Source organism: Gossypium hirsutum, chromosome D13 (genome assembly GCF_007990345.1).
Source record: "Gossypium hirsutum isolate 1008001.06 chromosome D13, Gossypium_hirsutum_v2.1, whole genome shotgun sequence".
Taxonomy (NCBI): domain Eukaryota; kingdom Viridiplantae; phylum Streptophyta; class Magnoliopsida; order Malvales; family Malvaceae; genus Gossypium; species Gossypium hirsutum.
In genome coordinates this window covers 5,852,648-5,924,736 of record NC_053449.1, presented here as the reverse complement: position 1 = coordinate 5,924,736, position 72,089 = coordinate 5,852,648, and the positions used below count along the sequence as shown (strand labels likewise).

General features: G+C 32.4%; 2 protein-coding genes and 1 long non-coding RNA gene across 6 annotated transcripts; 1 reads left to right on the top strand and 2 right to left on the bottom strand.

Moving 5' to 3' along the window:
* Window positions 1-39,445: 39,445 nt before the first annotated feature.
* LOC107894180 (myb-binding protein 1A-like protein) lies at window positions 39,446-45,705 on the top strand. Of its 3 annotated transcripts, none has more exons than XM_041110128.1 (9): window positions 39,446-39,604; window positions 39,811-40,418; window positions 40,760-40,885; window positions 40,964-41,161; window positions 41,636-41,860; window positions 41,959-43,083; window positions 43,457-43,744; window positions 44,002-44,440; window positions 44,603-45,705. In XM_041110128.1, exons 2-9 carry the CDS (start codon window positions 39,837-39,839, stop codon window positions 45,457-45,459), a joined length of 3,840 nt encoding a protein of 1,279 aa, XP_040966062.1. In that variant the 5' UTR covers window positions 39,446-39,604; window positions 39,811-39,836; the 3' UTR covers window positions 45,460-45,705. The 3 variants fall into 3 exon arrangements, with proteins under 3 accessions (XP_040966062.1, XP_040966061.1, XP_040966063.1); XM_041110127.1 differs by having other exon boundaries at window positions 39,777-40,418; XM_041110129.1 differs by having other exon boundaries at window positions 39,509-39,593.
* A 760-nt stretch (window positions 45,706-46,465) lies between these two features.
* Window positions 46,466-49,040, bottom strand: LOC121225713 (transcription factor GTE7). The gene is made up of 3 exons (XM_041110130.1): window positions 47,378-49,040; window positions 47,086-47,290; window positions 46,466-47,000 (listed from the first exon to the last, which is right to left on the bottom strand). The coding sequence occupies exons 1-3, from the start codon at window positions 48,824-48,826 to the stop codon at window positions 46,942-46,944; spliced, it is 1,713 nt and encodes a 570-aa protein (XP_040966064.1). The 5' UTR covers window positions 48,827-49,040; the 3' UTR covers window positions 46,466-46,941.
* Window positions 49,041-60,166: 11,126 nt separating this feature from the next.
* Window positions 60,167-61,287, bottom strand: LOC107894182 (uncharacterized). Of its 2 annotated transcripts, none has more exons than XR_001683177.2 (2): window positions 60,587-61,287; window positions 60,167-60,490 (listed from the first exon to the last, which is right to left on the bottom strand). It is a non-coding gene; the product is annotated as an uncharacterized lncRNA (long non-coding RNA). The 2 variants fall into 2 exon arrangements; XR_005923575.1 differs by having other exon boundaries at window positions 60,840-61,287.
* Window positions 61,288-72,089: the final 10,802 nt, after the last annotated feature.

Here is a 72,089-nt window from a genome sequence, read left to right as displayed (position 1 = left end):
TAAAATATTTAATATTAAAATAATACAAAAATTCACCATGATTTTGAATTTTAATATTAATATATCAATATATTATAATTTAAATAAATATTATTAATATTTTTTATAGGTTATTTATGTTGGATCTGACACACTAAGTATATTATATTCATTTGTACATTTATAATTTTTTCGAATAGATTAATTAATAAAATTATTCATGAATTACATAAATACCCTTTTTATATTGTCCTCACATAGTTTTTTGCATTTAAAGCAAAATAGAAACAAATATTAGCTCAATGGTTGTCAATGTTTAATTAATACTAAGCAGTACCATGTGGTCGAATCGTAATACGGAAAAATAGGTTATATTAATAGATGAACCTAAATATTTTCTTAATTTAATCGAAAATGAGCAAATAAATTGAAAGACTATATGACGTCTATCAAGTCTAATTGGGGAGATGCTTTATCTTAGGTATCAGAGTGGATGACTCCCAAAAGATAAATACATAAATGTGACTAACTAGACTAACATCACATCAGACTGGACCTAAGAAAAACAGATCCTGAATCTATTTTTATAATTATTCTTTTGTGACGTTTACAATATGACATAGCTTAATTTTGAGTGGGTGATTGACTATGTATGTGTGAATCGTATACTTTGATGTAAGTAAAAGTTTGAGTTCAAATAGATAAGGAACTAAAAGCTGGTACGTCAAGTATATAACTTCTATAGTATGTAGCATCATTCACAACAGTGAATTCATAACCCAAGACATAGGTAAATGATATACTCTCATTGATATTACATGATAGATGAAAAGAAAACGTGACCACAAGTCATTTGTCTTTGTGTTGAATGACTTAATTACTATTTAATAGTGGTTGACTTTATGAAGGAAGATGTAATGGTTACCATAAGTTAAATAGGATTGTATTAGGAGAACAGATTTATCCCTAAGAGATTAAGGATATCCTATGAGAGTAACAAACTTATGACAAGGTCATTGGACGAGCACTAATCGAGTAGCTTTCGTAATGATATGTAATTAGAAAGAGCTCAGTCACGATACTATAGTGTAATGACTTCGTGAATAAATGAGTTTATAATTAATAGACGAAAAAGTGGAACTTAATTATAAATAATTTAAGTCCTAATCACATATATTCAATCGGTCTCTCCATTAGCTTGTTGAAACTAGAAGTGAATTGTATATTAAATCAAATAAACAGAAATGGATAAAAATGATAAAGTTCGAGGAATGAGTAACATTCGAAAATGAATGTGGTTTTCTCATTAAGTATGGAAATGACTTGAGAATTAGTTTTGTAATACCCCAAAATTCTCTTATATTTATTTATGTGTTTTTATGACACAAATTATCTGTCTGCTTTGGTGGTTATGTGTTCTGGGAGTGTCTGAGAAGTCTTGGGTTCAAGCCTTGTCTTGAGCTAAATCTTTGTTTTAATTAAATAAAGCCTTGTTTTTTTTTCAGTAGGCTTATATTTAAAAGTTGGTAAAAATAAGTCAAAATGGGCCTGCTGGTTTGGTGGTTAAGTGGAGGGAAAATGAGCAAGAGGTCTGGAGTTCGAGTACGTGTGCAATCATGGGATTTATTTTTACTGCTTGTGTAACACCCCCTTACCCGAGACCATTCCCAGAGTCGAGCACGAGGGGTTATCTGACTTAACTTACTAGTTCGGAACACAAAAATTTGCTTTTAAAATTAATTTCACTATTCCCAACAAAATTGTCCACCTGCACGACAGTCACTAATTTAATTATAACTCGAGTTAGAAAACTCAAAATTTAGATTCGTAAATTTTATCTGAAACTAGACTCATATACCTTCTTACCATAAAATTTCCAGAATTTTTAGCTTAGCCAATTAGTACAGTTTATTCGTTAAATTCTCTCATGTTTCACTGCTCGACAGTTCTGAACTCTTGTCACTAAAAATCAATTATCTCATTGTTTATCATTTGATTCTTTTGAAAATAGACATACTAAGGAATCTATAAATATAAATTATAACCCATAATTATTTCTGTACAATTTTTAATGAATTTCTAAAGTCAGAACAGAGGACTTCAAAATTCATTCTGACCCTGTCTCACTAAAATTCAAATATCTCAAAATATAAAATTTCTTTGCCTACACCGTTTCTTTCATGTAAAAATAGACTTGATAAGCTTTAATTCTATATATTATTCACTCTCTAATTCCATTTTTACTATTTTGGTGATTTTTAAAAATCATGTCACTGCTGCTGTTCAAAAACTGCTTCCTTGTATTAGCTACCATTTGAACATATATAACACCAAAATATGTTCTTTACTAACCATTTCAATAGCTAATATTTAGCCATATCATATGAACATACTCAAAAGAATAAGTCTCTATAAATGCCATAACTTTAAACGTTTTGAAATCACATAATACCGAGATGTATGTTGATAGTGTGATACGAAGCTCTGACGATCCCCAATTCGATTAAGCTCAAAACACTATAAAACAAAGGAAAGGAAGAAATGAGTAAGCTACTAATAGCTTAGTAAGTTACATGTAAACAATAAGCACTCATTTAATAATTAACATTTTTCAACATATAACTAATCAATACATTTCTTAGCAATTTCAATCACTTATATATGCACAATCTTACCAAATTCACTTGCATATACATTTACACACTTAACCTTGATCACATATGCTCATTCTTTCAAATGTACTTGCATACACACCTCATTTCATATTCACTTTAACTCATTATTAATCCCGTTGAACACTCAGAATATACACGGATACATAGAGAATTAGCACATAAGTGCCACACTGATATGTAGCCGTAACTACCACTGTAATGTAGCCGAAGCTACCACTGATCAATAACACTGGAAATGTCCATGGGCCTGCTCATACAAGCTGTCAGGTATCTGCAACACATGCTAGATCACCTAGCACCCAGGACTCACTGTAACATTGTAACACTGGTCTCTAGTGACATGTCACTTGTATCCACTTCTATTCCTAAGTTCAACCGAGAATTTACACTTAACACTTTATCACTATTAATTCACATATCAAATATAATTCACAATTTATAAAAATATATTGCTATTATTTACACGTAACTTACCTCGGATGCAAAACGACTATTTTCGTAAATTAGTCGATAATCTTCTCTTTTCCCCGATCACTTTCACTATTCCTTCTTTCTTGATCTATATTAACACAATTTAATATATTTTATGAACATTCCATTCAAATACAATTCATACACAATATTTTGGCAAACTTATATTTTTTCCCATAACTTTTCAAAAATTACACTTTTGCCCCAAAGCTTGTAAAATAAAATTCACTAAATTTCTTAAATTTTAAACCTTACAAAATCATATTTCATGCTCATAACAGCCCTCAATTTCACAAAATCACAACTTTATGCACACTTTACTATCTTTCACAATTTAGTCCTTTTTCAACATTTTTATTGAAATTCATCTAGTAAAACTCGTAATTAGCACTTCAATCATTCATTATCTATCATCACTCATCAAATTACAACTATATCATGAATAGGTAAATTTTTAAAACTTTAATTTCATTTAAAATAAATGGTAGAAACTTGAAATTCAAGCTTCAATAAGTATAAAAATACGAAAATAATTAAAAAATAGGGCAGGAAATCACTTACAATTGAGCTTAGAAAAATCAAGAACCCTAGCTATGGTGACATGAAATTTTTGGCAGCAAGGGTCTAATTTGAAGAAGATGAACACTTGTTTTCATCTTATTTTGTCTTTTATTCAATTTTGACAAAAATGCCCTTGACCCACTTACTTAGATATTTTTCTAGAATTACCCTTATGTGTCCATAACACTAATTTATGGTCTATTTTCCACATAAACACTTCCAATTTCATGCAATAATTCAATTAAGTCCTTTAATCACTAATTAGACACACTTTGCATTTTTCTCAATTTAGTCTTAAAAATTCAATTAGGCACTAAATCATTAAAATTTCCTATCCATATTTTCACACAATATTTCAATCAATCGGTAATTAATAAAAATTTATAAAATTAAACTATTTCATTTTGAATTTATGGTTACGTAACCACTGTTCCGATTAGGCCCTATTTCGGGCTATCACAGCTTGTGCTGTGTGGGTGTTGTAGTTTGACTGAAATTCTGTTGGGTTGGAGTGGGATTTGAATTCGGTTGTTGAGGAGATTAGGGTGGATAGTTTGGGGGAAATTGAGGGTTAGTAGGAGTGTGTTGGGCGGTTTTTAGTAGGGAAGTTAGGGACATGGGAGAAAGTTAAGTGATTGGAAGGAGTTTATCAAAAATATGATTGTTACCTCTATTCTTTTTTTCCACAATTTCGACACCCTCTCCCTAATTCCTCAAGTTTTCTGACGGCTACTCCTTTCCCCTCTCTGCCGAAACTTTTTCTTATGCTTCCCTCATAATTCTTTTTGTTGTTTCTCTTTTTGTTTGCTTCTAGCCGAAATCCTCCATTGTTACTGCTAAATTCTTCTTGGGTTTTCCCTTATTTCTCCTCTTTTGCTCTGGTGTGCGTGTCATTTTTCTTTGTTTTGTAACTTAGTTCGTTCGTTCGGTAAGTTTTTGGTTAAGCGATTCATTTCCTTTTAGTAACTCTTCTCTGATATATTGCGTTTCTACCTATTAGGGGAGGACTGAAAGGCGCGTAATCTCCTGTCAAAGCCTTAGCGTGGGGGAGTTTCGGTTCATTGATAGAAGGTATTAGCTTGTCGCTCGGAAAAGGTTTACTTTGTTTTGAGTTAAATAAATACGATTGTTATGCGATTAATCGAGTGGTTGTGGTTGAACATAGGTTTTGAGTGCTCGAGGATTGTGTGCGCATATTTCATAACCAGGTGTGTAAAGACAAATCTGAAAACAAAAATCGGCAAAAAGCTAAAAAATGTGATTGTCGACGCTACACGGGCGTGCAGCCGCTCGTGTGGTAGGCCGCGTGATCGAACATGGGCGTGTGATTGATGAGGTTGGCCATGTGCAATTCATGGGCCAGGTCGAATTGGGCCGTGTGGGCCACACGTGTGCATGGGCCCCTCACGGGTGAACCACATGGGCGTGTGGGAATATTGGGCCAGGCCGTAAGATCCAGACGGCCAAGGCCATTTTAGGCCGTGTGGGCCCACATAGGCATGCAATATGGGTCGTGGGCCCATTTTCACTGTTTGACTGCTAAGGTTGCGCGGGTCACCCAAATCAATTGTGGACCTACTGTAGGGTCGGTAAGCTTACCTAAACCCCTAATTGACTGAAATGACTATATGACTGATACGATTTTGCATGTTATTAAGCATGATGATGTCCCACTAGTTTGATATTGTATGGCCTGATTTTATGCATGATATTATGTTTTAGCATGTCATATATGTATATTACATTGCATTGGGGTGGGGTTATATTGTTCGGAAGAAGTGTACTGAAAGGCCTCGAGCCTAAATTACTAGTAGCTCAGCTGCAAACTACTGTCTAGTACCGCATTCGGTGCTACTTGGCGTGTAGAGATGGGTAGGTTGATTATATCCCTACATGGAGTGTAGGGTTGGACGGAGTTGGAGTGTAGAGGCTGGCTGGGTAGGATTTGATACTGCATATTTGTTAGTTTACTGAGTATTGATACTATAATGGGCCAAGACCCAAATGCATGACTGATTCTGTATTGTAATAGGCTAAGGCCCTAACTGAAACTGAAACTGTTACCGAAATGGGCTTAGGCCCAGACTATGATTACATACTGTCTGCTTGTTTATGTGGGGATTACACACTGAGTTTTTGTAAACTCACCCTTCTGATTCACCTGTTCAGGTAATCCCTAGACTTAGGCGGATCGGAGCGGCGAAGGATTGAGCTGTGGCCACATGACTCCTTTTTACTGTTTCATATTTAATTAGGTTTATTTTTTAAAAAAGTTTTATTTGAGGTATTTTTTTGTAATAATGGCCGCTATGAGTTTTTGTTTAAAATTTGGTAGAGATAAGGGAAGGAAAACGTTAGAAAGATGGAGAGAAAAACGACTCTCTTTTTTTCAGAAAAGGAAAAAGTGATCAAATTTTGGATATTCTCCCCCCATAATCCCCTAATTCACTCCTAAAATCGCTCCCTCACTTCCCACTGCACATCCACCACTCAGAAACCTAGTTCAGCACAACTCTTGCCAAAATTATGAGCAAAAATACAACCTTTGCCGTCCCAAAAATTCAAACCCATAACCTCCCTCACACCAACACTCCACTTATCCACCAGACCAGCAGACCCATTCTGTTAATTATTTGTCAACTTTTACTGAAAACCCTACTGACTAAAGATAGATACCAAAATTTGCCGAAGTCTTGGCTTGAACTTGGGACCTCCCAAACACTCCCAAAATACATAACCATAAAGCTGACAGATGTTTGTGCCACACATTCACAATACCCAAAATTAAAATTTTAGGGTGTTACATGAACATATCATTATTTAGCAAAATGATGAGAATCACAAAAAATGAAGGATGAAATACAACGAATGGATAGTAGATTTAAACCAAATTATCAATTTTTGACAAAAAGACCAATAGTAATCAACTCGTGGCTTAACTCTCTTATTTTGTCCCCGATAGAATTGTCAAGCTGTCGAAACCTTTTTTTTTTTGAAATTGACTTTTTATTTTGAAAACGAAGATGGGAGTCACCACCAATCACTTTTGAGAGGCATGATCGGGTCACCTCGTAATTTGATCATTTTAATAAGAGGTTTGATATATTAAAACGAGGTTTTTCTGTCTACAAAAATTAGAAAATGGGTTCGGCAGTCGATTACGCACGAGGAAAGATTAGCACCCTCATAACGCCCAAAATTGGTACCTAGTTGATTAATTAATATCTTAGTGTCGAAAGTTGAAAACTCGAAAAGAGTTTAAAAATAAGATCCTTCTTTGTATCGATGTATTTTTTAGTTAAATCTCTTGAACAAATTAAAACGTGTAAAAGGACATATTATCTCGAAGTAACGAAAAGGCCGTATCCTGTAAGTTAGGATATGACATCTCGAATCCTCAAAAATAAGCTTACCCTTTATTTAATTACTATTTAAATCACATGTGTTTTAACTTTAAAAGGGATGTCCGGTTATCTAGGTTCAATGAGAAAGTTAAACCCCGTAAGTTAGGGCATGACTTCTCGAATCATCAAATACGGAACCTTGTCTTGTTTTCTTTTTTAAAACTTCCTTTTTTGAATAATAACAATGTAATATTTAAAACGATGGGCATTTATCTTATTTAAGATATAGTGTAAAGACAACTAATTATATCTAAATATAAGGCATGATGTAGTGATGGTGAATCAATATAAAATGACTATATGGATAGAATATTGAAATGATACAAATATAAATAAATAAGGGTATAATTTAATAATAATAATATAATTTAAATAAAAAAAGAGACTTAAAATAAAATAAATGTAAAAAATACACGATAGACAAGACACGACTTAAAAGTACCCAAAAAATAATAAAAAGAAAAATGAAATAAAATGGTAATGAGATAATAATGACAATATAATGATATGTACAAATATGACTAATATGGATTTAAAAAATGGAAAAAAAAAACAAGATAATAATAATAAATAGGTAAATAAACAAATAATAATAATAAAATCCATGAAAAAGGCTGACATTGAATAAATAAAGGATTTAATTGAAATCTAAATGAAACTCGGGGTATAAGTTGAAAATAATAAAAATAGGCTAATAAGGACTACAAAGTAATGCGCTAAAAAGAACAGGGATTGAAAAAGGGAAATATCCATTGTCCTTATGCGTGCCTTTTCTCGGATGGACCAAAATAAAATAAAAATGAAATTATACGGCAAAGTTTAGAAATATATAAAAATAGATAGGACTAGATTGAAAAATAAATATAAGGTCGAAGGATCGAATCTGTAAATAACCCATTAGACGTGAAAACACGCGGATCCTGGCTGCTTTCGGGTCGGATCTCAGAGGTCAAGTGAAACAGCGTCGTTTCAATCGTTCAACTTTTAAAACGGTCTAAGGACCAAAATGAAACAAAAGTAAAAATAGGTGACAAAATCAAAAAAATAAAATAATAAAAAGGATAGGCCCAGATTGAAGAGAGCCACAAAAGCGGAAGGACTAAAGGTGCAAATAGCCCCTTTGTCCAAAAACACGTAGATCGTAAGGGTCTTGGGTCGGATCTCGGGTCCAATGTCAAAACGATGCCGTTTTGGGGCTATTGAAGCCAACACTAAAACGAGGTCATTTAGCAAGTCTATTTAAACCTTTTTTAAAATCATTTTAGCCTAATTCTAAAAAAAATTCTAAAACTTTCTCTCCTCTCTCTGAAACACGTCCCTATTCCGGCCTAAGGGTCTAGCGAGCCCATAATGGCCACTGATCGCTGGCGACGGGCTCCACCGTTCCCGGTGGCCAAAAAATACCAAAAACACCCCTTTTGTCCCGCTTTAAGCCTAGGTTTAAGATCTAGAAGGAAAATGCCTAAAAATAGAAAAAGAATGGAAAAGATTTGGCCTTTACCCTTCTCTGCCGATTTTGACACCGGAGAAGGTTTCTGACAAAGAGTATGCGAAGCGACTTAGGTGAGTTTCTCCAAATTACATTGATGGTTGTTGTGGCTTTTATAGCCAGTTTTATAATATTTTCTTTTTCTTTTTCTGCCATATACTGTCTGTTTCCTATTTCTTGTGTTGTTTCTATCCCTTTTTTGCTTTGTTTGCAGGTGTAGGGGAGGTCAACGGAGGCGAGAAAGGCGGTCCTCTTACTTTTTTGGTAAAATAGCGACAGTAAAGGTGTCAGGCCTCAGGACAAGGCACGGGCAGCTTGTTCGATGAGGAGCGACGTAGGGCTCTAGGGTTTTTTTGCTTCTGCTAAAACTATTTAGGCTGTGGGCCTGTTAATTGGGCTTAGGGTTTTTTTTACTTTGGGCTTGTAATAATTTTTCTTTTAGGTTTGTAATAATTATTTTTTTATTTTATTTCTTGGTTTATTTTTTTATGGTCCCGGGAAAAAATGGCCTATTACAACATGTATTCATGTAAAATATGGGAAGTGATTTATATTTGATACATAAATACATGGCTAACATGATTGTGGATTATGTGTTAGGCGTTGGGCCAAATGGAGTTAATTTATGTCTTAATTGTGGATGAATGGTAAGTTATATTTGAGTTATACAAACTTACTAAGCTTAATTTCTTAGTCTGTTTTATTTTCCGTGTTTTATAGTGATTCGGAAGCTCGTTCAGATTGGAAGTTGTTGGAGATTGCATCACACTATCAAACACTTATTTTGGTACTTTTGGTTATATATTTTGGTTAAATGGCATGTATAGGTGTTTTGGCTAATGTAGCCTATATGTCTTGTTGTGTTTTGGCCATCTGAATTGGCTTGTATGATGGTCATATATTTTGATATGTAAATATGTGCAAATGGCCTTATTATTGTGGTGTATGGTCGCCATATGAATGCCTAGTTTGTGAATTAGTATTTTGAATACTAAATAGTTGAAATTGATATGTGGTATGCATGTTAAGTTTTAGGCACAATGTCTCATATATGCGTTTGACCATTTAGGTAGATTTTTGAAAGTGTATTTGGTATGTTTTAAAGTAACATATTAAGGTGCCTATTAGTATCAAGGTTTTGTGTGATATTATAAGATGTTATAAGCTTTATATTGGTTGGTTTTGGAAGTCTAAATATGCCATGGTTATATGCAAATTGTTGTGATTAGGTTGGTACTAAGTTGGGTGAGAAATATGGCTTGGAAAATGGCCTATTTTTGTCCACACGGGCGTGTGCCTCAGCCGTGTGTGACACACGGCCAGGTGACACGGCCGTGTGTCCCCTAATACTTCTTAAAAATCAAGTCAGTAGCTTCACACGGCCTAGCACACGGGCGTATGGCTTGGCCGTGTGGCTCAAGTCAGTATAACCTCCAGTTTTCACACGACCTAGCACACGGCCTGGCCCACGGGCGTGTGAGGCCATTTCAAAGGGCACACGGGAGTGTGGTTGGTCGTGTGACCCAAGTCAGTGAGTTACACGGGGTCGGACACGGGTTGGGACATGGCCATGTGCCCCCATTTTGAATGGCCACACGGGCATGTGTCCCCTGCACTTTGAAAATTTTCAATATTTTTCTAAAAATTTCTTGAGTACTCAGTTTAGTCCCAAACCACTTTTAATGTCTATTTGGGGTATCGAGGGCTCATATTAGGGACGACATGAATGAATTTGAATGGTTTTTAATTTGAATGAGATATGAATTTAATTTGTATGATTGTTTTATCTATAAGGCTGGTAATGCTCCATAACCTTACTCCGGCGTCAGATTTAGAGGTGTTACAGGATTTATCCTTTTGAGATTAAGGATATCCTATTAGAGTAACACACTTATGACAAGGTTATTGGACGACCACTAATCGAGTAGCTTTCATAATGGTATGTAATTAGGGAGAGCTCAGTCACGATACTATAGTGTAATGACTTTGTGACTAAATGAGTTTATAATTAATAGATGAAAAGTTGAAACTTAATTATAAATCATTTGAGCCCTAATCACATATATCCAATCGGTCTCTCCATTAACTTCTTGAAACCAGAAGTGAATTGCATGTTAAATCAAATAAACAGAAATGGATAAAAATGATAAAGTTAGAGGAATGAGTAACATTCGAAAATGACTTGAGAATTAGTTTATAATTTTTCAAATTATTAATAATTAATTAATTAATTGAAGTTTGAAAATGAATTTAATTAATTGGTAAAGTTGTCATGATTTTAACGAAATTATAATTGGGTTTAAAAAATTAATTAATTAAAATTAATTCAGAAAATAATATTTATTTTGGGAAATAGAAAAAATATGTACTAAGTTGAATAAATTATAAAGTGTTAGGTTAAAAGTCTAAGAAGCACATATAATTGGATCCAGTACATGAGAGGTTAATTCTATTTATATGGAATACAAGGGGACGACAAACCCCTAGTGTTTTTACCTAGTGTTTTTTTATTAAATTAATATTATTTGGCTTCTATTAGTTCAACCAATATCCTTCCAACTCTCACTATAAAGAGATGATATTGGTGGGTTTTAAATCACACCTTAGGAAAAAGAGTAACACAAGTTTCTCATAAGTTTCCAAGATTGCTATTCTAGTAGGGAATTTCAATTCTATTTGAGAGAAAGTTTTACTTTTCCAGTGAAAGTAAAGAAAATAATTTTTAGTTATGTGTTAATTTATGACCATAAATATCACAAACCGTCTTAGTTTTCAAGATTTTATTCTATGCAAGAAAACTGTTTTCAAATCGGATTTTTTCCAACACAAAGACCATATATTTACAATTATTGGGTAATTTGCGAAAGTGGAGGACAATGGTGCTAGACTAGACTAGAACACTCAAATTGAGATAGTGTTCAAAAGTTTGTCTAAGGATTTCAGCTGTAACACCCCTACTCGACTGATCATCGGATTTGATCTACAAGATGTCACATTCATTTTCGGGAGCAACTACAAACATTTAACATTCAATTTACAGCTTAATGCATGCAAACATAACATTTTCAAACCATTACCATGATTTATAATCTTTCCCAAGTCTCATACGAGCCTTTGTATGCTTGAAAGTTAGCTCGAAATCAAACAAGGATCAATTTGCAACATTTTCAAAATTTCAGGCAACGTTGCAATGTGAAATGGTTCCTTGCCACGACATGTCATATTGACTTGCCTTATTGTGTTGACAAGGTTCCTCATCAGACCATGGCCTAAAATCCAGAGCTCGTCACGACAACCATCGCCCAATGTTGCGATGTAAACCTTTTTTTTGGTACATTTTGGTATATTTTTCAATCCAACCATTTAAACTTATATTTGGTATAAATTTTTACTACATTTCCTGTATAAAACCAGTCTAAAAACATACCAAAACATCCTAATTAACCATTTCAAACCAATATGCCACAATTTGGCACCAAAACATACCAATTCAACCTATTCAAACTCACTTTATATTAACATACTTTTAAACCATTCCATATCATCATTTTTCCAAACCATTTCATGCTCAAGTATGCAATTATAAATACCATTCTCACTACACAACATATTACTAAACTTACATAAACAAATTGACATTAACTTTCACAAGATCAAGCATTAACCAAAGTTCAACGAACTACCATTTTAAGTGAACATAATAAAACATATGTGCATGCCACATAATCGAGCTAAAAAAATCAAAAGACTACCAAGTCAATAATAAGAGAGTGTGAGCCTCTAGACAATCCGCTTGACAAGTTTCGCAACTTGGAAATCTATAGGGAAAGGGAAAACGACGAGGTAAGCATATTAGAAGCTTAGAAAGTTTATAGGTATTAAAAAACAACTTACCTCGGTTTGCAATTTAATATAATAAGCTACTAGCTTTTTGGTGGATTTGGTGCCCTAAGTGTAGTATTTTCGTCTAAGTACACTTGTATTTTTTTAATAAATTATTTAATAAAATAAATTCATTGATTACATTAATATACTTTGTATAATTGTCCTCACATGGTTTTTGCACATAAAGCAAAATGGAAGCAAATGTTGCTCATTGGTTGTCTAAATGTTTAACTAATACTAAGTGGTATTACATGGTCTGATCATAGTACGAAAGGACATCTTGTATTAGTAAACGAACCTAAACATGTCCTTAGTTTAATAAAAAAAATAAGCAAACCAAATTAAAGACTAATATGTCGTCTATCAAGTCTAATTGGGGAGATGCCTTGTCTTAGGCATCGGAGCAGATGACTCCCAAAAGATAGACATAGATGTGAATGATTGGACTGACAGTACATCGGACAGGACCCAAGAAGAATAGATTCTGAATCCATTTATGGATTTATTCACTTGTGATGTTCATAGTGTGGCATACCTAAATCTTGAGTGGATGGCGAACTATGTATGCGTGACTCATACACTTTAATGTAAGTAAAAGCCTATGTTCAAATAAATAAAGAATTGAAAGCTAGTGCGTTGAGTGTACGACTTCTATAGTATGTAGCGGCATTCACAACAATGGAATTCATAGTCCAAAACATGGGTAAATGATATCCTCTCATTGGCATTACATGGTTGGTGAAATGTAAACGTGGTCATGGATCGTCCATATTTGTGATGGATGGCTTGATCACTATTTGATAGTGATTGACTTTTGATGAAGAAATATGTAATGGTTACCATGAGATAAAATAGGATCATATTGGGAGAACAGATATCATTCCAAAAAGGTCAAAGATATCCTATGAGGGTAACACACTTATGGTAAGGTCATTAGATGAGCACTAAGTAGTTGTTTTCACAATGGTATGTCATTGGGGAGAGCTCAGTTATGATACTATAGTGGAATGACTTCGCGACTAAATGAGTTTATAATTAATAGGTGAAAAGCTAGAACTTACTTATAAATCATTTAAGTCTCAATCACATATGTCCAATTGGTCCATCCGCTAACTCGTTGAAATCAAAAGTGAATTCTGTGTTTGAATAGAAATGAATGGAATGAATAGAAAAAGAGAAATGGAAAACATTTATGAATGATTATAGTTTTCTCTGAAATGAAATCATGTGGAAATGAATGTAGGTTTCCAAAAATGAAAATGAAAATGAAAATAGAAATGATCCATTTGCAATCCTATATGGATTACTTACAAAATGATCGGTCATAGTGAAAATGAAAATAAATCATTCCGTCATAGTGAACATGTTAAGTTGTGAAATATTGAACATATTTTCTCAAAATTTTACTAAGGGCAAATTCGTCAAAATTTTACCAGGGGTAAAATCGCCAAAAATTTGTTCAGGTAAAAATAGGGATGAGAAAATTGTCTTATATATAAATTTTAAAGCTTATTTTGGAAAAATAGAAACACTGAATCGGGTTGGATCACATTACAAAGTACTGGGTTAAAAATGCCCAGGAAGTACTCGTAATTGGACCCGATGTGAGAGGGACCCAAAAACCCCTCATACACATAAAGGGGTGCTACCCTAGTAGGAATACTGGAGTGTGGCATCCACCCTAGTCCTATTCTAAGTAGGATGTTGTTTTCCTATTTGAAATAAACCACTACAACTCAATAATGGTTAGACGTTCTCTTCCTATATATAGATGACACTGGTAAAGTTATTAAAAAAACTTTGAAAGATTGTTATTCTACCGAAAAATAGACAGAATGTATTCTCAACTATCACATAGTTTTTTCCAAAATAACAGTTCTACCGGTTTTATTAAGAAGAGAGAATTTTTTTCACCCTAAAAGGAGACAAAACTTTTTCTAGTTTTGTGTTTCGATTCAATTGATTCAAGCCCACACTCGAAGCAGTTCGTGGTTTGAGAATAGTGTAGAAAATCTTTTGGTTAGAAGTCCGGAACAACAAACATCCACTAAGCCAAAAACACAGGTACGAATTCGGTTAAGGTTTATTGCTATAAATATCACAAACTGGGTCATTTTTCAAAATTTTATTTTTTGCTGTGCAAAAAAACTATTTTCAAGCCGGGATTTTTCCAACACTTCTCAAGTTTGCTTAACATAGAAACCATATATCAACAAGGTAAGTCCAACATTTATCATATTATATAGTTATTCAAACATATAACATTCCAATTCACTTAATTAATCAACATTTAATCAATTCACTACCATATTCATATCATTCCATCTATTTATCAACAATACATCCAATTTCAATCATTATTTTTGTTTCATTATTCAAATTCTGAATTGAATTCATTGATTCGTCACATTTCCATATCAACCCTCCGAGCTTGTATAATAGGTTCACATGATCTTTCACATATTATTGATATTTGTATATCGCAAAATGTATTTATATTATTGACAGCCTCCAGACGTACTAACATCCAGAATATGATTACGGCTTCCGCAAGTATATGAGGCAGGTTGTAATATAGTTACAACGGAGTATGTGAGTACTCCAAGGATTGTACCTTAGGGAGGTGTTGCACTAGATAACTTCAACTTTTGCACTAACAAGATCTAATTAATACTTTAATCAGGTTATGTAAAAGAGATAAATAAGGACTTTGGGTGTAGTAAAAATAACATAGATACTTAATAAATAAATAAATAAATTCGAAAACACAATTTGAAGAGTTGCTTGATCTGGATATGGGAAATCAACTCACTTCGGCATGCTTCATCAACTATCGCTTCGGTTTTCTCGTCAATCAACTAGTCATTACCCTAGTAGGATCTTCCGGTATGTCCATTAGGGTAATGAGTTGACAGACTAATTATCTTCCGACCTCACAGTCCAAGCTGTCTCAAGGTTAAAGTGTTCACGAATGGGTCATACAAATTTTGGGTTAATTCCCACTTAGATGGCTTCCTAGGGTTGTCAGGCCTAGGGTTTGGTTCACATTTTTCCTTTCCCAAACAACGGATTTGTTGAGAAACACTACACAACAGTTAAATCATCATGCCTCTACTCACTAATCCCCCATAAAGGGATTAGTTCCTCATGGTTCTCAATAAATAATATAATTTCAATGTAAAGAATGAACATAATGAATGAATTGAAATTATAGAGAATAAGAAAATCCCTGATTTGTATTAAGATCTAGAAATAATTCCCAAGCGTTTGTGTACGTCTACAAATCACGTCTCCGAAGAACAATAGAATGAAAACAAAATAACTAAATCCTAAGAAAGAAAATAACTAAAACCTAAATCTAAGAAAGAAAGAATTGTCTAAGGAACTGGTGTGTATAAAATGAGTGCTAAAGGGGCCTATTTATAGCCTTCTGATGGTCGCCGTCCTCAACCTTAGGTCAACTATCGTTTTCAGGTTTAATGATGCATTGTGAAGACCAAAACGCCTCTCACTCGATGTAATTTCGCGTCTAGGAGTCGATGTCGCGACACTTAGGTCCTATGTTGTGACATAGTAGGCAATGCACTCCTTCATGTACACTCTGAAGGGTTGGTCGCGACATCCATGTGCGATGTCGAGACCAAAAAGGCAAGTTTAGGATTTTTTGGTTCTAGCCCCTATATTGTGACATCTGTTATCCCGTGTCGTGACGTAGTGATCAATCTTGATGTAGATTGCCTTCTAATAGTCTCTTACACAATTACTAAGTAGATTAGCTAGCCTTTAAGTCTCAATCGGCCCTGAGGTCAATAAAAGAATCGTTTTTGCACTTTTTACACATTTTATTAACTTAATGAAAAACTATTAAATCCTATAAAAATCTTAACAATAATGCTTAAGTTCAAGCTCTTAAAGTGTGAAAACTAGTTTAAACTGCTAGGTCGAATTATGGCAGATCAATTATCAAATCATAATATCAACTCAATTCAAATATCATTTATCCAATTTACATTTTATACTCCTATTAACCTAACTCAAACTCGAACAAATACACAGATCTAACCAACACACCAAATTGGCACCTAATGCCTCATCGAATAATTCTGAAGAAACTAGTTTATATCCAACGCTTATCGGTATAACTGAAGTAAAAGTTGTGCCCAACACTCATCGACACATAGTTGAAGTAACTCGTACTCTATCCATCCTATGACATGCCAACACTCATCAACCAAATGTTTAAAATAGCTCAAACTATAGCTCATCATTTTCGATTCATCACCCAATATAATTCAATCAATCATAATAACCTATTTATTCATCAAATATCTCAAATTACAATTCATCATATTTAATATATCATTTCTTTACGATTTAGTTTAAATCTCACCTTTTGTACCAAATTGTAAACAATTCAAATTACTATTAATCATACACAAATTCATTATTCAAATTACTATTAGTCAAAACAAAAAAGAAGTTGAATTGTAAAGACTAATCTATAATTTCTTCTTTTCCCTAATTATCTTCGATTTGATCCAATTTTTGATCTAAACGATAATTCAATTCAATTATTAATTCTAAATATCTTATATCATCCTATTATAAGCATATGCCAGTTCAATTTCATTATTCAAATGCACATTAAATTTTTGCATTTTATTCAATTTAGTCTCTAAAACTGATATTGCAATATCTTTCAAATTTGAGCTTTAATTTCAAAATAAATCTAAATTACATCCTTCTAAGATCGTATACTATCCATAATTACAAAAAATTCATGTCAATTTTGAAATATTTACACTTTAGTCCCTATGTTCAAAACTAACAATTTTCACTTTCCAAAATAGTCTTTTTTTCATATCTAAACTTGAAATCTAACCACTTAACACCAATTTCATCAATAACTCATCAATGGAAACTTTTAGAAACTTTGACAGTTTTACTAATTGGTACATGGATTAGCTAAATCAAGCTCCCACAATATTGAGCTTACCTAGCTAGGGATTGAAAAGGCTTCAAAGGTGTTCTCCCTTCAACATTCAGCCAAAATAAAAAAGATTAAGAAGATATCATCTTTTTTTATGTTTTTGTCTTTTATAGTTTAACTAAAAATCAATTAACTTTAATTAATCAACTTTAAATTAATAAAACCTTAATTAACTAATCTTAGTCATAGTTAATTAACAGTACTGGATGACAACATAAAAATCCACTATTCATTAATAAAAATGAGTTCAATTGTCCTTTTGGTCCTTCAGCTAATTAAAAATCCATAACGATTAATTTTTTCACTTTTACAGTTTAGTCCTTTACCTTAATTAACTATCAATTTGACAAAATTAAGGCACCAAACTTTAATAGACTTTAATATTAACATCATAAATATTTAATATTTATAGACTCAAACATTAAAAATGAGGTTTCGAAACCACATTTTTCGACATCACTAACTTTTGGTCATTACAACTCTCCCCCTTAAGAAATTCCAATTTGTAGATTTATGATTTAATGTTGTAGTAATTGATTTCATTTTCATGTTATCTACATATGGCAATGTCAAGGTGAGTATATAGTGATAAATTGAACTATTGGATTGAACTTGCATATGGATTACTGAAATAGAGGAGTAAAATGAATAAAATTTAAAATAGCATTAATTGCTTTGAATATGATATGTGTTATGACATTGGGTGAAATTATGTAGTGAATTATATGAATTACATATGATATGTTAGGCTAATTCTCATATTGATGGTGCAGGATCTTTTTCAAATTCTCACACTACGCTTGATCAAGCATCAAGTATGGATAACACAGCTCTTTTGGGTGAGGCACGTGCTAAGGAAAGAGCTACTACTGCTCCTTTGAAGAAGTCAGCAATGAAGAAAAATCAAAAAAGACCTAGAAAAATAAGAATACTTAAGAAACTGAAGAGAGTGAATGCCCACAACTAAAGCGGCATAGACTAAGGAAGGGGTTCCCTACTTCTGAAACTCCTACTTCTCCGATTCCTGATATACCTATAGTACCAATAGAGTCCGTCCGCTCTATAGATTCTCCAATTCACCACATTGATCCTCCATTGGCTGAGGTCTTAGTAGAAACATTACGCTCAGAAAAGCCAGTGGTTCCTACAAGTTATTAGCCCCAACAGGCCCATTCTAAAGAAACAAATGAAATTTTCCCATGGCTTGACTTATTGAAATCAGAGTATATTCCAAAGTGAGAATAGTATAATACCACCTAAGATGAAAGATTCTCTCCACTTCTATCTTTATTCCAATCTACAATTTCCTTCTGTTTCATTAATGGTGAAGTATTCACAACCTCTATCTGTGGAGTACGGGATATAGAGTGGGCTCCTCCAAGAGACTAGTATTTTTCATAATGCTAAAGTTTCGAGATTGGAAGAAGCAAGCAAAGCTGGTGAACAGACTGTAACTAAACTTTGCCAAACTGGTCAAATTTATAGGAAAAAGATCAAACATCTCGATTCTTGCATCATGGCTTGGAAGACTAAGTTCCAAGACACGCAGACTAAATGCACCCAGTTGGAAGGGGAAGTCAAATCACTAAAAGAAAGCAAATCGTCTCTAAAGGAACAACTTAAGGCTCAGGAACTACGCCACAAGGCTGAGTTGGATGGTCTACGCCAATCCAATGAGGAAGCCTTTAGAAAATATCAGGAAAACACCACAAGGAATTTGACTAAGGCCCTACTCGAGTTAAGGCCTAACTTGGTTCTTCATACTCAAATGGTTGTTGGCCCACTGACTCTAAGTCAGTTCGACTTCAACTTTTTTCATGATATCTTTATTGAATATCTGAGCTTTAATGGTTATCACCCCTAGGGAAAAGATTGGGAGGACTTTCAAATGAAATAGAAACAAACAGTTTGTTTCTTTTTCCATAATACGCCCAAAGTAGAAAATGAAGAAGAAAATTTAGAAGGTTTCATTGACTTGGAGAAAGCTCCAAATGATTATCCACAAGCAGAAGAGGCTCATATTAAACCCACTGACCATCATGCTAAGGAAGGAAACTAAAATTTCTTTTTATTCTATCTTGTGCATTTTCTTTCTATAACAATGTAATATTTTTCCAAACTTTATCAATGAATCTATCATTTGTTCCTCAACTGTCTTACTTATCATAATATCACTTACTAGCATAACAAAAATCTTTTGCACAAACATAAACTTCAACGTACATGAGGAACTAAGCCAGGCTCGGCATAATATACATACAGGGCTGACTCACTTATTTTCCAGAGGATCGACTAAACCAAGGTTCTGATACCAACTTGTAATGTCCTCAACCCCACCTGATTCAACGAGCCGGATGTTGGGTATTACTACACATAACACTTAAGAAAATTTTCAAACAACTGACAGAAATTCTCTACTTAAAACATTTTCTTATAATTTCATTTAACAACTTAATATTAAGAAATATGGAAAGTATTTTAACAATAAAATACACCATACTTTTCACCATATCCTTTACAATACAAACGTTTACTAAAGACTGGCTCTTACAATAAAATACACCCCTGACTTCTCAGACACTTCCAAACACTCCTAAATCACTTAACCACTGAAGCAGACATTCATTTGTGTCACTTCCTTGCACAACTAAATATTTATGTGCAGTCTCCTAACTGTTCCCTTGTTTAAAACCTATTTCTTCTAGGCCCAAAATTCGGGGTGTTACAATTCACCCCTCCTTAAAAAAATTCCGTCCTCGAAATTTCCAATTATCAGATCAGTTGTATAACACAGACTCCACCACTACGTTTTCGCTGCGCACTCTAGTTCCAAATTAGGTATATGGCCAAACGATGAGGACCCAACTCGAACACCTCTACGATGAACACCAACTCGAACACCTCTACGAGGACCCACTCATATCAAATAACGTATTATCAATTATAAAAATTTTTATGCATTAGTTTATAGTTCCAGTAATTTTTAATAGATATCTTATGAAAAAGCAATAGTCATAGTTTTGTTTTAGCAAAACAAGAGTCTTCGTACAGTTTTCAGTTTTCCTACAGTTTCAGTTTTCCCTAATTTAAGAGTTTCAGTACAGTCCTGCTATCTATAGTAATCTCTCAATATATTTCAGTTCAAGCAATCTACAGTATTAAGAAAACTTACAGATTCGGCCCTGGAGATTCAGTGTGCCACACTTGTAAACCTTCCAAAACACTTCAAGAATAGCTTTCCAGAAATTCCAAATATTTTCAACATGCATTCCACAGTCGAGTTTTGTAACATGGCTCCGATACCACTAAATGTAACACCCCAAACTCGTCCTAGGAGTTATGGGCGAATATGGCAGTGTCACATTAAGATGTTTAGCAAAAATTGAACTCGTTGGTAAAAATTTGTTTCTAGGTTTAAAATCTCATTTACTATTATTTAACAAATCATCTAGTCAAAAATGTTTACCTTTTTATCTACTATTGTTATAAAGGTTGATCTAAAATCGCGGAAGCTTTTGAAAACTCTAATGTTTAAATTTCATGTCTTTGAAAATAATAATTATTTTGAAAATTCATCTTCTGCTAAACTAGCAATTTAAAATAAGTAAGCAAAAGCCCAATTAAAAATTTAAACAAACATAAATGGCCTTATTACATAAACAAAACCCAACACAAACTTTAATTTTAAATAAAAATAAGTGTAGCATAGCTGCAGTTGTGTGGCCACCTTCGAGTCCTTGCAGCACCGACCCGCCTACAACTGGGGATTACCTGTACAGTTAAACAGAGGGTGAGTTTACGAAAACTCAGTGTGTAATCCCCTAACAAGCAAACAGTCAATTAAACAGTAGATAAATGTAGTTTGGGCCTGAGCCCGTTACCGTAACAGTCCAGTTCAGTGTGGGCCTGAGCCCTTTCCCGAAACAATAAACGATTGGGCTTGAGCCCATCAATATGCCAGTAATCAGTAGGGCCTTTGCCCAAATTTCAGTAATATTATTAGTGGGGCATTGACCCATAACAGTAACAGATATCAATCATGCAGTGAATAGTATATAATATCATTAATCGATGCAGTAACAGTACAAATCATTAATCAGTGCAGATATGCAGTTAGAAATCCTACCCAATCTAGCCTCTACACACCACTCCGTCCCGCCAAACACACCATGTGGGGATAAAATCGACCCACCCAGCCAGACACACCAAGATTAGCACTGGTTGCAGCACTAAACAGTATTGCAGCAAATATACCAGTAAAATAAACGGTATATAGCCATTAGTAGGTCCACAGTCGTCTTGGGCGACCGGTGTAACCTTATCAGTGCCGTACACTTCCTCTAAATATAACAACCCATCCCCATGAAATATATCGTGACATAATATCATACGTGTATGCAAAATGCCATGCTCAATCATAGTCATACATATCATAGAGCAAATCAGTCATTCATAACATAAAGCCATAACAGTCATTTCATATCGTAGGAGTATAACAATCGTTTTACCCTATGAGGGTATTTCAGTCATTTTACCATATGGGGGTATTCCGGTCATTTTACCTTATGGGGTTATTTCGGTCATTTTACTCTATGAAGGTATTTTGGTTATTTTACCCTATGGGGCTATTTCGGTCATTTTATCTTATGGGGGTATTTCGATTATTTTACCCTATTTTAGGGTCTCAGTACAGATATCAACCTCTCGAAAGGTTCGTACTCACCTCGAACGACTCAGGTAACCTAAATGGTCATAATAATGTAAATGGGCCCAAAGCCCATTACTCGGCCCAAGTGGGCCCACACATTCGTGCTGCCCGTTCAGCCCATATTTCGCCACGGCTATGAGATCTACATAGCCCAATCCAGTATTTGCCACAAATCGTGGATTTCATCCATGTGGAGCCTACGAGCCCAATGTACCCACACGGCCCATTTCGGCCCAACATGGCCCATTACGGCCTAAGTCCATGAAAATACTTATGGAGGCCTCCATAGTCTATCGCCCATGATTCATGGGTTTGGCTTACCACACGAGTGACCGCACGTTCGTGTGGTCTCAAACGCTGTATTTCCAGCTTTTCAACTTTTGTCGTTCTACAGTTACAGTGGGGTATTTACACACCTAATGCGATTTGCAGATTCTCTTCATTCCGAACACTCTTATACCGAAAATCAATTATCATCGTACCAATGATTCCCGGGCAATGTGTCAATCGACCTCGACCACCACCAGTTAAGAATGGAAGCAATACAGGTTAGAGAGAGCGAAGAAAACCTTAAAAACCTCGTCGATCACCCATCGAGAATAAGGAACAAATGATATGATATATATCTCTCAACAACAACAACCTCCCCAAATCTCAATATTCTCTCCTCAAATCTCTCCAAATATCCCTCCTGAATTCTCTCGATGAGCAGTTAAAACTTCATTTAGCAAAATTTCAATCCAACTTTACCACCCACACGAATTAGGCAGCAAAATAAATACTCCCTTTTTGACGCGCCACCACTCAAACCTTAAACCCCATCTACACTCCACACGCCCCTTACCACTAGACCAATAACTCATTTGTATCATATTTTAACCACAATAATTTAAGAACCTACTATCTAGATCTAAGGGTTTTATTCACTTAAAATAAAAATTTTGCATAAGCCAAGGCTTGAACCCCTGACTTCTCAGACACTTCCAAACACTCCTAAATCACTTAACCACTGAAGCAGACATTCATTTGTGTCACTTCCTTGCACAACTAAATATTTATGTGCAGTCTCCTAACTGTTCCCTTGTTCAAAACCTATTTCTTCTAGGCCCAAAATTTGGGGTGTTACAGTTGCACCATGAACTTATATAAGTCATATCTTGTCATGGGTCTCAGCCACACGGAGTTACACACTTTCATGTATCTTGATCTGTCAATCCAGTCTTCATCATACTGAAGGCAACACCATGAGTGTTTTCATACCATACGATGTCATACGTCTCAACCTCATGCTCTTATACATGTTTTCATATTGTGGTCTGTCATTTTGGTTAGCAATAAAACTATGCTACCAGGGGCATCACAAAGGGACATTTACACAACATTCAATTACCCGAATTCATTCACGCATCTAATCGATTCATACATTTTCTGTATCAAACTATACATCTATACTTACTCATCATATTCTATTCCAAAAAAACTCCATACATATCATCATAACACTTATATCATTATTATTATGCTTTTGACACTTATCAATTACTAAAGATACTATCGTCATTTAGATATACTTCTATTTGTACAGTACACACGCAAGAGTCGAGATAGACACTCACCTTGTAACTCACCTACTGTAGTTCAAAACTCTAGACTCAGATATCCGTCCTGAATCAGCAATAACAACTGTTTAAAGAATATAGTATTACCAAATTAAAACTCATTTACATACAAATTACTAGCATCTCAATTACTAACAACCTTCATGCAAACCTTTATGCTTACAACTTACTGTTCATTTGCCCCTTACAGACTAATTCTTTTAAAACTTAACATGCAAAGCTGTAATATTTACTCGGAGATGGAATGACCACTGATTAAACTAAAACCTTAGCTTCCAACTTAGAGAGGAACAGATACAGTAAGAATTAAGAAAAAGAATCAGAGACTAACATTGAAGGAAGAAGAAAAATCTCTTATAAACCCTTCTAACACACATATATATGACCAATTTCCTCATACTGGAACTTAAAAAGTGTCACAAATTTCATAATTTTTCCTCCTTAATGGTCTCTAGTTTCCGAGATAAACATAAATGAGAACCTTGCATAATAGATATCAAACTAGTCTATCCAGTTAGTTTCTAACCATGTCACTTTACAACCCCACCATCACAGTACTAAAACAAACAGGACGTACTATATATTTGGCGATAACGATACCATACTTACCTTTTGTTTAATAAAATCTTTCCCTTTAAATAGCAGAATAGTCTAAAATAGAATCTTCACTTACTTACATGACAGTTACTATATGCCCACATATATAAGCCAAAAGACATAATTGGGCGGAATACACTTCGTCAAATAGATTATTTCACTATTACACACCTTAACCTTAGATCCACTAGACTTGGGGTGTGACAAGGCATGTACCTAGGGACATTTTGTTTAATGCTACAAATGGTTATGTTGTAATTGCATATATGATAGTTATGTGAATTAATTAGTGTTTATGATTATAAAAGATGTGTTAATGTTGGACATGGTATTTTAGGCTTGTATTAATGAAGGATGGCTAAATTTGAAGTATTAAGAATGGAGTATACATGATTAGTGATGTTTTGGTGAGGTTCATTTAGGTACCAAATTGAAGTTCTTGAACTGTAAGGACGATGTCACGACAACGTACCCCCAATGTCGCAATGAGAATCAATTCAAGGCTCATGTTGCTTCGAGGTAACAATGAACCCTAGTCAAATAGTCATGTCACAAAAAGGAAACTTCAAAAGTTGCGACGTCAATTTGAAATTTTTTATTCTTTATAATTTAATCCATTTCGACCCGAGTTAATAAAAGAGCTTTCGTAGGCTCGTATAAGACCTAGAAATGATAATGCATTGTTTAATTAACATGAATTATTTGTATATAAATGTATATTGACATTGAACTAGATGTTATCAATTGTAGTTGCTCCGGTAATGAATGTGATACCATATGACTCGGACCTGATGATCGGGTTAAGTATTGGGGTGTTACAAAAGCTAACTTAGGAGTTATTTTTTCCTCTAAAAGGAAGGGAAATAAAGCTAAAAGAAATAAGGTTAAGTCCTCTAGACCACAAAAAGTGGAAAGGAAGAGAACTAGGAAGCCTAAAGACTTATCAAAGTCTAAGTCTTTCTTTTTCAACAAGAAAGGGTACTTCAATGTTAACTGCAACGAGTGGAATTCTTTGTACCACCTCGATGCCCAACCTAATCGTCGGGTCCAAGCATTAGGATGTCACATTCTTTTCTAGAGCAACTATGATTAATTACCAAAAAAAAGTCATCACTGATCATTAATTTATAAGTACTATAAGTGTAAAACATAATATATAATCATTCTTTGGGTTATATACGTGTTGAATTCGATTCCCTGATGTAGTATATTCATTTGTAAACTCGTAATTTCTTCAAACAGATTGGTTAATAAAATAAATTGATCAATTACATTAATATACTTTGTATGATTTTCTTCATATGGTTTTTGCACACAAAGAAAAATAGAAGCAAATGTTGCTCATTGGTTTTCTAATGTTTAAACTAATACTAAGCAGTATTACACAGTCGGGTTGTAAAACAAAAAGACAACTTATATTAGTATATAAACCTAAACATGTCATTAGTCTAATTAGAAATGTGCAAAACTGGTTGAAAGACTAATATGTTGTTTATCAAGTCAAATTGGGGAGATGTTTTATCTTGGGAATCAATGATTCCCAGAAGATAGAGACAAAGATGTGACTAACTAGATTGATAGTACACCAGATTGGATCCAAGCAGAATAAATCCTAAATTCTTTTATAGATTTTTCAGTTGTGACTTTTAAAGTGTGACATATCTTAATTCAGAGTGGATGATGGACTATGTATGTGTGGCTCGTATACTTTGATATAAGTAAAAGCTTGAGTTTAAATAGATAAGGAAATTAAAGCCGATACGTCAAGTAGACGACTTCTGCAGTATGTAACGTCACTTGCAATAGTGGAATTTATAGCCTGAGATATGGGTAAATGATATCCTCTCATTGGCATTACATGGTTGATGAAAAGTAAACATGGTCACGGGTCATTCGTCTTTGTAATGAGTGACTTGATTACTATTTGATAGTAGTTGACTTTTCATGAATGAAGATGCAATGGTTGTCATGAGATAAAATAGTATCATATTAGAAGAACGTATATTATCCCAAAGAGATTAAGGATATCGTATGAGGATAACACACTTATGACAAGGTCATTGGACGAGCACTAATTGAGTTGCTTTCGTAATGGTATGCTGTTGGGAGAACTCAGTCACGATACTGTAGTGGAATGACTTCATTACTCAATGAGTTTATAATTAATATGCATAAAGCTGGAACTTAATTATAATCATTTAAGCCTCAATTGCATATGTCCAATCGGTCTCTTTACTAGCTCATTGAAACTAGAAATAAATTGCATATTAAATCAAATGAATAGAAATTAACATAAATGGTGAAAATGGAGAAATAGGAAACATTTGGAAATTATTATGGTTTTCTCCTAAATGAAAATGAAAATGGAGAAATGGAATCAATTGGAAATGAATGTAGTTTTCTCCAAAATGAAAATGACTTGAAAAAGGATTTTATATTTTTTGAAGTAAATAAAGTTTGAAAATGGAAATAAATCATTTGGTCATAGTGAACCGTAGAATACGAAAATATTAAATATATTTTCTCATAATTCTTTCATAGTAAATTCGTCATGATTTTAATGGAATTAGAATTTGGTTGAAAAAATTATTTAATTGAAAATTTAATGAGGTTTATTTTGGGAAATAGAAAACATATTGAGTTGGATGAAATTACAAAAGATTGGGTTAAAAGCCCAAGAAGTACTTGTAATTGGACCCAATATGGAAGAGGCCAAAACCCCCTTATGTAAAATGATGGGACGACAAACTCTAGTATTATTAACTAGGGTTGTCGCCCCCTATACTCCTAGTTAGACTAGGAGTTCGTTTTTCTAGTTGAAATAAACTTCTACAATTCAACAAGGGTTTTACCTTCTCTCCCTATAAATAGATGGCATCGATAGGGATATTTACACACAACTTTCAGATATCATTATTCTACCCGAAAATAGAGAGACTTTTATTCTCTAAGAATTAAATATATTTTTTGAAATAATGACACTGTTGGTTTCTATTTGAGAAAAGAATTTCCATTTTCACATCTAAGAAAAGAAAACTATTTTAGCTCTATGTTTGATTCAAATTGTTCATGCCCATACTCGAAACAGTTCGTGCTACGAGAATAGGATAAGATCGTTTAGTTGAAAGACGAGAACAACAAGGATTTTTCTATCCAAAATCATATGTGTGAATTCGATCTAAGGTTTATGGCTATAAATATCACAAATCGGGTTGGTTTTCAAAATTTTTATTTTCCTTTGTACAAGAAAACCATTTTCGAGCCAATTTTTTCCAACAATACTAGCTTACGAAAGCTCAGTACCATTCTGGGGTCAAACTAGGACTAAGCTGAAAGTTTTCAAAGTATGTCAAGTGGGTATTGCAATTTCTAGGGATTGGCATCGCAATTTTGAAGAAAAAAGTCAAACTTCCCAACCTAAGGACCAAACTATAAAGTTCTCAAAATAAAACAAGATTGATATCATGATATTAAGGGTATGGTATTGCGGCGACGGTAACAAACCACTAAGTCCCTGTTTTTCCAAAGCTTCCAACCTAGCATATTAACCAACATTTGGCTCCAATTAAACCAATTTATGTATTCAAATATGCCAAAACATAGATACCAAAATATCCACCTCACTTATATGGATGACTGTACTACTTCCATAGAATCAAAATATATATAAACCATTTCAAAGCATTTCTATACCTTAGAATAAGTATTCCTTAGGTACATACCTTAAAACCAAAATGAAACACAATTTACAAACTTTGTTGAGTCCTAAACGGTTGTCTGGATGCTGGCTTCAAGTCTCGAGGCTTCTAGAAACACCTGAACTTACTGTAATGCCCCAAAATTGCCCCAAAAGTTTTGGTCAAATTTTAGAGGTCACATTGATCACCGAAGTGATCGTAGAAAAATTTTAGTTTAACAAACCGAAAAAAATTGCAGTATTTAAGTTACGTAAAATTCTCAGTTATAAATTCCTGAAATTTCAACAAAAAATATAGTCCCAATGACACTTACGTGCGTAAAACACAAAATTCCATACCACAGTTTTCAAAATAGTACTTACAATTCAAGGTGTTTAATTATAAACTCATAAATCATTAAAATACTATTAAAGCATGGTTTTAACTATGACTGTCCAAGACCTCCGCTTATTGAGGGCAGCATCAGAATTCGAAAATGTACCTGCAAGGGGAAACACTAAGGGGTGAGCTACATGAGCTTAGTGTGAGTTCAAAATGTATTTAACAACTGAATTACAGATCAAAAACCAAATAGTAGTTTGAAAACAAAAAGTACTTACAGAGATACGCAGAAACAGAAAGCAAACTCGAAACCAACATCCCAAAAATACGCAACAGTCAAAGCACACCAAATTACAAACAACATACTCAACAGATAAACCCGTCAACAGGTCGATACAATAATACTTATCATCATAATCCAAAATGCCAGTACGCTAACACCTCAATGCTCGCAGAATCAGTCATAAATGTCATGACAAATAGACATATAACAAACAAGTAGCTCACTTCTAGATGCATACGAATGCAGTCAAGTATTAAAAGCCTACCCATCCAGCCAAAACACCTCTCCACCCCCGATCACACCCAAAAAGAGCTATTTAAGCTCATCTAGCCAAACACACCACATAAGACCTCGAAGGCCCATCCAACCCTACACACCATGTATGTGGACTAAGCCACTCAGATAATAATATGCAGCAAGGCTGGCGTATATGCAGTACAGTGCATTGTAGTAAATAGCTGTACAGACATGTTGCAATTTAAACTGCTAGATCAGATAATAGTATGCAACAAAGTTGACGTACATGCGGTACAATGTGGTAAACCGCTGTACCGATAAGTTGCAGCTAAACTGCCAAATCAGGTTAGAATCAGTCTTCCTTCTCTTCACAACCAACCCAAAAATTACTTTATGCAAGTGCATGTATGCTTACAACCTCACAGAAACAATGAACACATTGACAGACAATCAGATAGAAACAGGCATGTACACACCCAGCTAACCGGGTTCAGAATTAGATATCTCACACAAGAGTCACAAATAACACATAAGCCGAAGCCCAGATCAGAGTCTTAACTACCCTTACTAAAGCCTAGTCAAGGGTTGGAACACAGACATATTTTCATATCAAAAACATACACAGAACTAAAATTGGTGGCTTAGGGCCACACGGCCGTGTGGACAAGCCTAGGCCGTGTGAGGGTCAACACGTCCGTGTGGGAGGAGGCATACAACCGTGTGGCTGAGGCACACGCCCGTGTGAGCCAGGGGCATGGCCGTGTGAATAAGCCATGTAACTCTCTGTCCATTTGTGCTAAAATAGAGTACAGGTTAAATACGACCATATTCCCAAAACACACCCGTGTGGGATCCCTAAATCCTCAAATTAGCCACACTGTCGTGTGGTCAGGCTGTGTGGCACCCAAATTATCCTGAAAACCCTAAATCCCAATTATACACGATCGTGTGAACCGTCTGTGTGGGGGCACACCCCCTTGTGGTCATGAAACCACACCAAAATTGACTGAAAGTCTCATTTTTTATCACTAAAATGACCCCTAATCAAGGTATTTCAGAAACACATCATAATAAATTAAATTTATGCTATTTAAAGCCAATACAAACCTCGATTGCTCAACTACCAAATCACACAAAAAGGGTTAACAAATTTCAAAGAAATTCGATACCGAGTTATACAGTTCACAGCACACTCATTATGTCAAATTACCCAAAATCGATTCAATATTTCAATAACAAAAAAGAAGAGTTCAGAACCCACACCTGACTTCTGATCAAAACGCCTAGAACACAATCGACACACGTCGACGACCTCAATGCGAACTCAAAGCTCAAATTGACAAAAAAAATATAAACAAACCAATGCCACAAGAAAATCCAAGAGGTTAAGCAAATAAATTAATGTGCTAAAAATAAATTGAGAGAGAAGGAAGAGAAAAGATATTAAGAGAAGGAACGTCAAAAAAACCTTTTTGCCTCTTTTCTTTCTTTTTTTAACCAAAATAAAAAATAAATTAAATAAAACAAATAAAAGTAAATGTCTAACCCTTTTAAAACAAAACAGTGCTAAATCAAAATAATTCCTTCAAAGTACACTTGAGGACTTAAACCCGAAACCCCAAGCTAAACTAACACACAACCAACCACCAGACTAACAGGCCAATTCTGACACTAAAACGTGGAAACAAACTCAAATGCTTGATCTAGCCACTGACCCTACCTACAAATATCAAAACTTCTAACCCTAAAAATTGGGGTGTTACACTTACGTATGAATAAACCAACTGTATGTTGAGCAAAAAAGCTTAGTGGTACATTTATAATTCAGGTATAGCATAAGCATTAACAACCAATCGCAACATAATCATGTATATCTATATGCACATGTCAACCACCTACTTACAAATTGGAGTTGCCGAGCTTTACATCTTTAATACAAACACATTATATGTATAAAACAAACATCAATTCATCTCAATCAAATACAACATATGGACAATTCATTTTACTTATAATTGCATTATAAGTCCTTTTCTGAAATATCATTTATAATATCATATACTTCATTCATTTCTGGAGTCTACAGACTCGTTCGTATTTATTTCGGCCCTTAGGGCTCAATTTCATTTGATTTACAACATTTCATTGGCATTTCATCACAATTCATTTCAAAGGTACCAATTTATAATTTGTAACCCCTATTAACCTAACTCAGACTAGGAAGGATACTCGGATCATTTAACCAACACATTAAATTGGCACTGAAATGCATCCTAACATATAAAACGCATACCTGGCACACAAAGTGCATACTGGTGCATAAGCACATACCTGGTACACGAAGTGCATACTGGCACACAAGCACATAATCCCATACTCAATCCGATCCTATGGCATTCCAACTATATCTGATTCAACCTGACTATTTAATAGGATAACAACATTCATTTCCTTTTTACAATTTAGTACACATATCATATTTCAATCATTTACACCATCACAATCCATTTCAATAGCATTTCACATGTATTTCATATAATTTCCATACATATTCACACAATTTTCATGGCACATAACATATTTATAACAATTCATACTATTTAACAATTTATTCAATTTAGTCATTTATTCCGAGAATTCACATTCAAGCTCAATTAAACAACTTTTATCATCATTATATACTTACCTTGGTACTCCCACATGAAAGTAACATGAAATGAAAACAATCCATACAACTTAAATTATAGATGTACAAACCAAGATTTTTGTGCATCACTCATTAACGATTTTCGCTTTTTCTTTTCCTCTTGATGATTCGATGATGTCATCAACTAGAATAATCATAGAACACATCCCATTATCAAATATCAAATTCCCATCGAAATAGAATCAAATACCAATTTTTACAAAATTTTCAAATCATTCAATTTGATCCCTAAAACTGGGACAAGCATAACTTTAAATTTAAAGCCTTAGATTAAAATTTGATTTCACCAAAACTCATTAAGGACCTTCTATTTTCTATCCCTAACAATAATTCATTATATTTTTTTATTTAATTTGGTCCCTAATATACAAAACTAACCAATAAGTTTTACAATTTAGTCTTCTTCTTATACTAAGCTTAATTTCTATCAATTTACCACCTAAATCATCTAATTCTCAACAATGGAATCTTAACAATACATCACCAATTGACCAAATTGATCCTTGGGTTAAAGAAGATGAGAACTCTCACCTCTCTTTCCATCAATTTCCTTTTATACCTAGTTTAGTAATTAATTAAGCTTTGTTTACTTAATTAATCATAATTTATTAAAATTTTAACCTTTATTTACTTAATTTAATTTATTTAAGTATTATCGTCCCCTAAAATATTTTCTAAAATGGTTTATTAATCATTTTGGACCTTTAGATAATTTCAATTTAAGTCCCCAAGCCTTATCCTAATTAAAAATCTATAGCGATTAAACTTTTACAATTTAGTCCCTAAGCCTTAATTACTCTTAATTTTGGCTAAATCACTTAACCAAATTTCAATTCATCAATACAATAACTCCGTAAATATTCTTATTAAATATTTATGGGCTCAATTTATGGAAACAAGATCCTGAAATCACCTTTTCTGACACCATTAGAAATCGGGTTGTTACATTTTTAGTGTTTGAAACTTGCTTAGTGGAATGGGTAAACCTTATTGTTTCTCCACTTCTAAAAAAACATTTTAAGTTTTGAATTATAGGGAACAAAATATGATAATATGCTAGTGTGAAAAAAGAAAGAAAAATAAAATAAATTAAGCATGTGTCAACTTAGTCTAATATCAAATAATATGAAGTCTCTCATGTTTAGTGATGTTTGAATTGGACCGGATTGGCCATACAGACTGATTGGATAAAAAATTGGTAAGGTACCGATCCGAAGAATGGTATTGAATCGGTTAAACCAGCTAAAAATCAATGGTTGAACCTTTGTTATTTTTTTAAATATATTTTTATTTTTATGATTTTTTATAATTTTTTAATCAAACCAGTTGAAACAAAGAACCAATGGCATGACTCGTTTGACCACTGGTCTAATTTTAAAAAAATTGCCCAAAATAACCAAATATATATACCACAACATTTTTTATTAATTCATCTCTTTATTTTTACAAATACTGAGAAGTTTGTTTGTATACTTAATTTTGTAAAAAAAATTATTCCCATACCTTATGAATTATGAAAACTGAGAAATTAGTCTTGTTGTTCATATACTAGTGAATTTAAACTTTTGGTTTTTGCTATTTTGTTGCATATAAATTATTGAATGGTAAAATTTAATGGTATTACCTAATTAGATTAACTTCTCAGTTTTCATAAAAGCATAAACAACAAATTCTAACAAATTAATTCCAAGAGTATCAATTTTTTCTCTCTCTTTGTTCTCCCAATAAGAGTTGAGTTGTCAGTGCCATTCGTATCTTCGGCTAAGGCTGTAGGCGATCGAAAGCTATTTCTCTCCTCTTCAATCCTATACATCGGGCTTATAACTTCTACAACTTTCTTGTTGTGTTGTCTTCTCCAATTTTTGAATGAGCTTTTGGTTCTTATTTGGCAGCCTACTATTTTGGATTCAGAGTATCATCATCATCACTATTCTAGCTTCGGACCCCATCTAAATTGAGGTGAGTGTTGCATTGGGCCTCACCTAGATCGATCCCTCCGTTGCTTCAAACCATCATCGATAGTTTCCTCCATGCGTCACTGGTCCACCTTAACCACTGGTCCACTCGGATCTCTAGTAAGGGATCCTAAGGGTCGTGTTGTTTTTTCAATCCTAAGGTATTGTAATGGTGGCAAACTCGATGATTAAATTATAATACATAAAAGAAAAACAAAAAGGTATGGTCATTTTCATCATCTTTTCCACCCTCCTTCATCGTTTTCACCATTGAAGAGAAAACATTAGCTTTTCATTCAAGCTTTGAGCTTCAACTAGTAAGTCGTTTTTAATTTGTTTCTTGTAATTTTATGTTTTTAGAATTCTAAAAGCTTGATTTAGCTAACTCGAGGCTTTGATCGTAAAAATATTTAATTTTTGAAATGTTTTCATTGATGATTTTTGAAGTTTTTGGTGTTAAATAGTTGCATGTTAAGCTTAGATGTTATGTAGGACTAATTTGTAAAGTTTGAATGCTTGTTTTGCATTTAAGGACTAAAATGAAAATTTGATGCAATTATCATATTTTTTGATAAATATGGGTAGTAGAAGGTTTTAAAAGAATGCAATTCAAAACAAATTGTAAAATAGGGTCTAAAAGTGAAAGATATGTTAGTTTCAGTTTTAATGACTAAATTGAATAAAAAGTAAAAGTTTAGAGAAATTTTGTAATATAATATTAAAAGGTCATATGCATATATTTAGACATTCTAAGGTATTTGGAATTGATTATTTGAAATTAATTATTACATAGATCAAGATTTGAAGTAAGCTGAAGATAATCGAGGAAAAGAAAATTTTGTTGAATAGTCCCTACGAATAAACTCGTTAGCTGATTTTTCCTGGTAAGTTCATCGGGTATGTAATGCCTTGAATTATTTATTTCTGTTTCTGTAAATGCTTGACATAAATATGTATTTGCTTCAGTGGTTAAGTGTTTTGGGTGTGTGTATGAGGTGTTGGGTTCAAGTCTCATATTTGCAAATTTAGTTATTTTTCTAATCCTAGCCTTATCCTTGGTAGATTGGGTTATATTCTATCTTTAGTAAACTTGTATCAAAATAAGCCTATTGGACCAAGTGGTAAGGAGTTGGTGTGTTGGGGAGTCCTGTGTTTGAATCTTTGCGTGAGCAAAGGTGTTAATTTTTGCTTCGGTTGGGGGATAGAGGTTCGGTGGAACCGAAACTCTGAAGTTGCTGGATAAGAATCAAGTTGTTTGATAGTGGGGCGGTTTGTTAGTAGGATTATTGGGGGAGTTAGGATATCATTTTCTTTTCTTTTCTTCCCACAAGTTTTGACGTCAAATATTTTACCTCTTCTGACTTTTTTTCCTTTTCGGTAAACTCCCTTTCGTTTTCCTTTGTTTCGGTCTGTGAATCCCTCATTCAATCATCGTTGTTGCGATTTTCTGGTTCTTTATTCAGTTGGTAAGTAAAACCTTGCATCATTTTTCTTCTGGTTTGGTTTAGTGATATTAGACTGTTGTGATTAATTGGTGGATTCGGTAAAGATTGTGAAGCGGAGAATTGCACTGCATCAGTTAATGCGCGTTAGAGGTGGTTTGTCATCAGCGATAAGTCGATTTCGTGTTGGTTCTTGTTGTCGATTTCGGTAATCAATCTTCTAAATCGGTGTTGGGTATTCTAGTTTTAGGTTTCTAAAGACTCGGGATTATTTTTGCATCAAAATGATACCAGGTGTGTTCCCAAAACGTAGAAAATCGAGCTTCAGCAAAAGTCAAAAAACCATTATGTCGACGTTAAATGGACGTGTGCCTGACCGTATGGTTAGCTGTACACAAGACACGGCTATGTGTTTGACGAGGGCATGGCTGTGCATAAGACACGGCCGTGTGATGGTGTGGGTGTGGCCGTGTGAGACACACGGGCTAGGCCAAGTAAGGCGTGTGTGCCCACACGAGCATGCCACATGGGCGTATGGATTTTGGGTCAGGTCGTGTGGGCCACACGGGCAAGGCCAATCTGGACGTGTAGGCCTGTAATTCTAAAATCTTCCCTAAGGTCGCACAGTTCGTTCCGATCGACTGTGGGTCTATCGTAGAGTCGGTAAGGGCAAACCAAACCCTGAGTTATGTGATCTGATATTCTAATAGGCTAGCTTCTGTAGGATTCTGATATGTATATATGTTCTGTTTAAAGTATATATATGCTATCTGTATATGTGCATGTTATGCACGATATTACTATATCTGTTATTTATGTATCTGTGATTAGGGTGGGTTTTGTATATGTGGAGGAAGTGATCTGTACGGTGACACTTTGCCTATATTCTGGCAGCTTGACTACATATTTTCTGTAACGTGTCGCATCGACATTATATGGTGTGTAGGGATGGGTGGGTTTTTTAACCCCACATGGTGTGATGGGATGGTCGAAAATGGTGTGTAGAGGACGGGGGTAGGATTCTACATATCTGTACTGCTTATCTGATTTTGTTATCTGTATCTGAAATGGACATGAGTCTGAATCTATATCCGACTGTATATGAGATTTTTGTATGTATTGCATGTCTATTTCTATTGGGTTTACAGTGAGTTTATGAAACTCACATCTATTTGTCTGTTCTATTCAGGTAATCCACAGACTTAGACGGATCGATGTGACGGAGCCTCACGGTGACCACGAGTTCATAAACTGTTTAAGATTATGGTTTTTATTTTAATTTAAGGATTATTTCTGGGAGTTTTGTAATAATTGGACACTCCAAACTATTTGGTTTAATTTTGGGATTTGGATTTTTGTTTTAACACTTTATTTGCGACGGTTAGCTAAAAATATGGTTTTTACTAAAATAAAGGTTTTTCGAAAATACAAACGGGATTTTCAAATATAACGTTTTCTATGACTTCCGCTGTAATTTATGTTTAACAAATAAATTAATTAAATAACGCTTTCATTAATGGTTATAAACGAATATGAGTTACAAAACTTAAATGATTTATCGAAACAACTTAGTTTTCAAAAACCCTTTTTTGTGACATCTCTGGATACGATCATAATGTCTAGGCCGGGTTTGGGGTGTTACAGGGTATATTTATGTACTTATATGTATTTATTGTAGTTTAATTTTGAATTTATATGGTTTGAATATATTTTACAATGTTTACAAGTTAGTACGAAATGTGAGAAATTGACTTAAGGACTTAATTGTAAAGTTTCGCGTATGTGATAAATATAGTTCATGTGGAATGTTGAATGGATATGATATGGTTATGACATATGATTCGATTCATGGAAATGCTACGGCAATGTAAATGTTCTGAATTCTGTATAATTGCCCATTTGAACTTAGTATACGATTAGGATACAATTGGCATGCTAATAGGGTTAGTTGCACGCTTGTACAAGATTGCACTTTAGTGCATCTGCTTACACTTAGGTTCCTCTTTTTAGCACTACGATGCTCTCCGGTGTGGTGTAGGTACCCAAGTATCTAAATCTTCTTACTAAAATTCATCGGGCTAATCGGGTCTGAGTTTAAATGATCTTTTTTTTTGCATTTTGGAGCTTTTGTTTGCACTATGATGCCTCTGTATAGCACTACGATGCCTCTGTATAGCACTACGGTGCTCTCTAGTATGGCGTAGGTACTCGAGTTTCTAAATCTCTTTGCTATAGCTCACTGGGCTAATTGGATCTGAGTTTAAATGATATAAGATGTGATGGAATGTGTTGAATCTATGTGAATGGACTACATTAAATATTATGTAAAATGTGGAAATATTTTATGATTCGGTATTATGACGAACTCACATATTCCTTGTGAACTGTAATGTTAGGTTAATAGTATTATGCTAATTGTTTTATTGTGTATTTTTTAAGTTTACGTATATTTTAACCTATGAACTTACTTGGCTTACTTAAAGCTTACTCTGTTTCGTTTTCTGTAGTTGACGTTTTGCATAACGTGTCTATTGGATCATCCCCAAAGCTCACACTATTCGGCTTCAGTCTCTGTAGACTTTTGAATCGTTCTAAACTCGATTATGTGTCATGTGCATAAGCTTGGTTGTGAATAAGTGTTTTTGTGTTTTAAGTGATGATTTTGGAAAGATGATGAAATGGTCTATATGTAATGTTTGTTTTGAAAGTTTTATGGTATGTATATAAGATTTGAATGTAATGTGTATGTTTAGTTGAGGTGTTCATGTTTTTGAATCAAGAAAGAGGGTGGTTTTTGGTGATGCTTGGATATAAATTTTTAAGGTATGTATACTAGTTTGTAGTCACTATATTAATGCCTGAATGGTCAATTTTTAGTATGTGTAAAGGTGAGGTTAATGATATGAGAATTTGGAAAGTTATTTTGACAATATGTGAAATTTGTAACATATGTTTTATATACATGTTTGAATTGGATGAATGGTTTGAAAGTTTCTTAAATCTTGGTGTTATGGTGCCATTGAGGCATATTGGTTAGATGATTAAAGGTTGATATAGTATGTTTTAAAATTGTTTTGGATTGTTTTGAATAAGTTTACCATTGGTCAAATTGTGCTATGAAATTGTCATTTTAGGTTAAAAATTGAATCATGTGCCTTAGGGCTTAATTTGTACCATATGGCCTGTCCACACTGTATGGTGACACGATCGTATGTCTACTAGATAATAGGTAATATTAGCAGCACACGGTTCCCGATTGTCACATGGTTTAGCCACACACCCGTGTGAGTACTGTCGATTTGGTCATTTAGTTTTCGAACGGTCTTAGCTTGTTACATAGTCATGTGACTTTTGATGAATTTTTGCATTTTGGTCCACACAACTTTAGTGAGTTACACGGCCTTGTGACTCCAGTTCCGCACAATCATAGTTTGTTACATAGCCGTGTGACCCTTGTTTTAAAAGTGCCCTATTTTTTAAAAAAAATTCAATTTGGTCCTTATTTGTGCTTAAGTCAACTTAAAAGCTTTCGTAAACTCAATTGAGACTCAGATTAGCTTGTAAATCATATTATGCGTGGATTATGAAATGTTTTTATTGTTTAATTAAATTTTAAAGCCAGAATTGTATGTGATATACTCTATTAACTATTGTAGCATCCTATAGCTTGAGTCTGACGACCAGACTTGGTGAAAGGTGTTACATCGTGGGACTCGATTCTCTAAGCCCTTAATTACTTTGGTCTATTGAACCTTCTATGGATTTCGAATTTTTAAGATCTCATTGCTACTATTGTTTCAGGTTATCCACTGCTCTTATTAAGGTCCATTACCCTAATGTTTGAGTATGTCACATCTATATCGTTTGGGCCAATGTTTTGTGTCAAAGGTCTCTTCTTTTCTTCTATTAGGTGGGAAGCTTGATTCAATCAATGATGATCTTTTTCTAACATAAATTGATAAATTTACTCACTTTTCGATATTTTATCTCTATAAAGCTTGGTTTATCAACTGCTTCCTTTGCCTTGGTTTGCTTGAGTTAGTGGCCTCAATGGCCTTATTTGTATAGGACATTGTTCCCACTTATTATACTCCTTTCTTATGAATCAAATTTGAACTTTACCAAAAAAAAAAACATAAATTAAAGTTAGGATGAGATTTATAATTAGGCCCAACAATTTCTTAATGCATAAGTATTTTAATAGATTGATAAAATTATTTATGTGATCAATATTTATTATTATTATTTCCTTAAATAATTTTCGATTTAAAAAATCAATATTTTAAAAATAATTTAAATTTTATTAAAACTATTTTTAATAAAAAATTCTCCCTAATACGTGATGCGGGGAATCGATTATTTCTAATTTTATCATGTATTTACAATTATTACTGTCACTAAACCCTAATTTTTCCCCAAATCACTGTTTGTTCTATAAATTAATAAAACCCTAAAAGGCGTCCCAATCGTCACCAGCCCTCTTTGTGCCTCTCTCTCTACTCTAAAACCTCATAACCTTAAAATTTTTCAAGTTTCTTTAACATAGCAGCTTAAAAAACCGAAAAAAGAAAAGTAACTAGAAGGTAATATATTTTCTTTTATTTGTTTCGAACAGATTTTTTATTTGATTTACAAGAAGTTTAGGATATTGAAATTTCATGCTTTTTGTCCCCAAAGTATAATCAATTTATAGCATTGTCACTTACAAAGGTTATATTTTGATTCGTTTTTTATGTTTTGATTCGTTCTTGTTAGGAAACTTGATTTTGATGCATAGTTATTATTGCAGAAGGTATTCTGGAATTTGGGTTTTTAATGGGTTTTAAGAAAAGAAGCACTAAATCTGAGGAAGAAGTTCTTGAGGGTCAAACTGATTTAGCTGCGGATAATACGGTTTCGGCTCCTTCCAGTAAGAAAATTAAGATGGATGGCAAAAAAGATGCAGACATGGGAGATGGGGTTGCTTCCTCTTCTTCTGTTGCAAATTCCGTTAAACCAATGGAGAGAAAAAAGAAGAGAAAACAGGTAGACAAGGAGAGGCGGCGATCGGTTTTAGAAAATGAGGAATCTCAGCTGAAACAACTGATTATTGAACCGAAAGGAAAGGATGCCACAGAGCCTGTGGCAGCTTCGTCTAGTAGTAGTTTGCCTGAGTTCCATATCAGTGTTTTTAAGGACTTGGCCTCCGCAGATTCTTCAGTGAGAGAAGCAGCAGTGGAAACAATGGTGACTGAGTTGCAGGAGGTGCAGAAGGCATATGATAAGCTTGAGAATAAGGACTTGGTTGAGGGTGGTTTGAAACTGGAAGCTCAAAAGGATGATGGCTTGAATAACTGTGCATCCTCTTTGGGATATGCTGTGCGGAGGTTGATACGTGGTGTTTCTTCATCAAGAGAGGTTTGATTTGCTGTCTTCACATGCTTTGTCTCACTAGAATTCATGTAGTTACTTGTTGAGGTTTTAGATCCTTGTATCTTGCATTTCACTGTGGAAGTCATGGCTTTCCTATTTTTCCAATTTGCTTTACCCTTTTATGAGAAGTAAAATAGTCTGAAACTTTTTTACCTAGGACTAGTGATCAAATTACATATGCTTTTGATGTGTTACTTATAAGTTAGCATTTGAATCCAGTTTGACATCCAGCACCTAAAATATACCTATGATCTTGGACAATATACTTCGCCGTTATAACTTAAATTGGCCTATTGGTGAATTATGTTTTTCTACTTGTTTTGCAGTGTGTTAGACAGGGTTTTGCGTTGGGTTTGACTGCTTTGGTTGCCGCAATTCCCAGCATTAAAGTGGACTCCTTGTTGAAACTTATAGTTGATTTGTTGGAGGTCTCATCATCGATGAAGGGTCAGGTATGCATGCTTTCCCCCTTGCATATCATCAGGTTGTCATCACGCAATAATGTTCAATAACTAGCTTCTATCTTGTAGGAAGTAAGGGATTGCCTCTTGGGTCGCTTGTTTGCTTATGGTGCTATTGCCCGATCTGACAGACTCACTAAAGAGTGGTTGTCAGAGAAAAATACTCTTCTTATCAAGGAATTTATGAATGCTATTATCTCCCTTGCTTCCAAAAAACGATATTTGCAGGAGCCATCAGTTTCCATCATTTTAGAAATTATTGAAAAGGTATTTTCTGATGATGTAATTGGATTTTTTCCTTCATAATATTTTTACTTTTTGCTGCCATAATGTGGGGGGAAACTGTAATAATTCCAAACCCATTCTAAGCTTAAATCAAATATTTTGTCTATTCTGATGTCAGCAGTTTATTTATTTTGTAATATTAATACTAGGTGAGTTGCAATGGCTTCTAAGTGCATCATTATAAAGAATTCTTTACTACTCTTTTGATTGGATGGTGTAACCAGTGCTTTTAATGCCGTTGCTCTTTTTTATGCTTGTTCGTATATTTTATCTTTGTAACTTCCCGCAACTGTATACATATGTTGGTTGGTAATAATCAAGCTGGCAGTTTAAGTATTTTCTTTTTTATGCCGATCTTGTCAAGATTAATGTCAGTATTGAAAGTGTTCAATTAGCAATCTATGAATTTGTCAAGTAGATGTTTCAGTCTTTATGTAATGCTTCTATATATTGCAGCTGCCTGCTGAAGCATTGTTGGATCATATTCTTGAAGCTCCTGGAGTTCCTCAGTGGTTTGAAGAAGCCATTGATGTTGGGAATCCTGATGCCTTGCTGTTAGCTTTAAAAATTCATGAAAAAACATCCATTGACAACAAATTCGGCAAACTTTTGCCAAATCCATTCAGCCCAAGCAAACTTTTCTCTGCTGATTATTTATCCTCAATTAGTAACTGCTTGAAGGTAACTTTTAATGCATTTATACATTGAAGGGATAATCATTGAGAAAAATAATGTTTAAATATGTTCTAAAGTTATTTTTTTGGTCTGTAATATGGCAGGAATCCACATTTTGTCAACCCCGGGTTCATAGTTTGTGGCCTGTTCTGGTAAATATTCTCCTACCTGATACCATTTTGCAGGCCGAAGATGCAGTATCTGCTTCTAATTCCTTAAAAAAGCACAAAAAGGGTCGCAAGTCTAGCTCTTCAGAAGAAGAAATTGCAAATAACGTCCAGTCTTTCTGTGATGCTGTTATTGAAAGATCCCTGCTCCTGTCATCTCATGATCGTAAACACTTAGCATTTGATGTTCTGCTTCTTCTCCTGCCAAGATTACCGTCTTCTTTTATACCTATTGTTTTCTCATCCAAAGTTGTTCAGTGCTTGATAGATATACTTTCCACAAAAGATTCATGGCTGTATAAAGTTGCGCAGCATTTTCTTAATGAATTATTAGACTGGGTTAGGAATGATGATGTCAGGCGAGTAGCTGTTATTGTTGCCTTTCAGAAGCACAGCAATGGAAAGTTTGATTGCATTACAAAGACAAAAACAGTGAAAGATTTGATGGCAGAGTTCAAAACAGAAGCTGGTTGCATGCTGTTTGTTCAGAACTTGATTAACTTGTTTCTGGATGAAGCTCATGCTTCCGAGGAACCTTCTGATCAGAGTCAAACAACTGATGAGAATTCTGAGATAGGCTCAATCGAGGACAAGGATTCTATCGGAATTATGGGGAATGCTGATTTTCTGAAAGGCTGGGTCATAGAATCACTTCCTAGTGTTCTGAAACATTTAAAGTTGGACCCTGAAGCAAAATTCCGAGTGCAAAAGGAAATATTGAAGTTTCTATCAGTTCAAGGTCTATTCTCTGCATCTCTTGGTAATGAAGTTACTTCATTTGAATTACAGGAGAAATTTAGATGGCCAAAAGCAACCACCTCGACTGCCCTTTGCAAAATGTGCATAGAACAACTCCAATCTCTGCTAGCAAATGCTCAAAAGGTTGAGGAGCCCCGATCTTTGGCTAATGGACTTGAGCCTAATGACCTTGGTTCCTACTTCATGCGGTTTTTCAGCACATTACGTAACATTCCTTCAGTTTCTCTATTTCGAACTTTGAGTGATGATGACAAAGAGTCGGTCACAAAATTGCTAGAAATGGAGAGTAAACTTTATAAAGAGGTAAGCTTGATCTCGTGCTTTACTATCAATAACAAATGCTCTAGATATGGGTCTGATTTTGAGGTTATTTTCTTTAATATATCCAAGCTCTGAAACAATTTGTGTTCTACCTGTTTGTCAAGGTCACTTGCAATTAAACAGTTGGGGTAAGCATGGTCTTACTCCCTTATGAATATATTTTGACACTTGTCTATGGGTTTGTGGCTTTTTTGATGAAAAGGGATAATGGCTTAATCTATGTTGAACAAAAATAAGAACGTTTTACTTGTGTATTGGACTGTTGATCTTGTATGTATATTTGGAAAAGTAATGATCTTGTTTGCTATTGACTCTTGCAATGATACACAGTTTTTGAATGCTTAAAAAATGACAGGAAAGGAACTTTAGGCTCAGCAATGATGCAAATAAAGTGCATGCATTGAGGTATTTGCTCATCCTATTGCTACTCCAAGTACTCCTCCGGCCTGGGGAATTCTGCGATGCGGCCTCTGAGCTTACAATATGTTGTAAGAAAGTTTTTGCAGCTCCTGATGATCTCAACTCATCTGGAGAAGATGAGTTGGATGGTGATGCAGCACCAGAATTAATGGATGTTCTTGTGGATACTTTACTTTCCTTGCTGCCACAGTCATCAGCCCCTATGCGGACTGCTATTGAGCAGGTGCACAACAATAACTTATTCTAGTCATTTTTATGCGATGTTGGAGATCATCCATACCTTCTTTTGGTTTTGCAATACTTTAATTCTCTGTTTCACCCTTCTTTAATGTTTATCCGTATATTTCTTAACTAAATGTTTTCTTGATTGTATTTATATTACTCTTCTAAGTCCAGCTTTAGTTTTTCTGATTTGTCTTATTAGAACAACTCAGATGTTTTTTCATTTTTCTTACTTTATTTGGCATGTATTGTTTATAGGTTTTTAGATATTTCTGTGGCGATGTTACTGATGATGGGCTGATGCGGATGTTGCGGATAATTAAGAAAGACCTAAAACCTGCTAGACATCAGGAAGCAGGCAGTGAAGATGACGACGATGATGATGACCTTCTCGGTATTGAAGAAGATGAGGATATGGATGAAGCTGAGACTGGTGGAACAGCTGACAGTGACGAACAATCTGAAGACTCTGAGGCAGTAGTTGTCAGTGAGGGGGCTGATAAAGATCTTCCTGAAGATTCTGATGAGTCTGATGGAGGAATGGATGATGATGCTATGTTCCGCATGGACACTTATCTTGCTCAGATCTTTAAAGAGAAAAAGAATCAGGCAGGTGGCGAAACTGCTCAGTCCCAGCTCGTCCTGTTCAAGCTCCGAGTTCTTTCACTTCTGGAAATTTATTTGCATGAAAATCGAGGCAAGTGTATTTCCTATCTGTTTTGTTTATTTGTTAGTATCGTGCGAGTTTAGAAATGTTAATTTTTGTTATCTAGACTGACTTGCCGAAATGTTTCTTTTTTAACTTGCAACTTATATACAAGATTCTAAGAAGTGTGTATTTATGATCTTTCTGATTCAGGTAAGCCCCAAGTCTTGACAGTATTCTCAAACTTGGCTCAAGCATTTGTCAATCCACATACCACAGAAGGCAGTGAACAACTCGGACAACGTATATGGGGAATTCTTCAAAGGAAGGTATTCAAAGAAAAGAAGTTACCCAAGGATGAATCCATACCGCTGTCTACTCTTGAAACTTTATTGGAGAAAAACCTTAAGTTGGCATCAAAACCATTCAAGAGAAAGAAATCTGCAAGCAGCCTATCGAAGAAGAAGCTGACAGCGTCTTTGACCAGATACAAAATGATTGTTTCGCTTGCTCAGAATTCAACATATTGGATATTGAAGATCATCGAAGCAAGAAATCTCTCAGATTCTGAATTACAGGGAGTCTTTGATCTCTTACAGGCTGTTCTGGAGGGGTATTTTGACAGTAAAAAGTCCCAAATAAAATCTGGGTTTTTGAAAGAAATATTTAGAAGAAATCCTAGAATCAGTCATCAACTCTTCGGCTTCTTGTTAGAAAACTGTGGCAATGCAAAATCAGACTTTCGACGGGTTGAGGCTCTCGATTTGGTGATTGAAGTATTTAAGTCACAGGTCCCCATGAACTCTAATGAAAGCAACCGAGATGTGTCGAAGAAATTTTTGAAAAGCCACCTGCAGAGTCTTGGTCATCTTATAGAGACCTTGGTGACAAAGATGCCCGAAAAGAAGTCTCGAAAAACCGAAGTGCATAAATGTTGCGATAAGATCTTCCAGATGATAACAACACTAGACCTAACCAAGGCTTTTTTGAAATGTTTGGAACCCGGCACTCTCTCTGCTTGTGAATCTCTACTCGGTCCCGTTTTTCTCAAGTTGAAGAAGCCCAAATGAGAGCCAAGTATAAAAGGTTAGCCCTTGTTTGTGGAAACAACTTATCAAGGAAACCTCATTTTTGCTTTGTCTTTTGTATGGTGCTTGCTCTCACATTGCTGCTTAGTGCCTTTGCTTTGTTTAAAGTGGTGACTCTTGGTAAAAATTTGTTGACATCCTGGGTTAATTCATCCAAAAAAGAAAACCATGAGGGATTTTGTTTATCAGCCTTTATTTATTTATATACATATATTATATTTAAGATGATTTACCTGCCTAAATGTCATCTGCAATTTATGTATTACTCTGCAAGTCATTGTAGTTGATGTGCAGGAATCATGGATATGGGTACTATTGGAGAGCTTGTTTGTAACTCTTCGTTTGCGTCGGACAGGAATCTCCAAATACATGGAAAACTTAAAAAAAGAAATCTATATTTGTGTCGGATACACATACATAGTCTATATAAACCCCCCATTTTATTCCAAGTATGCGAATTTGGATGATGAAAATGTGAATGCCTCGTTGCTGTCTTACTGTCGGCATTTTGAGCCTGACTGTGTCAACGAATTGGTATTTGCCATCCAAGTATTTTCTTTTCCTGTGAGACACGTCTCCATGCGTGTAATTGAGGAAAACTTAGGAAACGGTAGCTACAACGTTTGTTTGCCTAAAAAGGACAACAGGAATTGGATTGTCCGCTGATTGAAGAGGAGGGATGATAATAATTAGATAGTTGAGTCAATTTTAGATTGAATTTGGATCAGTCTATATTCAAAATGTTGTGTTTTGAGTTGTCTCAAATTCAACTCAGCTCACATCATTTTGAGCCGGGGATCGTTTTCAGTTTAACGAATAATTTACTTCAAAATGGCGCAGGGGTATAAAGCAATTATGGTTTTCCCATAGCCAAAAAGACCTTTTTTCGGCTTCACTCTACACTGTTGTCTTTCACCTTCGTATCTTACTTGGTCCGAAAATTTTTGAGCATTGGCCAACATCCAAACGAAGAACCCATAGACATAGATTCAATCTGTAAAAATACCTCTATTAATGATGCTGAAAATCATTTAAGTATTTTTTTTTAGGGTTAATGCATACAAAAGTATTCCCCCCCCCCTCCCCAGCTATTCTTTTCCTTCACCCTAACCTAACTTCTCTACCAAACCCTACCTCTTTCCACTAAAAACCCACCCCTTAAATTCACCATTCTCTCTTCCCAAAGCTGCCCTCCCCTTTTCCATTTTCATACATTTCTTTCCTCCAAAGTGAGCAACCATTACAATTTCACACAACATTTAAACAACCCACCACCACCACCCTGTACATCAACCAAAAAAAAGAGGAAAAAAAATGTTCATATCTTCAGCATTTAATACTTACTAATATCCCTAATTTTTTTTCCAGTTTGTTAGCAGATGTTAGCAAAATCTACCTCTCATCTACATCCCCACCACCCAATTTTCCAACTGGATTTGCCCCAAAATCGAATAGCTCATGCCTTCAAGACCGTGCATCGTCTGCATCGGAATCACTTCCGGATGAACTCCCAGAATCTGAATCTGCGATAATAACATTACAAGATGAGGATTTTTTTTCCTGGACACATTGGTTAAATTCCAAATTCAGAATGTAGAAGAGAAATACCACTCGAAGACGAAGAATCGCTGCTTGAACTACTGGAGCTGCTAGAGCTGCTACTAGCTCGATCGTTATCCTTCTCAATCTCCACGGGTGGGAAACTGCTCATCGGCATTTCGTCCCCAATATCTACATCTTCCTCTCCAGCATCGCCTTTTTTCGGTTTCTTCATCTCCATTGGAACCTCAATCTTCTCCACGGTTGCCTCTTCCTGAATTTTTCAAATCAGAACAAGCAAGTTGGTACAATAGACAAAATGAAATCATCTGTACATATCAAGCAAACACAATGTGCTTACCCTATGGCTGTCATTGGATACGGCGTTGTTCGCCATCAATGCTTGCCGCTTTATCTTGCTGACCATCTTCTTGTAATTAGTGACAAACCGATCTAACTCCCACAACGTCTCGGTATCCATTGCCTCAATGTCGAGTTCGATCTCATCTCCATCTTGCCTCAAATGCCCATTCCTTTTCCTTATGATCTGAACCACATTATCCATCTTCTCTTGTGGTAAGCTCTGTAATCCAATCCCCAACTTTTGCTTCTCTTCCATGCTCATTTCCCTCTTGTTCGGATCCTTAGCCTTTGGCTTCGGCTGCTTCAATGACTTCACAGGTGGTGGCCTTACAGGTGAAGGCACCCTTGCCGGCGCCTGCAAGTGCATCTGTGGTGGTGGTACATTCGGGTTCGAAACAAAGCCCGATACCCCTCCAATTCTATCAATTCTATCAGATCTCGACACAAAATTAGCCGAATCATCCCTATCGACAATTATCCTCTCACTATCTCTTTCCCTATCTTTCTTCAACCTATCAGGTTCACCGTGATCCCAAGAACTCGCCTGCAACTCTTCCTCGTAATAACCCCTTTCGGGAGGCTCATCTTGCTCCTCCAGTTTCAAGCTCAACGGCCGGAAAAGTTCCTCGAATTTTGCAAGAAATTGCTCGGCCAACACATAAACCTCATGCCCCTTAGGGTTATACAACATGGCGTTATTAAAAGTGAGCCTTACATCCGCCGCAAATTCCAAGGGAGACCCGTAGAAATTCTTCGACATCCTCGATTTCACAGTTCCCAGATCCATCGGGTTCTTGATTATGTCGTAATAGTCATGAAGACCCATTCCAACAACATCCACAGGCGAATTGAAGATGTAGCCGTGCTTGTTTTTCATCAATTTGGTCAAGATTTGGGAACAGCTTTTCATCAAATGAGCCGTGGAAGCTTTTCCGTTCTCTTGAGGGTTCAATCTCTTAAATTCTTTGCTGAAATTCGACGGTAAAGGCCGTTTGCTGCCGGAAATGTTTTTCTTGGGCAACGATTTCTTGTTTGAGCTGGATCTAACGTGGAAATCATTCGACTCGATCCGATTCCTCAATTCACGAATCTGCTCCAACTCGGCAACCAACTGATTTTTCAGATCAATCAACTCCTTCCTGGAATAAGAGCTGATGCGAAAGCTGATGTAAGCGCCCGAGCTGAAATCATTCAGCTTCCGATTAATCGACGACGCGTCATCAGAAGCTGCGGATTGGGTCACGGCGGGAGAATCATCCACGACATGGCCGGCTACATCATCAGGTGGCGCCAAATGATGGTGGAATTGACGTTTCTTGTTGAATTTAGGGTTAGGGTTTGGTTTCGTTGCTGTGAAGGGAACCTTGCCCATGAATTTAGCGACACTGCCTTTCGGCTGCGGTGGCCAATTTGAATCGCTCCGATTCGCTAACACGGCAGATGCCATTAAATTATCGGGAGCCGGTAGGGTTCCGGCGAGGGATTCCCGATTCAAATTGACAGGATAAAACCATGAAAGAGGACACCGTTTCCGACACGCGCCACCTCAATAACCACCACGCGCCGACTTACACCAGTGTAGCAAAGAATTCAACGCGAAAAAAGCCTAGAAAATTATTAAACGTGAAGACTGGGTTTGGGATCTAACCCCTACGTTGAGCGAGGAACAAGAGAAGGCTAGGCTCGGTTCTTAAAGGCGATGAGATCTGCCCGGTTGAGTTTCGGGCAACATTATAACCGTTGGATACAATCATCTTATTGATCGAAGGGCTGTTAGAGGTTTGAGAGGTGACCGAAGGGCTGACCGGGTGATCTGGCGTGAACGGTGGAGATGAGGCATTTAGGTACACGTGTAAGGCGTGGGACCGTTGATGGAGATCGTAGATTTGGGTTTAGGTTTGGGGTGAATTTGGGGTGCATGTGGCGTGAATTTAGGGTTTTTTATGGGGGGCGAGTGCGGCCCCCACCACGGGGTGATGACGTGGACGGAAAGCCAACTGGGTGGTCCGGCAGGGCATGTGTGTTCGTGAAACATCAAGGGTAATATGGTAAAATAAACTCAAAAACTTATGGATTAATTGCACTAAACATCTTCAATTATCATCTAGGTTTTAAATTAATCCCCGAACTTCACAAAAGTTCTAATTGAATTTGTAAAGTATCAACATCATATCAATTTAAATCATTCTATCAACTTGAGCGTTAAATATTAGCTCCAATATGAAGGAAAGCATATTTAAAATGTAGAATTCAGAATTGCATCTCTTTACTTTACAAAAATTGAAAAGTTAGTCTATCCACTTCAATTTGTCAAATTTTTTTCTTACACATTATAAGAATCGTTAAGTTAATTTAATTGTTAGTAAACACGTAAATTTGTGTGGTTGATTTTCGCAAACTTGTTGCAAATAAATCATTGGACTGATTATTTTTATTAATTTCATGCATATTCATTGTTGAATTGCTATGCATTTAGGCGACTTCTTTGTTTTTATAAAGCATGATGATTAAATTTTGATAAAATAAAGTAGAATGATTAACTTCTTAATTTTCGTAAAAGTATAAAATTTATAATTAAATCATATTTAAACACAATGATCAAGCTTTAAAATCATCATTACTCATCACATGAATAATTTGGGTATGAGATAATAAAAAATATTCAATTTTAATAGCGGTCTTTTCTTTTTTCTTTTTTAATTTACACATCAAATCTAAGTTGCCAATGTAAAAGATATATGCGTCTTTAAAGTTTTTTTATCCACTATTTTAAATATACTACAATCAAATTAGAGTTGACAATTAACACTCGGTGTTATGCTGGTTAATGATCTAATTTAATTTTTTTTAAATTAGGATCAATTTAGAATTCGAATTGTAATTTGGAGACGTCTTGTGAATTAACCCATTATATGTTAGTTAATTGAAAGATAATAAGAATGGGGTAAATCGGTCAGCCTCGGTTCCCTAAAAATGTCCTCATGTTTCTTCAAATCAGGTGTTCAACTACTATTAAAGTTCCCAAAAACACCTTTATTTTTCTATTTTAGTATTTTCTTACGATTAAATCGAAATAAAGTAATAATCAAAATAATTTAAACGAAAACTCACACGTAACAATTATATACAATAAAACTCAGATCTAGATATTGAAAAATTCAAGACTTCGACTTTTATCAATTTATTTATAAAATTTTTAAATTTTATTAAGTGTATGAATTTAGTTCAAGTCAAGACGTTAGATTAGTATAAATTAAGAATCATAGTTTGAATTTTTCTAGCTAGTCTAAGAAGAATTTACTATAACAATCTTTCTTTTTGTTATATAATATATTTTAATCCGACTTGGAAAAAACCCTTTACATACTTTTAAAGACTCTTAGAATGGGGTTCTCCCGACTCCACTTTTTTCATCTTCTTCACCAGAAAACTCATTCCTCCAGACTTTAATCACCTCACCAAGAAGAAGATGAACTGATCAATTAGAGCTACCAAATAAATAATGCATCAACACTTTCTTATTAGTTAATTTTTGAAATTTTGATAGAATGAAGTTAACAAAATTATATAGTTTTAAAATTAAAACTTTTCATTATTAAAATATAAAAAGGAAATTATAATAATATATTAATTGCATAGTTATTTCCTTCAACAATTTCATATTATAGTTTTTTTTATCAAAAAAGGTTCTTTATTTTATGGGTAAACTATAAAAATAGTCACTTTTGTTTACTTCAAATTACATTTTAGTCACTTATATTTGAAATGTTACGTTTTAGTTACTTACGTTATCGTTTTTTTACGTAGTGACCACTCTGCCATTAAGTTTTGTTACCTCCCCAACGGCAATCCGAATGGGTTTTAAATGCCAACTGGGATGAGAATAATTTTTTCAATCAAAATGGAAAAGAAAACTAAAAGAAAGGAGACGAATGATTTTTCTTTTCCAGTTCAAGGTGTAATTAATTTAAAATTTTTAATTAATTAAAATTATTTAATTTAAAACCTATTCTAGTCTCAATCAGACATTCAAGTTGGTATTTAAAACCCATTTAGACTGTTATATAGGATTGTCGTTAGGGAGATAACAGAGCTTAACGGTAGAGTGACTACTTTGTAACAAAACGATAACGTAAGTGATTAAAACGTAATCTGAGATAAATAAAATTGATTATTTTTATAGTTTATTCTTATTTTATTTTCTTTGCTAATATATTTTAAGAAAAAAACTTAAACTAACACATTCTTTATAATTTAAATTTAAAATAAAAACACTTTAGAAGAAATCCTAATACCTGATTTACAAACAATGTTGATGACATGTTGAATTGTCAAATTTATACATTTATAAACAATATTGCATTATCTTTTATTTATATGTTTTTTTCTTCAACACATTACTATAAAATATTTTCATCTGATTTTGAGATTTATTTTTTTATTTCACGAATCAATATTTTAAATAATATACGAATGAAACTACTATTATTGGATTTCAATGTCAATTTTTGGTAGACAAGGAAAAATAATAATATTTTTGGTCAGCAATGAGTATTCTTTAAATATTTAGGCAAAGAATTTTGGAGAATATTTATTTAAATATATCTCTCATAGAAAAAAAAATAAGATAAAATATTGTCAAGTCTCATTAGGTGGTATTTAAAAAATTATATTGAATCAAAAGAAATAAATCTCTTATTTGTGGAGTTCAAAAAACTCCAATAACAAATCACAATTTACGGCTTATTGATCAGTTGCTCATCTTCTTTAATAATTATTTTTATATAAAAATATTTAATAGCAGTAAATAGAATAATAACATTGTATCATAAGAAATTTATTTCATGTATTTTCAATGGAATTTAAAAATTCCACAAGCGATATTAAATGAGAAACACCAACTCCTTTAGGGTCTAACAAAATAATATCTGATTGTAAAATTTTCACTAGCAATGTGTTAAATAATATATGATATATTTAAGAACTTACATGAGTAAACCATGGTTAAAATATGCTTCGTGTTCTTGTGCTATTTGTACATTTGAAATTTAGTTTATGTATTTTTATTTCAGGAATATACCCCACCAACCTTTCGAGTTTAAAAATACAAGACCAAATGTTAACATCATTAAAATTATTTTATTGAATTCATGTCTATTACAAAATAATTTATGTTATATGACTATCAAGTGAGATTTTTTTTCTTAATTTCAAAATGTCACACCAATGAATTTAATAGAATAATTTGATGGTATTAACGATTGAACTAAGATTTTGATGGTTTAAATTTATATTGTAGTAATATAAGACTAAATTGTAACTAAATTATGCTTGACTTCAAGTAAATTAAGTATTTTAAATGTATATTTAATTCAATTATATATTAATATTGAGATAAATTCATTTAAAATTAATTAATTATCATTATTTAAAAGGTTTTAATGGAAAAGAATTTATTTACAATAAAACCAAATAAATAAAGCGAAAAAAGGATTCAACCCAAAGTGAATATTTAGTTTAATTAAAATTAAGTCAAAAGTATTTAATTTGTATTTTTTTATAGAAGTATAGTATTTTTTAAAAGGGATAAATATTAAAATTATACATGAATTATGGTTTAATGTGTAACTGTATACATGGAATTTTGATTTGATCCGATTCTTGTAAATTATTAACACAATTATTGATACAACACCATTTTATGTTTTTATATTGATACATAAATAATATTTATCCAATATAAAAATAAATTGATGTATTTATTTCTTTAAATGTGTATGATTAAATCAAAATTAAAGTTTCAAGTATATATTTAAACCACAATTAGAGTTTTACGTGAATAATTGCACCAAATTAAAGTTCATGTATACAATTACACCTTAAATCAAAGTTCATGTATAATTTTGAGATTTATCCCTTTTCAAAAAAAAGTTATATACATAAATATTTAAAAATATTTATATTAAAATATAATAATAGTAATTTATAAATAATTAGATTCTTTTCATCACACTTTAAGGTTTTCTTTTTCTTAGTTATTTTTAATGAAAGAAGAATTTTATTTTATTTAGTAAAGAGAGCCTAAAACGGCACCGAATTGACAGCCAAACAAACGAAGACCGAAAGGGCAAAACTGGCGGAATCCGAGGTTGATTTTGGCGGGGTATCAACATTGCAATTGGCGGGACGTTAACTTTTAAAAGGGCAAATTTGGAATTAAATGGTCCTTAGGGTCTCGACGCTGATTGTGATTACAGCGCGCGTGACGCGTGGGAAATAACAAATTGCTAAATCGGAGGTGATGGACCCCCAAGGAAAGTAGTGAGCGCGTCGGAAAACTTTGTCAAGAAAAGGGTAATTATGGCATAAAATAATGGAAGAGAATTATATAGACCATGACTTTTGTTTTATTATAATAAAAACATAATATAAAAATTTTTTAAAAAAACTATATTATTCAAAAAATAAATTAAAAATATTGTTCGTATTTTTATCTATTATTAATAATTAATCAACATTACTTATTTTAATACATTAAATCTAACTTCTCGATTGTGTAATTCAAGAAATACAAAATGAAAGAATTTATTTTATAAATGGAAGGCAAAGCTCGAATAACAAACGTAATTAGTGTGACTTAAACCTAGGCCTCACTTGGAGCGGTGAACATCCTTAATCATTAGGTCATCACATGGGGTTAGCTAAATCTTTAGTTTTAATTTATATATAACTGTAACACTAATTAAGTGATAATTTATTTATAGTGTTAATATTTGTTTTAATTCATATATAACCGTAACATTAATTAAGTGACAATCAATTTAAAATAATAGGTATAACTTAATATGAATCCAAAGTTTAATTAGTAATAATAATTGTGACACTGATGATTAGGAAATTTAATTAGAAAATAAATAAAATTAAAATTATTTCATGTTTTATATAAAAACGCTATTGATGAAATAATTATAAATTTTATATTATATTAAGAGAAAATATTTGGTACAATAAAGTTTTTAAAATCCACAAACAAGATCATGAGTTTGACAAGTATCTTATAAGAGTATATTAAAAAAATATATTTAAAAAAATTATTTGTAAAATAAAAAAGAGAGTATATTATCAGTAAACCCAATACTCACCTTTATATTAATAATCTTTTAATATACTTATTTGAAAAGAACCGTGAAAGTAAATATTTCATTAATGATTAAATTACTATTGCTATTATATATTTAATATTTTTTGTTCAAATTTTTTTCAAACTCATACTATTATAAATGTTGTAGGTTATATTGTAATTCTGACCATAAAAATTATTAAAATTTCACCCACAAACTTAAATAATAGATTTTTGTTGTTTTGTTGCGTATAAATTATTTACGTATAAATTATTGATTTTTTACGGTAGTGATTTCACAATAAGATTTAACAATAATATATAATTGAATTAATTTCTCCATTTTCATAAAGTATGATGATTAAAATTTGATAAAGTACTAGAATTAATTTTTTATAAATTAAAGTAAAGTAATTAATTTCTCAATTTTCTAAATTTAAAAAAAAAATCAAAATTCGACCTGGTTAAATATATTATTAATTCTCCAACTTAAATATAAAGCAAGATTATAATTAATTAAGTAGAAGAGCACGTATGAAGTGGACCATAAAAACATGAACAGTATAAAAATTAACATTTAATAATTTTATATTTATATATTTTCTAACATTAACTAAATCTAAATTATATATGTATATTTTTCAAATTATGTCAACTCAAGTCTATTAAGAATTTTTTTAAATAATTTCATTATAAGTTCTGATCATATTTGTTTTTTTTTTACACAATGCTTAGAACTACTCATAGCCCCTTCCTAATCCATAAATAGAAAGATAATACGCATCAATGCACTCGAACATACATCCTCCTGTATTAGCAATAATACCCATGTCAATCGAACTAAGACTCAAATAACAATAGAGAATACTTTTTTTATATTTGTATTTATTATTAAATCAAATAAATAAATATTTTTTATTGTTTTATTTGAAATCCATTTGATAAGTCAGAAGGTAGAATATTCTTTGTCTAAGCTCCATTTAGTAACAGTAAAATTGGCTATTAAATTATATCAATTTTCTCATTTAGGTATTAAATAATAAGTTTCGTTTCATTTTACATCAAAATGATATAACATCCAGTAAGAACATGCCACGTGGTGTATTCTCTTTGATAATTTTTTTTGGATTCAAATAAAATAAAATAAAATAAATAGTTTAATTACCACTTATGAAAAAAAAACTTTAATATTACGTTTGATAGGAATAGTGTATAATAAATTAATTCAGTTGGTAATTAGCAAAGAGATTTTTCGTTTATTTTGAATAGGTATTATTTTTTTATAAGAATTTTTACTTGTTTTTCTAATTTCAAGTTTTAAATTATATTAATTATTTTTCATTTTATGTCTAACTACTATAATACATATATATAATGAATAAACATATTATTACACTAATAATTAAACGAAATATAAGTACTTAAATGAAAAAAATTGATATAATTTAAATGCGGATTTTATATTTAAGGGTAAACTACAAAAATTGTCACTTTTTGTTTGCCTCATATTACATTTTAGTCACTTATGTTTGAAATGTTACGTTTTAGTCACTTACATTATCGTTTTGTTACGAAGTGATCACTCTACCGTTAAACTCTGTTATCTCCCTAATGGCAGTCTTATATGATAATCCAAATGGGTTTTAAATGCCAACTTGGATGTCCAGTTACTGAGATGAAAATAGGTTTTTAATTAAATAATTTTAATTTGGATTGTCATGTAGAACCGTCGGTAAGGCGGTAACGGAGCTTAACGGTAGAGTAACCATTTCATAACAAAATGATAACATAAGCGACTAAAACATAACATTTCAAACATAAGTGACTAAAATGTAATCTAAAGCAAACAAAAGTGACTATTTTTGTAGTTTACCCTATATTTAAACCTTATTTAAATTAAACGCATTAGTATGAAGCAGAAAAAGGTTTCTTTCCCATTATTCTTTTCTTAAGCAGCCAATTTAGTACTTAATTCTGTTCTCAGACAAATCCTAGTTGTAGAATTTTTAAATATAAATATTGAAGTGAAAGAATATATATACGTATGTTTTTATAATATGCTTTTTTTAGTGAGTTTTGATTGAAATAATATTTAAAATAATTTAGAGTACGGCTTTTGTTGATCAGTCCTAGTTTGGTTGATGTTGATATTTTTGTCTATGTCGGAATATATGGATTTGAGTGTGCTGAAGCGTATTTATCTTTCTATTTAAGGATTGGGGAAAAACTGTAGATAGTTCTAGGCATTTATATTAAAAAAAGAGTAGACTTCCGTTGACTATTTCATTTTTTGGGAATTCTTGTTCAAAATTATACAACTATGTTAAGTTATTAAAAAGTTATTTTTTTTCTAAAATAATAAATTTAAGACTTTAAACAAATAAATTCTAAATTAAATTTATCATATTAAAGTCTATTATTTTTTTTCATTTGTTTTAGAAAAAAATATATACACGTATGTTATAACTTGAAATTCAGTTATATTGTCAACATGGTTTTACTTTGACCTGTATAAATTCAAATAAATTTATTTAACTCAAATTTCTTTTACTCGATTTAATTTCTAACAATCTCAATTTAAATTAGGTTATTAAAATAAATCTTATCAATTCAAAATTTTTTCTACTCAATTCAACACGTTAAAACTAAAGTTTTTGAATTCCTTAATTCAATCGGTTAAACTTACTGAAATGAAAATTAGATATTTGATTAATTTGACTTTCGATTCAATTTTTAAAATTTAATACAATGATATCATACATAAAGTTACCATATAACTTTTTTTGTACCTGTATGCAAAATATGAGATAAATATTAAATTTATATATGAATTTTGATCAAATATGTAATGTTCTATATGAACTATGATTTTATCCGATTCTAAATTTTTATTTGATTTAATTTTCACAAATCACTAACACAGTTATCAATATAGTACCATTTTATGTTTACATGTTGCATAAATGAATAAACTTATTTATCCAACATAAAATAAAGCGGTGTATTCATTTATTTAAATGCATACATTTGAACCATAATTAAAATTTCGTATATATAATTACACCAAATCAAAATTACATATTAAATCAAAATTAATACATAATTTTGAGATTTAATTTGCAAAATATTGGTTAAATTGGTGGGTCCTGGACTATATGCTAAAGGTAAATTAGTTGGTCTACTATAAAGTAAGTAATTTAGTCTTTGAAACAAAAAGTAAAAATTTTAAAAGGCTGTAATTTTTATTCATCATTTTGTAATTAGGGTATTTATTGTCAGTAACAGTGATTAATCCTTTTATTATAAATGCTAAATAGTTTGGACATAAAATGTATTCCATTTCTAAAAACCGAAATTAAACCCTATATCATATCTCGTGATTAAAAGATAACAACCTTAAACTTTAAAAAAAAATCCCAATTTATGGTGTTTAAAGTGACGTGAACCTCCTTCAATTTAAGATAAGAATTAAATTATTCATTTTTTCTTGCCACTTTAATTAACTTGATGTCAGCTTCCTTTAACGTTTATTCTTCCCATTGTTAAAGTATAAGAATTTTGAAAAAAAATTTATTGGGGAAAAAAAAGGAAGTATAAGATTTTAGAATTAACTGAAATTATCTTAACTTTACTTGTTAGAAAAAATGGCAATGAAATACACGTTGATAATGGCAATAGAATAATTGTAAAAAAAAAAAGAATGTACAGATTTTACGTGGAAACTCTTTCAAGAAAAAATTACGGACAGAAAAGAAGAAATTCACTAATATTGAAAAAATGAATAATATAAAAAGAGTTCCGACTGCATCTATTTAAAGGTTGAAAAACCCTATTTTAATCAATGTTGAATAGAGAAGTGTAGTTTTATATAGATTCTACTTGTACGACACTCAGCCTCTCGCCTCCACAAATCCCCTTGTTTTTTTAATGTATTTATTTCTTCAACAAGTGATGGAATTCGAGTTACACAAACTTTAACAACTTATTTTTTGTATTTAAATTAAATTTAAATCCTAAAATTATCATTATCGAAAGCTCTAACCAAATTATTTGTCAACATCTAACTCTAACTTTGATAATTTGTTTTTGACTAAAAGAGAATATTTACTAAGATTATTTTGGGGGAGGGTTAGTTGAGGGATGTATGACATTTCAAGATAGGGTCTAGGGTTTGAACAAAGAGTAAGGGGAAGTGGTGGGTATTTGTATCTTTCTTCTACATAATTCTAGAACCTTCTTCATAGCATTGCCATTTGCATTTGCTATAATGCCATTAGAAAAGGACTTTTCTTGAAAAAGAAAAAAATTTGTTGCTCTCTTTGAATAATATACAAAAATGAAATTTCATTGTACTTTTTCTTTTAATTCCAATTGTTTTCTCCTAATGATTGGTATTTGATTAAATTCATTATTATTGAAATGTTTTGAATGGAGAAGCTTCAAATTATGTCATTGATTAATATATATTATGTAGATGACTAACTTATCTTTTGGGGGAAAATCGAATTATTAAAATTTTGTTGTTTCACAAAAGTTCTGGGGTTTCTTCTTCTTCTACATTTAAGATGCTAGATTTAATTATGATATCAGTCTTTATACATTTTACATATTTACAATTCAGTCTTTTTTATTTTTAATTTCAGGAATTTAATCACCTATTCTCTTGAGCTGATAATTTTTACAATTTTTTATTCAACCAAAAACCTTAGAACCTCGTATTCAACATTTTTATTTGCTTATTTGGCTTTTTACGTGCGTAACATTAGCAGCGTGACTAAATTTGTTTTTGTGTTTAAAATATAATAGTAATCTTTTAATTTTGTTATTAAGTGGGTTTCAATTATTAATTTTTTTAAAAATAGAGAATCTTAAAATTAAAGTAGAAAGATTAAAAGTGTAATTAGACCAAAATAGTATTGAATTTACTTAATGATTATGTATTTTTGCTTATTGTTAATTAATTTTAAATTAAATTCTATACAAAAATCAAATCTTGCCCATGTTTCAAATCACCATCACACCCTACTTTGACATTTACATTCTCATTTGTGCACTAAATTAAGCTCTCTTTAACAAATGGACATACAACTAAAACCATAGATGAAAATGTTGATAATACATGTTTTTCCCTCAAACCCTTTTATGCTATATCTCCAATTTAAACGAGACATTTAATCTTATAATTTATTTGGATTTAGTAATGTAATTTAATTGTTAAGTTAAGTTCGATTTTTTGATAATTTAAACTCAACTTGACTCAATTACACTTAAACTTGAGAAACAAGCCATACTATGTGGGGTTTATTATCACAAATTTTGCTTGAATTGTAAGAGATTTTGGGTCATCCATTGTGTTGGAGCCACCTACTACAAAGTGTTAAGCCATCAAGCCATTTATGCCCCCCCCCCTTTTTACAGTCTAAAATGATTGGATGGTGTATGTGGATCTAAAGTTAGGCATTAAGGTGTCAACAAGTGTTCCTTTCCATATATATATTAGTCGTCTTTTATCATGATCAATGGGTCAATCACATGATCCACAGCTTTGTTGTTGATAGCTTAACATGTGACTCTCTAAGCCTTCTTTTCATTTTCACTTTTTGATACACACATTAAAATACCTGCAAAATCACACTCTCAGATTGTAGAAATATATAAGAATTGGGGTTTCTGTTAAAAACTTATATGTATGAAAATACATACAGATTTGTTAATTCCCATCAGCATAATATATAATATAATATCAGTTATTGCTGATGCAGCATCTCAGCCCAGAATCATATCACAGAGGGGTTGTAGTTGCGGCACTCATCCAAAGAGAAAGCAACAACATAAAGCTTCCATGGCTGCAAATGACAAACAAGATCACCTTCTTCAACAATATAATATAAGTTATTGCTGATGCAGGATCTCAGCCCAGAATCATATCACAGAGGGGTTGTAGTTGCAGCAGTCATCCAAAGAGAAAGCAACAACATAAAGCTTCCATGGCTGCAAATGACAAACAAGATCACCTTCTTCAACAATATCTTTGAAAAAATAATATTTGTGTGTATATATATTCTATACATTTAAATGCAAACTTACAGTTTTTAAAAGGAAAAAAAAAAAGAAAAAAAAGGACTGCAGAGCACATAGGATCCCTCAAGAAAAAAACCCAGGTTTCTCCACTAGGTGGTGGTGGGGTTGCATGATACAGAGGAGTCGGCCCTTGATAAACACTTGAACCCCAAATTTTTGACAGCTAAAAATGGATCTAAAACTGTATAAAATTCATCAAACCAAGATTTCCCATTCGTATGATTTGATAAGAACAGAAGAGATCGTGATGATTTGATACCTGGAGGTCTGTCAGGCATATAGGTTGTAGGTTTGGGATTAAAGCAGACAGCCATGGCAGGTCCTTGCACAATTTATGCATGACAAAACAGAGAATCGTAAGCAAAGAATTGGATCCAGGAAGGGAAATGGAAAAAAAAAAATCCTTGGAACAATGCTTACTTCATAAACAATACAGTGCTTTCACATCAATAGAACAAATTGTATAAATGTATTTTATATTACATGAACTCAACTTTTAAGACAATTATTATGAGTATGTTGTCTTGATGAACATTAATAAAGTTAAAGGAAAATACTGTAAAAAGGGTAGGCGTGGCAAAAAGTAAAAGCTGTTAGCACTTTATTTGATTCTATCAGAAGTTTCCTGGAAGTGGGTTCAATATTTGTTCAGATTCCGACAGGTCTTTTGGTCTGGTCTGATAAACCAATAGTTTTGTTTTTCTTCTCCTTTTATTATTTATTATATTATCTTTGTTCAAGCAATTAGGTGATTATTGTTATGGTTTAATTAAACATGCGGGGTCATTGGGGTTTGGATTATGAGAATATTCACTTATATATGTGAATTGGATTAATTCACTTGATTTTAAGTCCCATTCATTTTTGTTTTAGGCTTAATTGAATGATCCCTTTTTAAATTATATCATTTTTACTTATTTCTCTAATTTTTTTCTTGAATTAAATATTAAAATTATAATTTTGTGGTCATTATAATCATCAACCATCATTTCAAGAAATTATTTTATGTATTCACATGATCCTTTTTTAATTGTTTAATGACATTTCAATAATTTTTTTTTCATGTCATTGATACATCGTTTTGATAATTTTTTTACCCAAAACTTTGAATGCTAAACCCTAAATATCAAACCCCAAACTCGAACCACATTCAAGGTTTCGAGGTTCAAGATTCAAGAAAAAATTATCAAAATTATATATCAATGAAATGAATGAAAAAAATATTAAAATATTTCTAAATAATAAAAAAATCATAAATAATGTGGCAGGAATGATACATAAATTAACTACTAAAAAATTTCTTTGAACCAATCAAAAGTTGAAAAGGTGACCTTTTTATTATATAAAAAAATAAAATTTAATATTATAATTTTCCTGTTAATTATTCTTCTTTTCGAATTCCTCCATTTTTATTCCCCTTCCTCTCTCTATCATCTTCATGTAATTTATAATTTAATTTTCATTTACTTTACTCAAATAATCAAAAAAAATTACATAAATGTATTTATTCAAAAACAATCATCTAAATAACTTAAAATGAACAGTAAAATTGAGTTATGAAGACTAGATGACCGACACCACTATTTTTTCTATTAAAAAAAATAATTTTTGGGGTTTTGGGCACTAGATGGTTGGCACCCAAATTTTTTTTTCAATTTTTTTTTGTGCTGGCACCCCTTTATTTGATTTTTATTTTTTGAGGGTGTCAGGTGCCGGCCGACAAAGGCTCGAACTCACCCAACAAATTGCAACATTAACTCCTCATTGTTTTCTCATCTTTTCTATTTTCTAAGTTTGATTACATATTTTATATTTTACAACAATATTGGACTATTTATAATGTTTGTTAATTATTATTGCATCGCTGACATTATTATTAAATTTAAAAATTAATTTAAATATAATATGTACAATTAAATTAAATTTTTTTGATAAAATTAGGACCTGCAATAATAGTTTTCATCTTTTATAATAATTCAAATAAACATTGCTCTAAATTTATATAGGTAACGTAATTAAATTTTTGGGTTATTTGAATAAAATAATCCATTAAAATCTAAATGAGAATTGTATTTATTTTCTTATTTATGTATTTTCACTTCTTTTCTTTAACATTTGTTTTTTCATTTTGGGTTTCGTTGAAAGCACATCTCCGGGTTTGATTCATCCTGTTCTTTATTTTACTTTCAATTTTTATTTTTATTTTTATAAAAACCATCAAAATTACTAGAACCGTTAGAATTCTCCAAATACAAACCCTAACCCTAGCCTTATTTAAACTTGAAACCACCGTTAAAATCCAAGTGGAGGCTAATGATTTCAAGTTTACAAGATGTAGCAGTAGTTCATCGGGTCGGGTTTTTAATCGATTCCCCAATCTGACCGATTTAGACCTCGTTAGTTCTTGTATTCGGATGCTGAAACACTTTTGACATATTAGTGACTCACACAACCAATTATGAATGGGTTGTGTAATAAAGTTGAGCCTAGTTCAAATATTGTTAAATTCGAGTTTAAAATTTAGAGTTTGATATTTGGTTCAAACTTAACCGAACATCTATTTTTGAGCTCGATCTCGACTTGAGATATAATCGAGTTATTCGAGCTCGAGTTTAATTAAGTTTGTTTATCAATTTTTATACTAAAGTTAGAACTCGTGCTCGACTCAATAATTAAGCTTGAGGTTAACAAAATATTAAGGGTAGTAACGTAGTTTAATAATATAAAAAATATGAAAAGCTCAATAAGACTTATGAGTCGTTCGAGTCAAGTATTACTAAGCTCGAATTCAGCTCGACCGATAGCTCAAACTCGAGCTCGCTCTATAGTTACCGAATCGAATTTGAATTTTTTTCGAGTCAAGTTCGAGTAGCTGAAGGGAGAGAGAGTTGAAGATGAAAATAAAGGAATTGGAAAAGAAGAAGATGAAGATGAAGAGAGAAAATATAATATGGAATAATAATCTAATTTTTATTTAAGATTTAATTTTTTTATATAATCAAAATGACACGTATCAACTAGTGTTTGACTCTATATTTTTTTTATAGAGGGTAACAGTTGTGGCTCATAATGGTTACAAAATTATAGTTTATGCACCTAATTCGACAAAAAAAAAGTTTAGATACCTAACTCAAAAAAACAATATAGTTTAAGGACACATCAACGCAATTTCAAGCAATATATCAACGTGAAGTGCTAGATAATTTCTTTCTTTTTCTTGCTTGTCGATGTATAACCAGGTATCATGCAATAGAAAATTCCTGGAGGTATTGGCTTGGGCCTAGAAACGGAAGATTAAGTAACCCGTGAATCCAACAAGTTGGTTTATAATAATTCATGAAGGAAATTCTCATATTTCTGCAAGCCAATTAGATGCGAAATCTAAAAATTAACTTTTTTTCGTAGTTGCACAAGAGGTTTTGTTTTTTGTTAGAAGTCATTTTTTTTAAGGAATTGCTTAGTCGTCTAGTAATAAGTAAGAGTAGTCGATAGTATTAGATATAGATTAAAAAAAAAAGAGAGCAAGGAATAAAAAAGATTTCTACGAATCAATATTTGTGAGGCGACCTTTCTTGTATTCTTGTATTAGATCCAAAGGTTTTTTCTTGACCTAACTACAAAGATGATGGATCGATTTCTTTTTCTTTTCTATCATTGTCCTGCCGCTCTATTTTTGTGAATACCATTTATAATGATTGATGAAGCAAAAAATTTCACTTGAACTTATTATTTCAATTGGTATTTTTGCTTATCCCCCTCTCGTTTAAAAATTGAAACTTAGATAAGTGCTTTTATAAACATATGTATAAAAAAGAACATATTTCATTTAGCTCCTTCATGCCTACCATAACTAGTTATTTCGGTTTTTTACTAGCGGTTTTAACTATAACCTCAGCTTTTTTATTGGCCTGAGTAAGATACGACTTATTTAAAAATTAATTCAATGAACGAACAATTCATAAAAATAAAGCTTTTTGTCCTATTCCATATATTCTATAGCTCCTTACCGTGTTAATTATCAATTATTAGGTATTGATATTCATGGGCAATAGAAATTAATATTTAGGGATAGATATTACCTTTCTTGTTCTCCTTTCAAAAAAATTGAAATGATTGAAGTATCGATTTTAGATAGAATTCTAGGGGTGTGCATTTTTCAAATGTAACAAAATTAACTAGTCGAGCTGAATTAATTCGGTTAATTGGTCGGCTACCAAATCTAATTTGATCGGTAGTCAGTTAAAGGTTTTTTGAAATTTTTGTCATTAGTTAATACAATTCAAAATTAGGTAATTAATCGATTAATAAAAATTAATAAAATATTATAGGTCCAATATATTAGATAGGTCCAATACAGTCCAAAATATAAAATTTAATGGATTTATATATATTCTTATAATGAGCTTAAAAAGTATTATGAAAATTAAAATTATTTGAAAAATAAATGAAACTAAATAAACAAAAGTAAAATTAAAAATAAAAGAAGAAACATGTCAAACCCTAATTAATTTGAAATCATTCACGTCCGTTAATAGACTTCTAAAAAATTTGGTTCAGTTAATGGTTAAGAGTTTTAAAATTTTGGTTAATTCTGTTAATGATAATTTAATTCGGGTATTAATTAAAATGACCGTTTGAACATCCTAATCATTTTAGTTCAAGTAATACAAATTATTTGATTGAATCATTTTGAATTCAAATAAATTAAGATTTGGAGTGTTAATATAATGAAATCAAGTTAGGGTCAAATTTTTTTCAAAATTGACCCAGCTTACCACTGATTAATTAAACAACTTTTAATTTCTTTTGGGACAAAATGAGAAAATTATCCAAAATATTGATATATAGTTGGTTTAGGGTTAATTTAATTAGGATTGGAAGAATTCATATTTAAAGAAATTAAATTACTTTAAGTTTGGATTATTTTCAAATATTTGTTTAGGTATTTTGAGTTGGGACAAAACTATATTTAATCTTGAATTTTATATTTTTTTTCAATTTGGTTTCTATTTTATTGGGTTCACATTAGTCTATAAACTTAACCTTTCTCAATTTGGTCTATGAACTTGAACTCCATTCCGGATTGATGATGTGACGCTCTAGGATTGTTCCATGTAATCATCTAAAAATTACAAAATTTTATATAAAATAAAATAAAAACAAAAATTTTAAAAAAATTCTAAAAAAAAAACATATTGGTGATGGTGTAGGACAATCTAAGTGTGCCACAACATTATACATTAACAAAATCTAAGTTCAAGGATCAAATTGGAAAAAGCTGCCAAGTTTCAAAACTATTATAGATGAAAAAGGTTTAAGGACTAAATGTTACTACATCTCTTTTGAGTTCGAACCAATTCATGTCCAAATTGAATGGTTCAAACTATTAACTTTTTATAATTAAGTCAAGTTAGATTGAGTTTAGAATTAAATTAATTGGATTAAATCTTTGAATCTGAGTTAGAATCAATTGATTGCTTAGCACTTCTTTATTAACAAAATTTAGTTCAAATTTTGGTCAAACAATTTTTTTTGGGGGGGGGACAAAACAGAAAATTATCCAAAATATTGATACATAGTTTGGGCCCTGACCCTAAACCCAAACTCCCATTTACAAACTATTGTTCTTTGCAAGTTTCAATTATAGGCTTCAAAACTATAACAATCTTGGGCCTAATGACAAAAAAAGAAAAGCCTTCAGTATAATTTTATGGTCCAACTAAAGACAAAATAATGCTACATTATTTTTTCCACTTATTATAATAATATTAAATTGGGTTAATATGTATCGAGGTATTTGAATTTAGCAATTTTCATCTACTTTGTATTTAAATTTTTTTAGACCTAACTGGTATCTAATTTTAAAAATTGTAAGTTAAATTTGATATTTTTTTAGCTACCTGATTAACACCGTTAAAATATATTGATGTGACACTGACAACCAATAACATAGTGATACCTGACATGTGGAAAAAAGTAAAATATGTATTTAAAATTATAAAAAAATTATAGTTTTTACACATACGGAATTAGAGGTGCTCATGGGCCGGGCCGGGCCCATAAAAAATTTCGGCCCGGCCCGAAATATGGGTCTGAAATTTTGCCCAGGCCCGGCCCAAGAAAAAATCATAAGCCTGGGCCCGGCCCGGCCCATTTTTTTAATAAATACCAAAAAATCTATTTTAAAAATTTAAAAAATATTTTAAAAATATTTTAAAATTAAAAAATAAAAAAAATCTTTTAAAAATCTTTTAAATTTAAAAAAATTTAAAAAATAAATATATTTATTATATCGGGCCGGGCTGGGCCCGGGCCAAAAAAGTGGTGCCCGAGGCCCGGCCCGTTTTCTAAACGGGCCTCGTTTTTTTGCCCAAGCCCATATTTCAGGCCTATATTTTTACTCAAACCCTCTCATATTTCGGGCGGGCCGAGCCGGGCCGCCCGGCCCATGAGCACCTCTATACGGAATGTACATGGACTAAAATTTGTCCAGATCCATTTAAATCTGGACAACTATTTGTCTTTATTCATTTTAGGCATACTTTTTAGTATTTTAATATATTTTAAATTTTCTATAACATGACATATTTTTATATTATTATTTTAAATTTTAAAATATTTAAAATATAAAAATTAAAGAAGTATAAATTTATAAAAAAAATTAGAAATATTATTTGACTCTAAAATGGAACTAGATAATTAGTTGTCTATATATATTTGAACCTCCATTACCATTTATCTAGATGCATTCCAAATATGTTTTTTTAGTAATTTTATATCTTTTTAATTTTTTTTATAAATTATCATATTTGTACCTTTTATTCAATTAAAAATACATAAAAAATTTATTTTACAAAATATGATGTTTTATACTTTTTTTATATTTTTTTACACAAACTATATTGTATAAATTTGGACAAATATGATTTATAAAATTTGGTATTTTATACTTTTTTATAAAATATGAAATGAGATAATATATTACATGTAACGCCCCAAAATTTTAAGAATTTAGTTGTGAGAATTTGCAATAATTAGATTTCTGTATTTTTGGTTTGTGCTCTATTTTTGTGTTAAAGTTATGGAGTTCGAGTCGCCTCATTAAAAGTTTATTGTTTTGAAATCAACCCATAAGCACGCGTTACCCGATTAAGTTCAGTTCAGTGTGAAATTGTGTCAAGAATGAGCTTGCTGGTTTATTAGTTAAGCATCTGTCTGTATTCTGTCTGATCTTGAATTTGAATTCCATCGTATGCGTTAGGGAAATATATTTTTGTCAAATGTCAAAATCTGCCTAGAAGTTAGGAAATTAATTAACGATAGTTTCTTCTTCTTTATTTTTATTTTTTTCTTTTTGGTCGTTTTCTATCTTCTTCTTTTCTTCTTTTCGTTTTGATTATTTTGTTAATAGGAGTAGTGGGGAAATCCGGGATTAATGGAAACTCTATTATTTGTCACCGATTAGAAGGCTATTGGGTAAGTAACTGACAATGTGAGCATCTCTGCAATCTTTCTTCACCTCGTAAATTTCTTGGAACGGGGTATTTTTGTGAGTTACAAGAATCTCTTATTAACGATTGTGTACTTACCTAGCAGGCGAGGCTATTAACAACAAGGAATAGCAACAAGACAATCTTTGTGATTGTTGCTAAAGTTTCGGTAAGTTTGGGTCGGTTGAAAGTTTCGTGTTGAAACTTTCGACATAGGCACTAAGTGAGTAATCGGGAAATTCTGTCAATTAAATGGCTAAATTGTGTTACTGAATGCTTGTTTTAGGCTTCGGAGATCTTTTGAGTTGTTGTCTATTCGGAATCTTTCCAGTGCGTATCGAAAACCTTAGTTTTTGCAAGTTTTGATTGCCGAAAATAGTGGCTGTCGACGCCACACGGCCAGGCACACGGGCATGTGACTAGGCCGTGTGAGCCACACAGGCGTGTGGCAGGCCCTTTAACTCGTTGTTTATTGATTTAGAGCCACACGGGCAACGGACATGGGCATGTGTCTGGACCGTGACATGAGTGTGTACCAAGGCCATGTGAGCCACACGGGTAGGGACACGATTGTGTACCTAGGCTGTGTAACTCACTGTTTATGCTTGAAAACTACACGGCCAAGGTACACGGGCGTGTGACCCGACCGTATGGCAGATTATTGGGCCCAAAAACTGTCTTTTGAGGCCGAGAATGTTATTTAATCTTGATATTGGTTCACTCAATGTACGAATGATTGAATTTGATTATGTAAGAACTGTCTGATACATTAAGACTGATCTGTGAGCAACATAATTAAATGTGCAATGTAATACCTACTCTGTTATTGAATTGTCTTATAAATTGTATAATGACTTAGAATGAATGAACATATGACGGGTAGTTGTGTTCTGCATTGGCATGTGTTGGGATGTTGCGAAGGAGGAAGAAATTTGTTCTGAAATCGTGGTTACGCCACATTGTATATAAATCTGATTCTGGCACTTGTTGCATATTGAAATAGTAGCTAAGCTGCGTATCTGTAAAATTGTCAACGAACACTTTGAGCTGTTTAGGGTTGGTTGGGCATTGAATGTCTTAATGGTGTGTTGGGATGGTTGAAGACGGTGTGCAGTGGGCGGGGATAGAAATATTGCATTTGAATCTGGTCTGCATCGTATTTGAACTGAAGTTGCATATATATATATACATATGTAGCTCATCTGCTCTGAATCTGAACTGAAATTACTTCTACAACGAACCAAATCTCTTAATTTAGAATTTCGCTGTAAATAAATTTTAATAGAATAAATATCTTTTACGCACTGAGTTCACAACTCATACTGTTACTGTTGAATTTTAGGTGGTTCGCAGACTTGAACGGGTTGGTTCCGTGGAAGCTCGGTCGAACTGTTAGCTTTCTTAAAACTATTTTAGTAGGAGCCTCGTTAAACTATAACTGAATGACCTTAGTAGATCATATACTTAACTAATACTTGTGTTGAATTTTATGTAAATCATGGTTTGGTATTATTGTGTCTTGTGTGATATTTGATTTATCATGTAACTCTCTAAGCTCAGACTGGACGTCTAGGCTGGGTCTAGGGTGTTACATTTCATATATTTTTAATTTCATCATAATAATATAAAAATATAATATTTTATGAAAAATAAAATATATAAAATTACTCAAAAACATGTTTAGAATGAATCTGGACAAATAGTTGTTCAAGTTCAAATGTATCTTGACAAATGATTGTCTAGATTCTTTCTAGTGTCAAATAAAATTTCTAATTTTTTTTTATAATTTTAAAATTTAAAATAACAATATAGAATATATGATATGTTATAATATATATATATATATATATAAATTACTAAAAAATATGTCTAAAATGAACCTAGGAAAACAATCATTTCTCCAAGTTCATTTTTTATGAGTAAAAAATATATTTCTTTTTATAAATTTAACTTTATTTTTTTCATGTGTCAAAATTTGAGGCTACCACGTATCACCATGCTATTGGTTGTCAGTACCACATTAATGTCTTTTAATGTTATTAGTTTGGTACCTAAGAACAGTACAAAGTTGGATTCCAATTTTTAAGTTTAGGTACCAATTAGATCTAAAAAAAGTGGAGGTACCAAGTAAGTATAAGTTTAGGTACCTTCGTATTGACCCTATTAAATTTTAAAAAATTGTTTAAATTGACTTATGCCAAAACCACGATATTAGTGAAAAGAAATTATGTGAAGAACATATTTATAAAAAATTCATATAAAAAACAAATGACTCTTTGTTTGAAATGGTTAAGTTGAAGTTATAAATATCATAATATCTTAAGTTTAAATATCATCACTATAATATTTATAAAAATAATTTATATAAGAATATAAAATGATAAAAACATCCTTGTATTGTTTGTTTCTTTGTAAAGTAATCATCTTTTAGTAATTTTTTAATTGAATTAATATCGGTTGATTCGTGATGCTTGTTTGGTTATGAATTGTTTTAGGCATAATGATTTAATTTAATCCTTCATTTAATTTTTTGCATCTTTTAGTCGTTGAAATTGCATTGTTTGTTAAAATCATCCCAAAATGGATGAAAAAATTAATATCTATCAACTTTACTGACGTGGTATCTACATGTATGCCACGTTGGCAACTAATTAATTTTTTAAAAATTAAAATATTAAAAATAATTTTAATAATTTTTATTAAATTTTAAATAAATTTTAAAATTAATTAATTGCTGACATGACATTTACGTGGATTGCCACATTAGCAAAGTTGATAGATGTTAACTTTTTTATCTATTTTTGGATGATTTGACAAACAACGTAAGTTTAAAGGATAAAAGGGAAGAAAAAAAATAATGGAAGGCTAAAATAACTTTTTTTGTAAAATTGAAGGACCAAACAAATTATTATGCATTTTTATAAATGACAATTACGAGTTTAAATAATATTATAGATTATCATAGACAAGTTTTTATATATTCATAGATCTACATGGCATTTATATTGCTTAAATATTTTGAGCCATTTAGGAATGTTATTATTACTAGAAATTTTATCATATGTGTATTCGTGTGGAAATTACGTATTTAGAACACAAGCGTATGTTTAAAAATAACATATAATAAATAATGAAACGTAAGGTTTGATACTAATAATTATAACAATACATATGCATATGTACTATATTAAAATAAAAAATTGACTTGTGACACCAATACAATTAGTGACATTATCTATATACCCTTTTATTTTATTTAGTCACGAAAACAAAAAGGCCATCAAAATAATAATTAATAATAATAATTATTATTATTATTTAACAAAATTATATATTAGTCCTTTCCTACCCGAGTTAGTATCTGGTTAATTTATAACACCAACTCAGTCAAAAATTATATTTATAGTATATATACACAAATTTGGATGAGAGAAAATATTTTAGGCTTAAGAATGTAAAAAGTTCTTGAACTTTTTCAAAAAAGTAATTAAGTCTCTGTTTTTTTTTTTGCACTCAATTAGGTACTTGAACTTTCAAAATGCATCAAAAAGGCCCTCAAACTTTTTCAAAAAAAGCAATTAAGCTCCTTCTTCTTTTTTGCACTCAATTGAGTACCTGAAGTGTCAAAATTAAGTTTATAAATTGTTTATAAATGCATTAAACATGAGTTTGATTTAATCCCTAATTCTAGTGCTTTTATTTAAAAACTATATAAAAGTATGAAAAGACATAAAAACCATCAAAATAATAATAGTAGTCATTTAAAGAAAAAATATATTAATTATTTTTTAATTAAATTGATACTTAATTAACTTGTGACTAGAGGTGCTCATGGGCCAAGTCGGGCTGGATTTGGGTCAGGCTTAAGCATGATATTAATATACTTTATACTTACACAAGCTCAACTTGATTTGAAATATGGCTTAAAATTTTGTCTAAATCCGCTCATATTTGCAAAAGATGAACCTAAGCCCATTTTAGTCTCACCCATATTATTTTTATTTTTAAAAAAATATTTA

What these genes read in the sequence shown, in the direction of transcription:
- LOC107894180 (XM_041110128.1), top strand. Translation starts at nt 39,837, where the DNA reads ATGGGTTTTAAGAAAAGAAGCACTAAATCTGAGGAAGAAGTTCTTGAG. An exon ending in CATCATCGATGAAGGGTCAG is followed by an intron (nt 40,886 to 40,963) that starts GTATGCATGCTT and finishes TCTATCTTGTAG; the next exon opens with GAAGTAAGGGATTGCCTCTT. An exon ending in TTATTTGCATGAAAATCGAG is followed by an intron (nt 44,441 to 44,602) that starts GCAAGTGTATTT and finishes TTTCTGATTCAG; the next exon opens with GTAAGCCCCAAGTCTTGACA.
- LOC121225713 (XM_041110130.1), bottom strand. Translation starts at nt 48,826, where the DNA reads ATGGCATCTGCCGTGTTAGCGAATCGGAGCGATTCAAATTGGCCACCG. An exon ending in TATCCAATGACAGCCATAGG is followed by an intron (nt 47,291 to 47,377) that starts GTAAGCACATTG and finishes TGAAAAATTCAG; the next exon opens with GAAGAGGCAACCGTGGAGAA. An exon ending in CGATTCTTCGTCTTCGAGTG is followed by an intron (nt 47,001 to 47,085) that starts GTATTTCTCTTC and finishes TTATTATCGCAG; the next exon opens with ATTCAGATTCTGGGAGTTCA.